The following is a 60,948-nucleotide window of genomic DNA, read 5'->3' as shown; positions in this document are numbered from 1 at the left end:
TCAATAGAATATACATATATTATACACATATACATATATATGTGTGCCCATGTCTAGATTATTCTTCCATTAATCAATTTGACTCTCTTTATGCAGATTTAGGTGTCTAATTGCTTTAACTAATTTTTTTTAATTTACTGGCTCACATCTGAGTTTGTGAGTGAGCTTCTCTTCTATCCAGAGGTTAAAAAATGACACAATAGGAAGAGCAGGAGAAAAGACAAAATGGAGAAGAGAGAGTTGGTAGCTGAAGAAAAAGAAAAGGCAAACAACTATGATAGGTAAAAGGAAAAAGACCAGAAAAAGCAGAGGGCTTTTTTTAATGGAATTTTCCCAACTCTGCTCTCACCAAAGTCCACCTCCACCCAGTATGACCCTAATCGTATATTTTGAAATGTTATGTCTATAAACAGTCCTTAGTAGGTGATACTCTGTGTTCTTATATCTTATTCATCAAAGGTTCATGCTACTGCCGCATCTCTGAGCAGCTAAAGACAGCTATGGCTGCCATAGCTGTTGCCAAAAGTAAATTGACCTTTAGGTATACTGTGCAGTCTTCTAGCGAGTAGCTTTTTGATCTCTGCTAAGCCTTTTGAAATATTCACAGCAGCCCCCAGGATGCCCAGCCACCCCACTCCCTGCACAAGTCACTCTTAAAACCATCGGGTTCTAGGAGACGCTGGCCCGAGGGCCTCACCAGGCCTCATGTCCTTCATTAATCACCTTCTGGGTTGTCAGAACCTAGAAAACTGTGATTTGTTAATGTGACAAAAAGAAAATGTGAGGTAGTGACCGCAACACCACAGCTTTGCAGTGACGAGGACCATTACTAATTAGCAGAAGGATAATCCTAAAACCATGACAAGTTTTAATTCTCTAAGAGCAACATGGAACCAGAACTTTATTCTCCCAAGGTTGTGTGGAACTCAAAAACAGTGATCAAGTGTAACAGCCTACAAACGCCTGGGATACCAGCGCCAGACAAGATGACGAGAAACCAAAAATGGAACACACCTAGACAAACTGAAAGGCTAAAAAGGAAAACTCTGCCCAAACTGGATAGATCAACGCTATCAAATCCGACAGCTTGACATATTCGAATCCAAAAATATCTCAAAGTTAGATCCCAAAGTGAATAAAATGATAGATTTCTAGTGTAGACTGTTAAAATGTCACCTTATACTCCGACAGTTCTCCTCAAGTTATCACCGATCTTAGCAAATGGGAAGAGATGTCAACAAATTAATGCATGAAAAATGAGTTAAAAATCACAATGACTGATTTAAAATACCTCTTTTCCTTTAGAAAGTATTCCTTTTTTTTTTTCCTTTTCTAAAAATAAAGAGGTATCTTCAGATGTACTTGCTATGGTCTGACTGCCCTCCCCAGAGTTGTGTGGGAAACTTTTTCCCCAGAACAACCATGTTGAAAGGTGGGTCCCTCTGAGAGGACCCAATGCATTAATGTCACTATTAAAAAGGCCCTCAGGCGTGGACACACTTTCTTCTGCTCTTCTGGCATGTGAGGATGCAATACAAGAAGGCCCTCATAAAGTAATAGTACTTTGATCTTGGATTTCCCAATCTCCAGTAATTGGGACTCTGAGACGTCTCGCATAAAACAAGTTCAAGGACAACCTCAGCAGCTTATCAAGGCCTGATTTCAAAAAATTAAAAGGGCTGAAAGTAGAATGCCTCTTGGTTCAATCCCCAGTATGAGAAACCAAAACCAAAACACCAAAAGAAATACGTTTACCATAATCCTTCGGTTCTGCCTATAACACCAGCTACTCAGGAGGCTAAGGCAGGAGGATTACAAGTTCAAGGCCAGCCTCTGCAAATTAGTGGCATCTTGTCTCACAATTATCAAGGCTTTGGATGTAGCTCAATGGTAGAACATTTTCCTAGCATGTGTGAGGCCCTGGATTTGATCCCCAGCACCACAAACAATACAAAATTAAAAACACCTCAAAATGGATCATTCACCTACATATAAAACCTGAGTGTAAAACTCCAGAAGAAACCACTCCTTCCTGGAGTAAGGAAACATTTCTTGGTATGAAACCAAAAAGAACAAACTGATAGGAGTTGGGTTTGGGGTCAGTGGTAAAACACTTGCCTAGCACACAGGAGACCCTGGGTTCTGTCCCAGACATGGGGGTAAAAGGTGGACAAAAATTTTGAACAGAAAATATGCAGATGATAAGTATACAAAAAAGGTGCTCAACATCACTGTCCTTAGAGAAATAAATAAGCTAAAACATTAATAATATACCACTAAATATTTATTAGAATGGCTAAAATTAAACTGTCAGCAGAGAGTTGGAGGAGCTGAAACTCTCGTACACTGCACTGAGAAATATGAAATGGTGTAACAGGATCCAGCTGTGGTGGCACGTGCCAATCCTCACTGTGCGGGAGGCTGAGGCAGGAAGGTCACATGCAAAGGAAATGGTGTGACCACTTTGTAAATGGTTTGGCAGTTTCTTAAAAACTAGCCACACATCTACTAGAAGATCCAGGTATTCTACTCCTAGAAATTTCCCCGGAGGAAAGGAAAAACATGTCCACCTAATTGCACACAAATGTGCATAGCAACTTTATTCATAATAGCCCCAAATGGGAAGCAATCCAAACCTGTCCACCAACAGGTGAATAAACAAATGAGGGCGTATCCAGGCAACACAGCGACATAGGTGGATCTCAAAATAATTATCTGAAGTGAAGGAAGCTGGGCGAATGAGAGCACATCCTGTTTGAGTCTATGTACCTAACACTTCCTAAAAGGCAAACTAGTCTTCAGTGGCAGAGATCAGTGGTTGCCTGGAATTGGAAGAGCAAGGGACTGGCATATTCACCATCCTGACAGGGGAGAGGTCTATGACTCTCTCAGTTGTGCTTGTTAATAGATGTAACTTGTCGCATGTCTATTCTAATTCTCAATAATTCTGTTTTTAAAAGCAAGAGTTCATAGGTCCCATACCCACAGAGCTCCTCTCACTTCTGGGGATTTTGCTCCACAGAAGGTCCAGACACTTCTCCTTTTACATATCCTTTCCTCCCAAACCCTTAAGTTGAACAGATAACTTTGTATTTCTGTCTGGTAAGTGTATGAGCCTGTATATTTTTCTTTTACAGTATTTTGTATTTTATATTTTATTTGGAAACAGTATATTTTTCTTTGAGGGAAAGGGGTACTTAGGATTGAACCCAGGAGCATTAAATTTCCAAGGCCTTGTTAATTTTTTTTAAACAAGGGTCTCACTAAGTTGCTGAGGCTGTCCTTGAACCTGCAATCCTCCTGTCTCAGCCTCCCAAGTATTTGTTATAGGAGTGTATTGCTGCACCTAAGAGAATATTCCATTCACTCAGATGTCACCTTAGCATTAAAAAATGAAAAAGAAACCAGTAAATACACAGTGAAGGTAAAAAAAAAAAAAGAAAACCTCAAAATTAATTCCGGGATCTAAATAAAGTTTGTTAAAAATTTTCTCAGGTAACATCGGCTACTAAAGATAGTCTCGGGTACCTCATGTCTAAGTCTAATTAATGTGCTAAATGTAGCCTGCATGCAAAGAGCAACTGAAAACAGAAGGTAAAATTAAAGAAAGCTCTTGGAGATCTCACCTCTACACTATGGCTAACTAGCTGGGTATTACCAAAATCTCATTCTGAAGACTAGGAAAGGGAATATAGACGCACTTTTTGGTTAGTCACTAAGTACCTGAACCTAGAGTTAAGTTCTCTGAGCCTCAGTCTGTCTCTAAAATAAGTACTATAGTCATTACAACTTAATATTTACTATGTGACTACAATGAAAAGCATGGTCCTTGCTCTAAACTAGCATTTCTCCACTCCCATCACTATTATGGCTCTGACTTTTCTACTTCTAGAGTAACCGATTTACTGGGACTTCAATGAGACCATCCTAATCTTGAGTTTAAAATACCACCAAAATTTGTGATCAAGTTTATCAGTCCACTTGACATGATAACCATCACCAAGAGATGAGTCTACAGTGGCCAATCCCATTTGGACACTGATGTGACCGTGCTCTTCTTCTAAACTCCACGAGTGCTTGATTAATTTTGCTGTCCGTGAGCCTTAGCAGTGCCAGGGTATGCTAATGTAATTACCACAATGCTAAGGTTTCCACTAGAAGAAAAATTCAAATATGCCTTAAAATTCCACACAAATTACAAATAGCACCAAAAGTTTATAGTTTTAATTAGATGTGGTAGTGACTTTGTAATGGTTTCCTGAAGTGTTTAAAAACCTCAGAATGCCAGGTCTGGTGGTGCACGCTTGTAATCCCAGCGCTTGGGAGGCTGAGACAGGAGGATCACACAGGTTTGAAGCCAGCCTCAGCTACTTAGTGAGGCTCTCAGTAACTTAGTGAGACTCTGTTTCCAAATAAAATATAAAATAGTCCAGAGGTAGAAGAGCCTCTGGATTCAGCCTCTGGGTTCCTCCCCCAGTACCACAAAAAACAAAACTAAACAAAAAAACCTCAGCATATCTCTATCTTTTCTGACTAGACAATCTATTTTCTCAAAAATTCCAACAAAAATACTGACACAATTTTAGTTTCTGAAATTTTATTATTTTAATACATACATCTCACAAATAGAAACCCTCTAACACCACACACAGTTCCATAACCAAATGTTTCAATTTTATCAACATTCTTCAACTATTTACACTGTCTTCCCTCATCAAAAGTGCAATCCAACACATCCTGACAAGAAATCTTTGCCAGCAATATATTTCTGAGCGGGTTTAAATGGTGCCCACCTGTTATGTTTTCTTCCAATTATCTGGAATAATAAAATCAACAGGACATGGAGATGAAATGGGTTCGGCAGCATCTTATTTATAAGAACCAAAACATTAAACGAGCATTTTCTCATCTCTTCCCCAGCTTCCAACTACAATTACTCTACAGCTGCTGGCCAGGAAACGACACAGCAAAGCAAAGTGGGGTAACCAGCCCCGGGCACAGAACAGACTGCATGGAAAGCACTGGTTTTGCAGGGCTAAAGAAAAGATTCAGCAAGTCAGATTTGGCTGTCTAATAAGTTATGTATCAAAATGTTAGTTTTAGTGTATAAACACCTAATAATAATCCTTTTTGATGAATTAATTTTCCTCAAACAGATAATATATTATTTTATTCTGAAAATGAATTTCTTTTACAAAACTGAAAATTAAAGGATGTTTGGGGAAGTGTTTGTGTGGTTAGAATGAAACAATTTGCCCACCTCTCAATTTCAGGGCATGTCTGTATCTTTTATGCAAAAATCCAATACATCAACTGCTTCAGATGTAGCCAGAAGAAAGTGGAGAGCCAAGATGGCCTAAAGAGAAAATGGTCCATCAGAAATTATCTTCTTTCTAAACTACAGCAGATAATAGTATTTGTTCAAGGTATGGAAGTCTTAAAAGTAAATTATAAAAAAATGTTAGAGTAGGTGAAAAATAACTTTGAAATTATTAGTCATTCTTCAGATTGCTTCGTGTTATTGAACACTATTCATCAGGAAAACAGAAATTGGATCTCCTGGGTGACTGATATCCCTTAATATCCTAACAACAACACAAATAATCTTTCTTGACATACTCCAATTCCGATCAAGGTGCTCAGGGCAAGCTTGAAGAAAATATTAAGGTCAGCAGATTTCCAAAATAAGATTTATCTTTATAGTGTGCATACTCAATTGTATTTTATTTTCAAATCAGCCAAATTTTCCCTTCTCGACAAAATGTAATGCCTGAAAGGCAAAAGATGAGTATGATACTCATCCTTCTCTTTTTATATAACTGCAAACATCTATAACATCACCACTTTATCATCAAAATATCATTTCAAAGCAAATTATACCTGATTATAGTGAAACCTCATCATATTTTAGGGCTAGAAAACAATCTAAGGAGGAAATGCATACACTACATCCATGATCGTTTTAAACCAAGAGCTTCCTGAATGCAATGTACAGGTCAACTTTAAGCTCAGAACAATCTAATGGGCAGGTTTCACTAGAAAATGTAGGTGGGTTAAAAAACAGAATTATAAATATATTACTATTTAAATTCAAAAATAAAATCCAGATGGTTCTCCAAAGAAAAGCGTACCAACTTCTATACTTGGTACTTAAGAGAAACAACAGGGAACCAGTTAATTCAAAATCACAGCTTTGTTTATCAAAGACACATTTTCAAGGTTTATGTCCTACAGACCCATAGTAGTTGCATCAAATGCTGTCTGACCAATAATGATTTTCTGCTTCCCATAAGCACTGTATTTCCTCTCACAAGAAACATTTTTCAGATCATCAAACACCAAACCAGATGTAGCAAACCAAACAACAATTATCCTGGCTGAAAGATGAAGAATATTAAATCAACTCATTGGTTCTTCAATGCTGTATTGTTTCAAATAAAACATCAAATGTTCACATAGTAGAAATGAACCCTTACACACAGTGCCTTAAACACTTCTGAAAGGAAACACCACACGGAGAGAAAAATGGTATATACCAAAGGGGTAATATAAAATATTCACATTAACTCCCAAATTTGGCTAATTATTTTTAGTACTTTTAGCATACACACCTATCGTGCTTAAAGTTATCAAATTCATTTATGAGAAATCATATTCCAGTTTTACAAGGGTATGGAGTTTTGGGTGTGTTTAACTCATCAAGAATATGATCGGAAGGCTGTATTTTTGAATGCCCAAAGCTCTGGCTAGTCAAGTTTTGTATGTGATCATTTTTTCACTATAGTAGGGTATCATAGAGACCTTTAGATATGTCATTATGCACTACAGTGTTTCTCAGAAATGAAGCACACTTTAAAAAGAAGTGTCTTCATTATCATTCTCTCAAACAGTATTTCTCTTTCCATCCTCAGGTCAACTGTCTGATTTTGGAAACTCGGTTTTGAACGCGTTCAATGTGTCTCTAAGGGACTGCGGGGAGGGTAAGTGTGGCGTGACTGGTTCTGAGGCTTGCTGGTTAGCATCTGCAGCAGGAGTTTATCTGGGAGAAGGATCCGATACTAAACGGCACTTCAACAGTATCTGTGTATATCATTACTGCTCAAATCCTGTTATGCATGGATGCTCCTTGAGAGCTATTCTGATCAACTGCAGAGACACAATTCAAATGACCAAGTTTTGCCATTTTTGCCCTCTTAATTCATTGTACAACATTCCTACATTCATTTTATACTGGGTTATAGGTCAGCTTACCTAAAATATATATGCAACACAAATAACTTTGATATGTCTTATAATTTGGATATTATTTTCTGTATGAAAACAGATGGTGAAAACATGGCACTCATGTCCACTTTAAGGTCATCAATCTGTGGAGCAAATCGCATGCCAATGTGTGTTGCAGAGAGCTAAGCTGAGACAGCCCAATACATCTTAGCTCTCAAGGCTCAGACTTACATTCATTGGTCATGTGTGTTCCCTGGGCCCACGGAAGATCTAAGAGTGAGTCTTTACAAAGTTGACATTTTAGTAAGAGCTCCCTCCCAACTCCTACCATGCTTTTTTTTTTTACAGTCATATAATTCCTTTTCTAACTCCATCCTTCCCTCCCTACCATCTTAAAGCTGCATCAGAGACTTTTGGTGAGGGCAAACCACTACTAAACTCCCACGATTACCCATCTGGGCGCTGGTCCTGACCACAGACTAACACTTGAGAATCAGACAGGGCAAGGGGCAGCCCCCATTTTAGTGGCACACACATACAAAGTAATTCTGCTTTAAATTAGAAAAGAAATTAATGTCACAGAATGTCTTCCTATAAAAGATATGTAACAAAGTAATAATATCAATAAAATAGCTATTACTAAAGCAAAGCTTTCATCAATAAGCTTCAAGGACTTTGAAGGAGGAGAATGGCTTCACGAAGTGGTAGTCCAGGTTCCCACAGTGTGGACACTGCTGGACGTTGCTGTACTCAGAGAAGTACTGCATCCCAATCCGCACGTCAATCACGGGCTTCCCACAGTGCTTGCAATTCAGCCGGGCCTAGGGAAACACACATCATGAGTCACAGTTCTCCCAGCTTTGCAACACCTGTCCAAGTCATCCAAACCAAAACACCAGGGCACCAGTCGAGAGTTCAGTAAAACATCCAAAATGTGCTACACAAAGCTTAAGATGTATATTCAAATACCTATTATCATAAACCTGAAAGATTAAAAAAATCCCAATTTCTCTATTGATATGAGGCACCGCTGGTCCTTTTATCTATCAGTGGGAAGAAAATGCTAAACCAGTCCTGCCCAAAACTCACCTAACAGAAGCTCCTGCACCCTAGATTTATGACAGTGGCTGCTGGGTGCAGCTCAGTGGTAGAATGCTTGTCTAGTGGCTGACGATGACTTTCCCACACAAACTTGAAATGAAACTTCTCTGAAGAGAAGTTTCATTTCAAAAGTTTATATATATTTAACATTTTACTCCTTATTAACACTGTTTTCTTTGATGTAAAAAAAATCAACTACCAGCCAAGTGTGGTGGTGCACGCTTGTAATCTTAGTACTTGGGAGGCTGAGACAGAAGGATCCCAGGTTCACAGAAAGCCTCGGCTACTTAGTGAGGCCCTCCACAACTTAGTGAGACCCTACTTCAAAATAAAAAATAGGTCTGGAGGTGTAGTTCAGAGGAAGAATGCCCCTGGGTTAAACAATCTTAAAAACGATGTGCAGATTTGAGTTCAGTACTGCAAAAAAAAAAAAAAAATCCCTAAAATATTCAGGAAAAATTGGCAATACAGACAAACGTGCTGTTTTTCCTGCAGTTTTAAGAACCCCTAGATCACTCTCTCTTAATTCATGCCTGAGCCTCTGTTTAACAGCACAATCCTAGACCCTTCAGAAACAGGTCCAGACTGAAGTGAGTAACTAGGAATTGTAAATAACACAGACTTGCCAATTAGATGCTATCTAAAAAAACACTAACAAAATATAATCTCAATTTGTCCTCAAAACACTCTTCTAAGGTAGGTGGTATTAACTAAATTTTAGCAGGCCCAAGACCACATAGTTAGAAGGCAGAAAAGTGGAACTTGACCCAGAGTAGCCTGTCTCACACTCTTTGCCAGCAATACACTATCTTTCTGCAACCAGAAATAAACTCCCTTTTAAGACTTCATTCCACCAGGCATAATGGAGCATATCTGTACTGAGGCTGAGACAGGAGGATCACAGATTCCTATCAGGAATTTAACAAGACCTTGTTTCCAAATAAAAAAATAAAATAGGTCTTCAGCTTTAGCTTGAAGTTAGAATGTCCCTGGTTTCAATCTCTAGCACCACAAAAAAACAAAATAAACATTTCATCCCTGAACAACATGAAAAATGAAATTCTGAGCAAAGTGTGTGTGTGTGTGTGTGTGTGTGTGTGTGTGTGTGTGTGTACGCGCACGCACGCACGTGTGTTTATGTTTCACTTACTGAGGGTTAAACCCAGGGGCATTCAACCTCTGAGTTACAACCTCAGTCCTATTTTATTTTTTAGTTTGAAACACAGTCTAAGTTGCCGAGACTGACTTTGAACCTATGACCTTCCTGTCTCAACCTCACAAGTACTGGGATTACAGGAGGGCACTAAAATGCCCAGCTCCAAGCAAACTTCCCTTTAACTTGGTTATCCTCTCTGATAACCAGTTACTGCTTATTTTTAGCTCAGATTTATTAGAAGATTTCCTTGGGTTTCTAACTAGTGTCTGTCACCTATATCTTCACAGTAAGTATTTTCAAGTGATTACAAATAATAGTCATAAATAACAATCAAATATGTCTTCCATTTCCGTGGGAGGCCAGAAAATCTAGGTCTAGCTTAAACTGTTTAAAATATATATGTGTGTATATACGTATGTATGTGTATGTATGTAATCATGCATGCACACATACCAATGGACTTGTGTGGCAGGATGCCATTCTGTTTCTTCTCTCTAAAAACACAAAAATAATCCCACAGCAGTTCCAATAGTGCAGTGGGGCTGAATCATGGATGTGGCTGTGGCTATGCTTTGTGTAGACCTAGGTAAAATATCCAAGGTTTTGAGGCATCCGTTTCACAGGCAATCAGGAGGCTGGAAGAGTCTCCTAGCCCTGCCCAGTGCCGACACGCTGTGAGTTAACAGGCCTAAACAGTCTTTCACTTCCTCGCTTTCTGTGGTTTGTGTGCAGAGAAAAGAGCCACTTCCTTTGGTTTCTCTCAGCTCAAGAGATGGCTGGTTTTAAGGCATGACAATTGTCATAGACTGCTACACTGAACAACTCAAGACTTCACCAACCCATTCCCAAGGCTAAGCTTAAAACTGAAAACATGGTCATTGCATTAGAGCAGCATAAAATTAGTCAACCCTATCTGGGACCAAAGGACCAGCTACGGACAGCCCTTTGGGTCTCTCAAGAGTCTACTTCTCTTCTGACACATAGGAGTGGACAAAGTAAAGTTGAAATATTGCCTCTGCCATCCTTTCAACTCAACAGACAGAGGTTGCTGGGCGTGGTGGTACGGGTCTATAATCCGAGTGCTTGGGAGGCTGAGACAGGAGGATCATAGTTATAAGGACAGCCTCAGCAATTTGTGAAACACTTAGCAACCTAGGAAGACCCTGTTTCAAAATAAATAAAAAGGGATGGGAGTATAGCTTAGAAGTAGAATTCCCCTGGGTTCAATCTCCAATACCGCAAAAAAAAAAAAAAAAAAAAAAAAAAGACACAGGTCATCTTCTTAGTAAACTAATTTAGTAAACTAAGATTAAGAATACTCTCTTTACAGAAAAGAAATTATGATGCTACCAATACAAAACCCTGTAGCAAACTAATAAAGTGTGTGCCAGTTATTCCCATTACAAGTCAGGCTTGCACATTGAGAAGCAAAGAAAAATATCTCCCCTAACGATGAAGAGCAAGGAATTATATAACAAGATCTTTTCCTCAACCACTTGGAAATACACCAAGAGAATTCTGAGGATTTTTATCTCCTGCATGTCTATGGTCTTATTTAATGTGTTTTCATATGTTAATACTTCCCTCTGTTCCTGATGACAGCTAAATTTAAGATTTTATCTTAGCATAAAATAAAGGCCTCTTCTTACCAGTGCTTTAGGGATGGCAAATCTTCCATGTCAATCTCAAACACATTACAAAGTTAGCCCGTCCTGGGTAGCTGGTGCTATCCCGCAAAAAGCAAACAACGAAAAACTACTACTACTAAAGAAAGTGAGGCTTTCCTTTAAATCATGACTTATTATAAATTTAATACAAGCCAATAATATAAAATATGAGAAAATATAAGCAAGCAAAAAGAAAATTAAAGGAATTACTCAGCATTCAACTGCCTGGGCAATCTGAGCCAACTGCCAAGAGGTGAGCAGATCCGTTCTCACGCTCACTTATTGGTAATTGGAAGCATTGTGTCCTCCCATTTTATAACTTGCCTTTTTTTTTTAAGAGTACTGGAAAGTGAACCCAGGGGTATTCTACCTCCAAGCTATACCAGTCCTATTTTTTATTTTTGAAACAGGGTCTAAGTTGCAGAGGGCCTCACTAAGTGGCTGAGGCTACCCACAAACCTATAATCTTCCTGTCTCAATCTCCCAAGTACTGAAATTATAAGCACGTGCCCCCCACCCAGTTTATAGCTTGATATTTTATTTAAATGAGAAATATTCTAAATATAATGATATATTATTCTGCAGTATCACTTTTGATGACTACATAGTATTCTACTACAGTGCAGTAACTGAGTCTTCTTGCCAAACTTCAGGGGAGTTTCTGACTGAATTTCTTTACTCTCAAGCCCTCACACCTCCCCCAAAGAGACCACAGTACAGACTCCAACTCCTGTACACTCACTTGTGGACAGAAGCCAAATACTACCCGCTGCTCCCTTAGTGGAGTTGGTACCCACCTGACAGCAGGGAGAAGCAGCCAGGATGTCGTAGGTGTACATCGTGCCCAGCTGGTGCCAGCTGCCATCCCACCGCGACTTACACTTGATGCAGATGATCTTGTGAACACCTTCCAGGCAGTCCACACATACTGCATACAGGTGCATGAGTCTCCCTGTGCACAAAAGACACAAGGCTAAGGGCGGCCATCATGGAAATCACATTTTATCTTCAACAGGGATATGAAAAAATGCCTTATCAACTAATGCTAGGCAAACATTTTATCATTTACATAAATACAAGAAGAAAAACAGATGATATTTCTCACATGTCCCCATGCTACCCTTTAAGATTAAGATCAATCACAATTTGTAATACCAGCACTTGGGAGGCTGAGACAAGAGGATTGCAGGTTTGTGGCCAGTTTCAGCTACTTAGTGAGCCCTCTGCAACTTAATGAGACCCTGTTTCAAAATAAAGAGTTAAAATAGGGCTGGGGTTCTATCCCTAGCACCCCCTCCAAAAACGATGAAGCATTATCATCAATAGAACACCTAGGTACTCTCAGTTCAAGTTCATTAAAGATAAATACTTCAATTTAGTTTTCCAAAAAGTGCTGTGGAGTTTACATAACCTATCCATTCAAATTCAAATAATGAAGATCTGCATGCTCAAAAACAGCCAGCAACCACACAAGGCTCTGCTCAGCAGTCCCAGGAGAGGCTTGAGGAGTGAGCCTCCACCACCCGCCTGGTCATGAGCTCCCGCTCATCAGGGAAAGTCAGACGTCTGTCCTGGCACCGATGGCCCAGAATTATGACAAAGCCAAAATTACTATGTTAACTGTCCTTGTCCCCAAAACTGCTCAACCATCTAATTTAGGAAACAGAATTATATCTTACTAGCAAATAGTCTGTTGAAAGTTCAACATATTATTTATTGGGAACTTAAATATCACTTCATTCCTTGATTGCCTATCAAAATCTTAATACTTACAGAGGAAGATGTCACCCTAATTTATAGGGCAGGGGCAGGGTACAAATGACTAGGAAGATTCAGGATGTGTAGGATCTGCCTGGACACTGTGCACCGGCGACACCGCTGCTCTGTGCAGGAAGAGTCCTGCTGGGCTAAGGCGGTCACCAGAATGCAGGCTTCAAGGTGGCTCTGATGAAGAATGTGCTCTATGTCAGATAGCGGGTGTTCACCGCAGAGTAAGGACTAGGCCATTCCCCATCCACTGGAAGGTACCAGAGACTGTGTCCCCCGAGCACAGGAACCACATCTCTCACCCAGTACAATGCCTGGAAGGTGGAAAGCACTCTCTAAGTGTGCGCTGGTGAGTGGACGGGGCAGGCACAGAGGGTGGCCGAGTTTCTTGTAGGACTGCCCACCTCTGCTCTAGGCTGTTGAACACTACAGCTTACATGCCATTTCCACTCTGAGTGATGGGGGCTGTGGTCAAGAAGGCAGCTCAAGGACCCAGGGGCCACTGGAAAGCACTTCATCCCTCGTCTCCCTCCCAGGACTGCATGCTTGCAGTTCTCCAACACCCACTACTGCACGGGCTGTGGCTAGGAGGGTGGGGGCCAGGGAAGGCACAGATTACAACAACCATCACGAAGACAAGCAGTGTGGGTCACAAAGCAAGGTAACTAAGTAGGCCCAACCGCCATGCCTACTTCAGGCTGGGGAACTGACGCTTAGCGGCTTGCACAGCTCACCCCGCTTCACAAAAACAAGCAGCAATGTCCAGGCGCAGGTCCACATCCATCTCTTAGCTGACAGGCAAAGCCTTGGGAATGTCTGGTCCATACTGAATCTTGGGTTTGTTTTCAGTATCTATTACACACTGTCCAAGGAACAGAGAATTCTAAATTTCTAAGGTTTTGTGAGTTCAAACTAAGAGCAAATTCCTAAGAGAACAATCCCATGTGCTGCAAAGAGGTAATGATGTCCAATAAGGCCTTCCTAATGAAACCTATCTTAATAAATTATTAAAGCCAAACAAGACATTTTCTCAGAACAAGAGTCAGAGAACGGGATTAGAGACTGAGTTGGGGGAAGGGAAGGAGGAGCAAAGGACAGAGCAAGGGATTACAATCACCAGGTCCGCCACCAGAAAAGCAAGGGTTTCAGCAGCATGCACGCAGCTGCAAACTGTGGAACCCTGTGGCTTGGAATGTGACCTTTCCACTGGAGCTGAAAACACTAACAAATACAGGGTTGAAGCAGGCGTGGTGGAACACACCTATAATCCCAGTATTTGGGAGACTAAGGCAGGAGGAGCACAGATCACAAGTCACAGGACAGCATCAGCAATGTAGCACGGCTCTCAGCAGCCTAGAGACCACATTCCCAAACAAAAATAATAAAACAGGCCCGGGGGAGTATCAGAGGTAGAATGCCACCAAGTTCAACTCCCAGTGCACTACACACACACACACACACACACACACACACACACACAGAATACATGGCTGAAAGCTGGGCATGGTGGCACACACTTATAATCCCAGCATTCAGGAGGCTGAGACTGGACTTAGTGAGGCCCTCTGCAACTTAGCGAGACCCTGTTTCAAAAAAAAAGAATAAAAATAATAGGTCAGGGGGTGTAGCTCAGGTGTCAAATGCCTCTGGGTTCCATCCCCAGACCCTCAAAAAACAAAACAAAAACAATACGTGGCTGAAACTCTATAATGAAATTATTTACATAAACTTGCTATAAATAAGAGTACCCAGTTGGGCACAGTGGCACATGCCTGCAACCCCAGTACTTAGGAGGCTAAGATGGGAAAGTGGCAGGTTTGAGACTACCTGAGCACCTGAGAGAGGCCCTGTTTCAAAATTTAAAACAAAGAAAGGGCTGAGGTGGGGCTCAGCGGTAAATGTCCCTGGGTTCCATCCTAGTACCCAAATGTGACCAAGGCCTACCGGTGGCCCTGGTGATTCCGCTGGTCATGACTAGACACCTTGACTTTCAGATTCTCAAAGCAACAGCTAATCCTCACTACTTCTGTAGTGTGCACCTACACAGCCATTATCTATCTGTGCACATTTACATATTGATGTTCGTCCCCACATTATGGCAGCTCAAACCTTCCTAGCTTTTAGCCCTTTCTCCACCCACTCCCTTATAGGTTACCTCAAGATTTCTCTTTGGCTCTGTCTAATCCTTTTTTTTTTTTCTTTCCCTTGTCTCCTGATCCACCATTATAAAACAGGCTCCCAGTGTTTGCCCCAAACACTTATTCTGACAGTTACCTGCCAGGCCTCTCCAGAGCGCAGTGCTCCTCCAGCCCAGCACACAGGCGCCCTCAGCCAGTGCCCTGAGATCAGGTCCTTCCCCACCTTCTCTAGAGCCAGTGAGCCAAGCCAGGCCTCTCCCGCACAGCCCAGGAGCCCCACACTTGCCATTTTCCTCGCACATCTCCCCTCCTTCAACTCCCACTGTCCATGCAGCAGTATTATCTTTTATTCAGATTAGAGAAATAAAGTTTCAACTCTTTCTCTAGAGCTCAACCTTTTCAAACAACTTTTGGAGCATGTGACTGTGTGCTTTAAAAACTGTTCAGAACCTCCCATTCATATTCATAAGAAGCACGGCAATGCTCTTTATGACTTCAAAGGACACCCACAATCTGCTCTCCACATCCTACTCACTTTCCACACTAGAACATCTCTGGCTCCAACTGAATGGTTCTCTCTGCCTCTTGATCACAACCTGCTTTTCTTTTAACCACCAGACTCTGCTTCCATTGTTCCCTCACCTCCTCAACAGATGCCTGACAAGGCTAGACCCTCTGCCCTTCAAAGCCCAGCCCACCCTGTGACACCTGCCTTCATGCTGCCTGTGACAAGCCAGGCCAAAGTTGCCCCTCCCCTTGGAGATTACAGAACGCTAATGGACATATCTCCACGTTACTCATTCCACATGGGGTTCTACATGGGTCTGGTAGATTAGTTATTTTATTTTTTTTTAAAAAAAGCATCTTATCTCCTAACATTATAAATGATGACAGGCAAGTACTGACATTGGCCAGCACATGTGTAAAACCCATAAATCTGACTGACAAGTGAATGGCATTAAAAGAATCTGTCCCAGCCGGGTGTGATGGAGCACACCTATAATCTTGGTACCTGGGAGGCTGAGGCAAGAGGATCACAGGTTCAAGGCCAGCGTTCAGCAAGGCCCTCAGGACCTTAGAACTTGTTTAAAAAAAAAAAAAAGTGAAGGGAGGGCTGGGGGTGTAGCTTGGAGGTAGAACATCCCTATGTTCAATCTGTAGTATCACACACACATACAAATGACCTGTCCATATTTGTCCACCATAAATAAAAAAGAACATAACCATTCTCATGTACAATATATCTATGTACCCTCAATTCATCTTCACAAAGAATGGTTCAACTTTTAGAACAGAGAAATAAAGGTTTCTCCTTCAGAAATTACCAGCAAACAGGATAAAGAATGAGAAACAAAAACACAAACTCCACCTTCCATCAGACAAGAGGCCAGTAAGTACATGGAGGAAACAGAGGAAGAGAGGCTAAGGCAGCACAGGAGCAGACAACAGCCGCTGGGGGGGTGAGGCGCTGATGGCAATGGGCGGGGTGCGCCAAGCTACAAACAACCCTAAGGCCAGGTAACTCATGAAGAAGCAGAGCAGCTCAGCACCCAGAGACGCACCGGTCTCAGGACTCAGGCTGATGAACACAGCACCACAGGAGTAAGGGACTCAGCCTCACGCTTAGCCCTCTAGACACTGCAGCTTCCACTCTCACCCAAGGAAAGCTGCCCTGACATGCCAGGTGAATCCGCATACTCCACTAGGGGATATAAATTAGTACAACCATTATGCAAAATGAGAATTGCCATTTGAACCAGCAATCTCACTCCTGAGTTCACACCCAAAGGAAATGAAATCAGTATTTGAGACAAAAATCTGCACTCCCACACTAACTGCATCAGAATTCACAACTTAAGTCTCCAACACTGATAAATAGTTAAAAAGTGTGTTTGTACGTACACTCACACAATGGAATGCCATATGGCCATTAAAAGAATGAAATCAGCTTGGCATGTAATCCTAGTACTTGGGAGGCTGAGCCAAGAAGATCACAGGTTTGTGACTAGCCTTAGCTACTTAGTGAGGCCCTCTGCAACTTAGTAAGATCCTGTTTCAAAAATAAAGAATAAAAGTAGGCCTGGAGATGTATCTTAGAGGTGGAATGCTCCAGGGTTCAAACCTCCAGTACTGCAAAAAAAAAAAAAAAAAGGATGGATGAAATCTTGTCATTCATGGCAACATGGATGAACCTGGAGAACATGTAAAATAAGCCAGGCACAGAAAGACAAATTCTTTATGACCTTATTCATTTGTAGAAAATTTAAAAATAGCTGACCTCAGAGAATAGAATTATGGTTTTCCAAGGCTGCAAAGGGAAGGGGAGTAGCAGGGAAAGATTTGTTAATGAACACAAAATTACAGTTAGATAGGAGGAATAAATTCTAGTGTTCTACACAATAGTGACTAAATTAGTATCATATTGCATTTTTCATAATAGGGAATTTTGAATATTCTCATCATAAAGAAATGATAAGAGGTAACAGAGGTCCTAAATACCCTGACCAGATCACTACATAATGTATACATGTATCAAAACATCATACTGTGCACCATAAATACATATAATTATTCTGTCAATTAAAATTGAAGTAAAACTTAAAAAAAAAAAGCCCAATTGGAGGGCAGCCCATTGGTCATCAGTGTTAGCAAAAGCAACCCAGAAGGCAGCCACCCACCCAGTGGTGGTGGTGGTGCCCTACAGCGGCGGGCCTCTGCACATGTGTCCCAAGATCAAGCAAGAGGCTGTCTCCTCCTACGCTGTTGCTAGACCCCCATTCAGCAATGGGCACCGGCCAAGCGCACACAACCTCCCCCTGGGGCAGTAGCTCCCTAGCAGGACTACTCTGACCCTGAGTCCCAAGGAACTGCTGAGCAGCAGCTGGGACTGCCACCCTACCCTCCAGGATTCCATCCCTATCTTGGGCCCAACTACCCACCTTCCTGCAGGACCAGATACAGCCGCAAGTCCCACCGCTCCACTACCAAGAGCTCATGCCACCTGGTTCCTGCCTCCAGAGGAGTCCAAGCCAAAGAGGGCAAGAAGGTTGTGGCCCCTAAAAAGGATGGCCACTCACACTTGTGATTATGCTGGCTTCAGGAAGACCTATACAAAGAGTTCTCATCTCATCCACACAAGTGAGAAACCTTACCACTGTGTTTGGGATAGCTGTGGGTGGAAATTCGCCCGTTCTGATGAACTGAGCAGGCACTACCCCAAGCACACGGGCTATCGCCCATTCCAGTGCCAGAATGTGACCAGGCCTTCTCCAGATCAGACCACCTCGCCTCACAGAGGAAGAGGCACTTTTAAATCCTGAACACTGAATCTGACCCACACTGCCAGAAGAAAATTCAGTATTTTTTTTTTTAACCTTTCATACTATCTCCTCCCTCCCTTTCTGGGGGTGGAACCCAACTGGCAAGCACTACAATCATGGTCAAGTTCCCAACAAGTCAGCTCATGAATGGATAATCAGAAGAAAGAAGGAATCCAAAAGACAAAAATCAAAAGAACAGATGGGGTCTGTCACTGGATCTTACAGCATTCCAATTCTAAATCCAACTTGAACATGCCTGGACTTACAAAACGCCAAGGGGAGTGGAGTGGATATCAGAATATAAATAAATTAGATCTAAGAGTTGGGGGAAAGCCGGACATGGTGGTGCATGCTTGTAATCCCAGCATTTGGGAGGCTGAGACAGGAGGATCGCAGTTCACGGACAGCCTCAGCTACTTAGTGAGGCCCTCCACAACTTAAGTGAGAGTCTGTTTCAAATTAAAGAATACAAAGTAGGGCTGGGGTGTAGCTCGGAGGTAGAATGCCCGTGGGTTCTATTCCCAGACCTACAAAAAAAAACAAAGAGAGTGGGGAGGGGAGATCAGAACTCCCTTGAATTGTGTCTCAATGCAATATAAGTATAAAGATTGCCTTGTATTCTCTTTGCCTTCTAAAAGCCATTATATATTAGAAGAAAAGGGAGAAATTCAGGTATAGAAAATGTTTTAATTGCCTATGTGATGGTGCTTGGTGAGTCTTGGTTCTAAAGGTACCAAACAAGGAAGTCAAAGTTCTCAAACTGCTGCATACTTTGACAAGGAAAATCTATTTTTATCTTCCGATCTACATTTATGACGTAAGTTAGGTAAATATACCTGGTTTACTTCTTTTAACATTTTTTTATGCACAGTCTGCTATGCACTGTAGTTTCAGGTGTGCAATAATTTGTACAATGGTTTATTCCCAAGTATGCCTTAAGCAGAACAAATGTGTTTTTTTTCTATATAGTTCCTTGCCTTAATAAATATGTAATATAAATTTAAGCAAACTTCTATTTGTATATTTGTAAACTAAAGTAAAATGAACATTTTGTGGAGTTTGTATTTTGCATACTCAACGTGAGAATTAAGTTTTAAATAAACCCATATTTTATCTGAAAAAAAATGCCCAATTCGTCTAAAGGAGGATGCAAGACTACTGGGTCACAGATGTTCCAGCTGCAGTTCCTGAAGTAACTGTGAGACATGTGCAGCCATCCTGAGCAGCCCACCCATGGAATTCCTTGAATCATTGCTGCCTTTTTTTTTTTTTCCAGTGGTGATACTGGTGATTGAACCCAGAGGCATTCTACCTCTCACCTATACCTCTAGCCCTATTTTTTAACAAGGTCTCATTGAATTGCAGAGGGCTTTGCTAAGTTGCTGAGACTGGCCACAAACCTGAGATCCTCCTGTCTCAAACATGTACTGGGATTACAAGTGTGCACCACCACAACCAGCTTCATCACTGCTTTTAAACCCCTAAGTTTTGGAGTGCCCTGGTTTCTATCAAAGGCTAAAAGATATAGGTGATTAAGTAAAACTCTCAAAGGAAATGAGACTACTCCACTCAACTTCAGCTCCTTTTCTTGGTAACTATTAAAAAGAGCTCTTGGAAATTAAAAATATGAGAACAGGAGCTGGGTGTGGTGGCACGCTTGCAATCCCCTCTTCATATTAGAGAAGAAAAGGAGCATAAAATTACCCACCAAGCCAACTATACTGGCACAGTGACATAAAAGCCACCACTGCCTCATTGGGCAAAGCTGACAGTCACATGCTACCTAGCACCTGACTGGGATGAAGATACATCAGTTAGAATTAAGCCAAAACAGAGTAATTTCATCTTGTTTGCTCTCTGGGTTTGAACAAACAGAAAGCAGGCAAGGTGAATCAACACCTATACCTTGAAGGTGACAAGGAACATCATACTCGATCTCATCGTGTCTCGAAGGGCTTAAGAACAGAGTTCCATCCACCAGTGGGAACTGTTCAAAGACAGGGAGTGCCCGGTGGCACAAAGCACAGTTTACAACATTTCTGTGGCTGGCACTGAGGGCTGCAAGAATGAACTTCCGCAGATCCTCGCCCTGGCCCACTTGGGCATCGTCTTCCATCCGCACATGGAAAGTGTTCAGCTTATGCCTGGGGATGTGAGTGAGGAGCTCAGAGAGGTCCAGCCGTCGCAGGAATTGCACAGGGGTATCAAAATGTGCCCCCCTATGAACAGGTAACCCAGCTGGACTGTAATCGAAGTGGGCATTTCTGAACACGTGGCCCCCAGCCATGGCCTTTTTGTGAGGCTCAAGGTGGATGGCATTCTTTAAGAATTCCCCAAGGTATCTGGAGGAGCGGGGGCCGCTGAAGTGGGCAGGCGAGAGGATGGAGTAGCCAGTTGGTGGGGACTGGCCTGGGGAACCACAGGGAGAACGGGCGCCGTAGGCAGCGGCACCAACGGCCTTCTCCTGGGAGTTCTGCCGGTCCATGGAATGCCGCCGGGGGAGGTCATGGTTCAGGCCTTTCTGGGGCTTGTTTGAGGGCCTGCATTTTTTTGCCTCCTCCCCAGCCTCCCCCGGGGGCCTCCCTGTGTTTTTCTCTGATCCAGACTTCTTCTTCTTCTCATCCTGCATCCGCTTCACTGGGTACCAGTCTGTGTCTTTTTTCAGGTGGCCCTGCCCACAGCGGCAGGAGCAGAAACGGAAGGCCAGGTCATAGCCCTTCTTGGTCCACATATTCTGGCGGCACTGCTTCTCGTTCCAGCTGCGGGCCCGGCCGATGCAGTTGAACTGCGCCAGGATGCTGCTCTCCCACTCATAGAAGCACTGCAGGTGCATCCAGGTGCTGCAGGGGCAGTGCTCATTGTTGCACACCACCTTCTGGTAGTCGTCCTTCTCCAGGTCCACGGGCCTCCCAAAGCTGCAGATCAAGGGTGTGGCACAAGGAGCTTCTGGAAGAGGAACAGAGAGAGGACGTTCAGTGCATAGGACCCCATCCAGAGAGCAAACCTATCATCCACTTTAGCCCACTCACCAGAGGATTGCTACCGCTGGAATAAACACCAGATGGGATTAAAAAACAGTACGATGCTGCCTCAAAGGAATTCGTTTTCTGGTATTTGCTATCTGCTGAAAAACAAACCAATGAACTTCGAAAATCCAAGTCCTTCACGGTGCAACTATGTGTCAGTATGTGCAACAGAGTGGCCTCCCATTCTTCTAAAATGTGGGTGTCATGATAGGTAGTTCTAGGGTTTCTTTAAAAATGAATCACTCCATGAAAATAGGAAATAATATGAGGCTACTTAACCTACCAATGGCCTCAGAGCCCTTTATCAAGGCTTTAGGTTGTCCTGGATACCAGAGAGAGGCTATAAAATAGATTGGTCTCATCTCCAACGCTTCTAGAATGGTCTGGTAATGTGATACTACTAATTGTTGGTCTGCAAAGAATTCCACTGTTAGCTTATGAAAGAAAAAAATGGAGTTCTCCCAAAGCTCTCAGACATAAAACAAAAACAATGAACTATTTCTACCTGGTCTCAAGCACATGTCTCCCACACAACATCCAAAGAGCATAGAAGCTTCTAGAATTAAAAAAAAAAAAAAAAAGAACACAATGGCACAAAGGAGATTCCATTTCTTAGGAAGTAAACATGATGCAAGCCGGGCATGGTAGCACATGCTTGTAATCCCAGCATTTAGGAGGCTGTGATAGAAGGATTGTGGTTCAAAGACAGCCTCAGCTACTTAGTAAGACCCTTTGCAACTCAGTGAGACCTTGTTTCAAAATAAGGAATAAAATAAAGAGCTGGGGAGTATATATAAAATAAAGAGCTGGGGAGTAGTTTGAAGATAAAATGCCCCTGGGTTCCATCCCCAATACCCCCCCCACACACACACACACAAAGATAAACAGATCAATAGCTGCCAGGGGGAGGAAGAGAAGGAATAGACAAACAGGTAAAACACAAAGAACTTTTTGGTTGTTTTTTTTTTTTTGTATTTTGGTGTGTTTTGTTTTTTTTTTTTGTAATACTGGGGATTTAATCCAGGGCCATTTTAACTCTGAGCTCTATTTTTTATTCTTTATTTTGAAACCGAGTCTCACCAAGTTGTGAGGGCCTAAGAGGCTGAAGCTGGCCACAACCCCAGGATCTTCTTGTATCAGTCTCTCAAGTACTGGAATTAAAAGCGTGTGCCACCACAACTGGCCACAAAGGACTTTTAAGGCCATGAAACAGTTCTGTTTGATACTATCATGGTGAATACATTATACAGTTGTCAAAACGTACAGAATGTACAGCACCAGCAGTGGCCCCTAATGTAAGCTATGGAACTGAGTGATAATGATGCCAGTATGAGTTAATTGACTGTAACAAATGTACCACTCTACGGAGAATGTTGATAAGAGGGAGGCTATGCATAGTGGGAGTAGGGAGTATATGGAAGCTCTCTGTACTTCCAATTTTAATGAGAACCTAAAGCTGCTGAAAAAAATAAAATCTATTTTTAAAAAATAAGAGGAAAAAAGATGTGTAAGTCCAAGTTCCACAGGAACTATATGAAAAGTGGGCTATATGGAAGCTATATGCAAGTGGACTAGTTATTTCATCTGCTTAATCCTCAACTTTCTCATCTGTAAATGGGTATAATTATAATCACTACCTTAGAGAGATTTTGGTGAGGACTAAGAAATACTAACAGAAGCCAGGTGTGGTGGCACATGCTTGTAATCCCAGCATTCGGGAGGCTGAGACCAGAGGATCGCAGTTTGCAGATAGCCTCAGCTACTTAGTGAGGCCCTCTTCAACTTAGTGAGACCCTGTTTCAAAATAAAGATTTAAATCATCATGCCCCTTAAATTCCTCTCTGCATTTCTGTGCCATTACCATCTAGTTCCTCATTTGCCTCCAATTCCTCAAAATAAGTAATTCCCAAGACAAGTCTTCAGCACTTCTCTCTCCACTTTTCTAGGCAGAAGCTAAATATTAAATTTGCCCTTCTTGAATGAGAGCCTACTGGCATTTGAACAATTCTTTGTAGAGTGGAACTGTCTATTAATTACAGAAACTTAACCACTGCATCCAGAGTACTAAATATCTGTAATACCCACACATCCTACCTTCCCATGGTAACCTCAATGTCCATAAAATTTTCAAAAGGCTCGGGAGAGCAGCATTACTCCCAATCTGGTACCACTGGGTCTGATCATGAAGGTTCCATGTGCTGTATGCCAAAGCTTAGACCACATGAGCTATAAAGGAGACACTAAGGGAAGGCTCCCCGTCCCACAATTCTGTTTCAGAACCCGCCCCCTAGTGGCAATGCGGGGCACAGAACTGAGCAGAGAGACCGAGGGCAAGGGCCACTTAATCTGGGGGAAGATGAGCTTGAGCTCCACTGCAGCGCAGATGATGGTGTAAGAGGCTGATGGACAGAAACAGCAGACAGGGAGGGGCGGGTCTGGACAGAAGATGACTTTAGGCTGCTCCACTGTGGAGCTGCTCAGAGAGTTGGCAGCGTCCGTGCACCACGAGGTGGAGAAAGGAATGTGACTGGAGCGTGAGAGCCAAGCTGAGAACGCAGATGTGGAGTTATTTACCCACAGAGGTTACATCTCTGGAACTAGCGAGATGCCCAAGAGGAACCTGAGGGATGGGAAAAAACAAGAAACTGGGAAAAGAAACCTGGGAAGTAGGGATTGGCATCAAGGCTGGAGGAGAAAAGTCCTCCAGAGAGACTGGTAAGGAAGGAACTGGAAATTCACTGGAGGACAGGGCAGGGATTATGTCGAGGCAGTCAGGGGAGCATTTTAAGAACAGAGGATTATGCGGAGAAACCGAGGAAAGGTCAGTGTTTCTCAGCCTCTGCACCTGCCATGGGGGCTGGATAATTTCTTGTTGTGGGGCCACCCTGTACATTAAGATGTTCAGCAGCATCCTACCTCTCTCTACCTATGGTTGCCAGTAGAACCTCCCTTCTCAACTGTGATATCTAAAGTATCTCCACACACTGTCAGCTATCTCCTGGGGGGCACAATCACCCCTGACTGGGAGCCATGGGTAAGGTAAGCCTGAAAAGCCCCACAATAAAAAGCTGAAAGCGAGCCAGGCACCGTCTGCACTGGCAGGATGGGGGTTGGGTCAGAGGCAGCCAGAGAAGAGCAGACAGGAGGGAGCAAAGTGGAAACTATGTAGAAGCTCTTCCTAGAGGTGTAACTGGAGAGGCAAGGAAAGGAAACGGGACAGAGGACAGCAAATGTTGAGACCTAAGCCTGTTCTGAGCGGGGGGAATGAAGTCCCCAAACTCACAACTGGACTATACAGGAGCAGGAACAATGGGATTCCCCTACTCAAAACCCGTCACGCCTCACCACTTAACCAACACAACACTGTACCAAAGGTGTCAGCATAGGCAGTGGACCCCATGAAGCCCGTGTGAATGCTGCATGTCACAAGCAACCCCCTCAGTGGGGATTCCTGGGCCTTTTCAGATACCCCTAAACTGACCTGTGTGTCTCCATGTGTCTGATTGCTGTTTCTTCCTAGGAGTCCACAATCCTTAATCCTCATGTGTCCAAATCCCATTTTGTCTAGGGCAGCAATTCACAGTATAAATTCTGTAACCAGCCTGTGTACCAGCACCAGAACCATTATGAGCTATGTCTCTGGACAAGTTACTTCACTTCTTTTTGTGTCAGTTCCCTCTATAAAATGCAAGTAACAGAACATATTATACACAGAGGTTACAATGTACAGAAACCCAGATACACATAGTGCTTAGAACAAGGCCTGGTGCCTGGTAAGCCTCCGCCCCTCACTCAAGTCCTTAAAGCACACCTGTAGACACCAGGACCCTCCTCCCCTGCAATCCGGCTCCTTCCAGCACGGTGGGTCTGAATCTCACTGGAGCCCCTCACATGGTCCCTGCCAGGGGACAGCTCAGGAAGGGCCACCTCTTGCTCATCTCTGTGTTCCTGGCACCACTGAGCCCAGGCCTTAGCAAATCCAAGGCTGAAAAAGTTGTATTAAAGACACTGGTATATAAAACCCACACATGACCAGAGGAGCAGGAAAGAGAAAGCCCCAGTCCTGGACAGACAAAAAGTAGAAGAGTGGCTGGAAACTAAGTACATTAACTGCATTCACCTGGCTGTGACTTTTTATCTCTTAAATGTTAGTCAATTAAAGTTCAGTTGCTTTTATCTTTAGTCCTTCAGAGGAACAGCCTTGCAGAGAATGTCTCTGACATGTAATAGCAATAACCAAAATATATCAGCCCAGACTAATACACTGAAGGAAAACCTAACTATACCTTACATTCACAAATATTCAAAATGTAGTCGCCAGGCGTGGTGGCGCACGCGTGTAATCCCCGCACTTGGGAGGCAGAGACAGGAGGATCGCACAGATTCAAAGCCAGCTGCGCTGGCTTAGGAGACCCTGTTTCCAAATAAAAATATAAAATAGGTCTGGGAGTGTAGCCCAGAGTTAGAAGGGCTTCCAGGAACCCCAGTACCACCAAAATTATATATATATATATATATATATATATATATATATATATATGTGTGTGTGTGTGTGTGTGTGTGTGTGTGTGTGTGTACATACATATATTCAAAATGTAAATTCTGACACTTACTTGGCATTTCTTTAAAAAATGTAGACAAAAAGTAGATTGAGAGGGAAAATTCTATTTTACAGTTTAAAATGCAGCAAATTTATCACTTAACCAATGCTGACCACTCCCAACATACCAATCTTTGGAGCCAGAAAGACCTGGCAAATGGTGCAAAGAGCTTAATGGAAGTACATGCGTGGAACCTGGAGGAGGTACCACCACGCTGCCTGCGTCTCTGTCCCTCTTACAGTCAGCCACTCTCACCTGCTTTCTACGCCGACGGCCCTGCTATGGTCCAGCCTGCGCTGGAGGCCTGGTCCCCATGGCAGCATGGGAGGCACCGTGGAACCTTTAAGAAGTCAGGCATAGCCAGGCATGACCGTACTGTACTCACTTGTGACCCCAAGGACTTGGAAGGCTAAAGCAGTAGGAGTTGTTCTAAAGGCCTGAGCCCAACCCAAGTGCCCCCTTGCTTTTCTTCAATCCTCCAGAGGAACACCCTGGAGGGACTGTCTCTAGGTGCAATGGCAATAACCTGATGCGATCACCTGCTCCCGCATTGTCCCTGCTGTTGCCATCATCATCCATACTCTGACCTCGCCAAAGAGCCCTGCCCAGAACTGAGCCAGCACAGACTTCACGCCAGACTCCAAACTGTGAGCTAAATAAACGCCTTGTCTTCACAAGGAGCCTTCTCAGGGATTTCATTATAGCAATGAAAAGCTATATGCACCCACTCCAACCTGCCTGCCCGGCTTGTTTACAAGTCAGCCGCTTTGATGTGGCATTGCAGCTAGGCCTCAAAAACAAATGCAAAGCCAAGAGTTTAATACTGAGGAACTCATGCAACAGGCACCTTTCTCTGAAGCCTCCAACCTGAGGGTGAGGCTGTGAGGGACGCAGGTGGTTCAGAAATAGGGGATTAGGAGTAATAAGAAGCTGAGCCTCAAGAACAGCCAGGGACTTCGGACAGTGCTCATAGGAGATGAAAAACAGGACCCCAATTTAGTGAGGGCATTTGTCAAAAGTGCCCTTTGGGACATTAATCTAAACTGTAACAATGACACTAAAAAGAAATATGAAAAATTTTCTCCCATCAGCAGTTTTAAAATGTGCATATAAACCCTCCAAGTCCTGCTCTCACAGGTTCATCATCACACACTCAGCACCCACATTCTACTTCTCCCTGCACAAGTGAAAATAAACAAGTATATTATTGTGGGCAAAAGTCTCAAGGAGTTTCAAGTCTGGACAGCAGGATAACTAGGCCAAGGTCACTTGGCAGTGCCTTGTCTCCCTAGCCTACTCCTCCTGCATCCCTGCCCCCAGCTCAAGTCACCACACTTCTTGCCAATTAAAAGCAAAGCATCAGCCACAATAGTGCATGCCTGTAATCCCAGTACTTAAGAAGCCAAGAAAGAAGGATCATAGGTTTGAAGCCAGCCTCAGCAGCATAGAGAACCCCTAAAATATTAAAAAGGGCTGGGAATGTAGCTTAGAAAGAATGCCTCTGTTTTCTTACCTGCAAAGTGGTGAAGTGAAAGTATCTACCTCAAAGGGCTGTTGTGAAGAGTTAGTAAGGTAGTCTGAACAAGGCTTGGCACCTAAGCATTAACTAGAAGTGATTATTAACAGCCACAGCATTTGACATCACTGATGAAAAAAATCAAGGAACTTTTAATAAGTTCAGAGGTACCCACTTCCTTCGCCAACATGTGCAGTTCTAGACCTACCAGCAGTTTAGCTTCAGAAGGTGCATGTTAACCCCTCCCCATCTGCTTCTTATCCCACACACAGGCACACAATCTCCTCTCATCCATGCCTCTCCCAGGCCCAAATCTCTTCCACATCCTACCACCCACCACTGTTCAGAGGGTGCCTGTCACTCAGCTGAGAAAGCTAACTCACACTATTGCTTGCTCTGCAGCCTTCAAGGGGCATATTAAACACTCTCGGACAACCTGCCACCACTGTTTTGCATGTTCCTCCAACGTACTCTGTCAATCATGACTTCTCACATGTCTTTTAAACTTATAAAGGGTATGCAACGTATCCTTACACACACACACACACACACACACACACACACACACACACCAAACAAAGCCACATGACACGCACCCACTGGCTAAATTTTTGGGGGTTTTTTTTGGGGGGGGGTTGGTAGTACTGGGGGTGGAACCCAGAGGCTTTCTACATCTGGGCTATACTCCCAGCCCTATTTTATTTGGAAAGAGGGTCTCACTAAGTTGCTAAAAGCCTCACTAAGTACCTGAGGCTGGCTTCGAACCCATGGGATTCTCCTGTCTCAGCCTCCCAAGCGCGGGGATTACAAGCGTGCGCCACCACGCCTGGCTCAACTGGCTAAATTTAAAGTAGAAAGAAAAAGGAAAAGGTGACCTGCAAAATTTTCTTCTTCACTCATTTAAAGTTAGTTTCCTCAGTGTCAGATAAATAAACACCTCATTACAGGTCTTTCCCAACTTTTACAAGCCTGGGTAGCAGAAAGTCATAAAATACAACTCTACTGTTTTCATGAGATATGATCCTGAAGAACTGACACAATTCAAGACTGATTATCCCCACAGACTGGGCTTGGGGTTTGGGAAAAGCATGCTCAGAACATATAAATCCTCAATCACTGTGTTGGGTTTATGCTTTAGTGGTGACTTCAATTCTGTCAGCATCATCCCTGGTGCTTCTTGGTTTTGTCTCATATATTAACAGTATGGTATGGCATAGCGTCTTTGATCACATCTAACTGCTGTTCCAAAGTTACTGGCTTTCAGAATGTTTTCAACACTAGATTAGCTCACTTAGATGGTATTTTTTAAACTATAAGAATTTTAAATCATATATAGTGAATGTCAAAAAATAACACAAATGTCACCAAAATCTTTAGAAATTTCTATCAACAAGAGTTCACATATTGCCAAAGGTTTCTTGATATTTATGTCTATAAGAAAGTGGGGCTGCTAGGGAACAAAGCATTTTTATAATTCAGTTGACCTGCCAGTTTTGAAAATATGATAGCTTAATGCATAATTTGGGGGAATCTATTTACTGAAATTTTGTAAATAATGTGAAGTTTTTGTTAATATTTATGTGTCTCTATTTAAAATCTTTATAGTTCAATTTGCACATAATGGGATCACACGGTACTAGAAAATCAATTAGCAGGATGCCTTTTCTCTTGCTTGGAGATTTAGAACTTGAGGGTACTAGTACACTGAAAACTATACAATATCCCTGCATCTACATGTACTATAGGAACACACTCTGAAGTAAAGGTAGGTCCAGGGGCTCTGGGAACCATATCACAACATCATAAACTGAGAAAAGGACCCCAGATTAAGTATAAGTACAAGCATGCATATATCTCTGCAGAGAACTGTTCAAACAGTTTAAACTATCCCATTTTTTAAGGACTCCAAAAAAGAATGCATGTCATTCTTTAGTACTGTATTCCAATTTTAAGGCATTATCTTTACAAGGAAAATAAGCTTGACTTTGACTAATCTTTGTCAATTCTGACTAATTATTGTCAGAAGAAAATACTCAAAATCTGGCTAAATTACATCCTATAAATGTGACTCAGTTGCCATGTAAGTTATAGTACAAATCCCCAGATGTTATACGTGCTTCATCCCTCTTGATGAGCCCCAAAGTGGTATCCGAGGGCCAATGGCTATACTGGGTTTGGCCCCACCCCTTATGCCTGAAATCTCAATACCACAGCTAAAACTACGAATGACTTTACTTCCCCCTAGGCTGTCCAACAAGTAAAGCATATGACTGCATGATGAACTGCCAACCTGGGTTATCTGCAGATCTGAGAACACAACTCATAACTTTCTTTGGTTTACCATCTTCCTAAAACTCAACTAGGAAATAATTTTTTTAAAAATTTCATGCATAGCTGATATGATATCCACATATTTCTCCAGATCAGAGTTTTAATGGGGCAGTTTGGCCTGCAATGTGTCATCTTAAACTAGTTGTTATGGGATACGTGGGATGTCTTTTAGGTGCAGTGTGTACTCTCCAGGCAGACCAGCCTCTTTAGCCTCTTCATATGCCAGGCCCATGAGGGCATTTGGGTATGGGGGCTCTTATGCAAGATCAAACTGATACTTCAGAAAGGCCTGATGGCCAAGAGCTGGGTGTCTGGACCACACTTGTTTCATCCCCAGGCAGACTGGTTTTAATAGTGAAAGAAGGCCTAATACATTTGTTTTATTTATGAAAGAATATTGCCATGAGCACTACTCAGTTTTACAAGCTTTATAAATGGGTAAACAGCTGTTTTTTGTCTTTTAATCTGATGGGCACTATAGAACACACCACTGCTTCTGCTTGTCTCTTCTCTCTGTGCAAAAAATCTGAAAGTGAAATTTGTGGACTATCTCTTGTAATGGCTCAGGGCATGAATTATTTTTCCTAATCTTATTGTTCCTATTATTAATATCTTCATTTATTATTTATCTTATAGTATTACATACATTTTGAAAGCCAGTGTAAATTAATTTTGGAACAAGGAAGGTATAAATAAACAAAAATTCATTCACCACCACTTCACATAACTTTCAAATATGCCAAATATGTATTAAAGTCTGTAATTGATGGGTGACAAGGTTACTGGCACTCATTTCCCCAAAGTCAGCCAGAGAGGGGTGCGCCTGCTTGATCTCAATGTAAATTCTGTCAATATCCTCTTCTGTGTGGTGATAAGACTATTTCAAATATTGACAGTCTAGTATGGTGATACACTATTTCAAATATTGACAGTCTAGTAGGTAGGCTTTTTTTTTTTTGCCAACCACTAGAGGAAGAGTATTATAGGAAACAGAAAAATATACACAATGATTATTTGGAAAGAGAAAATACCGATATTCTGTGTACAAATGAGATGGCATCAGTATTTCATTTTCATTTTTCTGTCCCTGGAAGGAATCAAGGAACATCAATAATGATAACCCATACTTTCTTCCATCATCATAACTAATCATGAATGTGGTAAAAGTTAGTCATCTGCAAATATTAAGGACTTGAGGTCATATTTTCTAAATTAGCATGTGTAGATATGCAGACACAACACTAATTTACTAGGTCTGATGCACACAAACAAAACCTAATAAATTATAATAATGAAGTTAAAGGGTGGAGATATAGTACAACGGTAGACTGCACACTTAGCATGCACAAGGTCCTGGGTTCAATCCCCAGAACCAAAACTAAGAAAATCAAATATAGGATAATCTGGGTACTTGACTCTAGGTCACTAGAGATAAGATCATATATTTTAAAAATTATGTATAGGCTGGGCATGGTGGCGCATGTTTGTAATCCTAGCACTTAGGAGGCTGAGACAGGAGAATAGCACAGGTTCAAAGCCAGCCTCAGCTACTTAGTGAGGCTCTTAGCAACTTAGTGAGACTCCGTTTCAAAATAAAATATAAAATAGGACTGGGAATATAGCCTGGAGTGAGGAAAGCCCCTGTGTTCCACCCCCAGTACCACAAAAAAAAAAAAAGTGTATTCTCAAAATGATTTAAAACTCAAACTATAAAGTTAAAAAATCATGTAGGAAGAATTTCAAAGTAACTAATTCAGTTTTCTTAGATTTGTTTTAGATAATTGTCTAAAGAAAAAGCCTTCAAATTTTTGAGGATACTATTGAACACTTACTTGGCCAAATATATTTTTATAACTATCATTTAAGAAACACCTTTTTGTATGAGATAAAATAAAACCATCAGCTTCAGTTTAGGGTCAAACATTGCATACTATAGTGAAATCCTGTTTCAAAAATGAAAAATAAAAAAAGGGTTGGGAGTTTATCTCACAGGTAGAATGCCCCTAGGTTCCATTCCCAGTACCAAAAAATAAAAAATAAAATAAAAATAAGCTGGGCACAATAGCACACAACTGTAATCTCAGGTACTTGAGAGACTGAGGGACATTCAAGGCCAGCCTTAAAAACAGCAGGGGATGTTGATCACTGATAAAGTGCCCCTGGATTAAATCCCCAGTACCAGAAAGTAAATAAGTAAATAATAAATAAATGAATGACACCAAGTCCTATACACAAAGGAAAGCTAGTCATTAACAAAGATACTTTCTCAACTTATTTTAGTGTGGAAGATAAAATAAGAACACTTAAGCATTTCTGCCTTAGCCTCTGATTCAGTTTAACCTCCTTTATGTTATTTTAATGTGAAAGCCCGCTACAAGGTAGGTAGCAAATTGAGAACATGGTGATTACATACACTTAAACATGTTTTTATGCTAAGAGTAGGGTTTAAACACAAGGTTTCTACTCAGCCAAACCATTCTACTCAAATAAAAATGGAAGTTGAACATACAAAAAAAAAACAAAAAACAAAAAACAAACCCTCCTAGCTCTTCAACTATACTTAACAACTTGGACTTTTAATGTTCTCTCAACATATTGAGTCTATTTTCTTAGGCTTACTCTCTTCTTTCACTTAAAACCCACAAGTTTACCCAGCCTTGATTCAAACTGAATAGAAATTCCATTCTGACTCCACACTCTGACATCAGTAAAGAAACTCCCATCAACCAAGCCCATAAAGCCCTCTTTTTCTTATTTAACAGAAGCCATCAGACCCAAAAGAGCATGTAAGCAAAATATGCCAGCTTTAGGTTGAATATCAGGATGTAGATAGTTCCAGTTTTTCCTGAATGTTTCTTTAAAATATAGAGATTCCACAGAAGAGAACAAACCCTTAATTCAAATGCTACAAACACTTTCTGAGCACAGGGAAGCTGGCTCTTCATTGATATGCCCAAGGTCATTTAGCTAGGAAGTGGCCTTCCCTCTTCCATCCCCACCTGTTCAACACATGAGTCAATCAAGAGTATGGAGCTGGGCTGGGGATGTGGCTCAGTGGTAGGGTTCTTACCTACCATGCTCTAGGTTCACTCCACATGTGCCACATGTCCTCTAGGTTCACCCCACATGCCCTGGGTTCACTCCACAGTGCCACAAAAAGTAAATAGATAAAAACAAAGAGCACAGAGGCAGAGACCAATAATTCTGTATAACCAGATCACAGTACATCATGCCTCTGTAATTAAGAAGAATGTCTTATTCAAAATGTTCAATTTTCATATTAATAGGCAGACTCACTTAAAATTAGTTATAAGATAAAAAACCAAATAAAGTAACTCTTAAATTCAATTATAGCATGAAGGTTTTCTTTGCACTCCATTGAAGAAAAGACAAGTATAAACATATTGTAGATAATAGAGCTGCTAAACACAAAAGGGGTAAAAAGTTACAAGCAAAGGCTCACTTGTCATTCAATGAGAAAGTAAAGCAATTTTGAAATAAAGAATGTAAAAAATCCCCACAATTCTCTGTAGAGAATCTCAAATTAGATAGAAAAGGTATGGACACTAAAAATCAGAAGTTCAGCCTGCCTTGCCTGCATCCTCTGTGGGTCAACAGATTGGGTTAAAACACCAATTTAAGATGATTTTAAGATGTCTGTATTTAAGTCAATAAAATCTCAGTATTTCCCTACCCTATCTATATTCTAAACTAAATCTTTATCGTCATTTGTTTTCCATGTGCCTATTCTGCCTTTCTGAAACCTCTGAAATAATATAATTTCTGCTCCCCTGCTTTCCCTTCAAAATAACCTAGTAAAAGCATTTTAGTGATCACCACAGCAGTCATCCTGCTGGGATCTGGGAAAAATAACAAGCCTTTGCCAGGGGCCACACTGCACAGCCTATTTCTGAAATGCTACATCAGCTACCAATAAGCAAGTTAAAGAATCTGTTGCAACAAGGAAAGACTTGTCAAAGGAGAGGGCATGTCTAAGTCTTAACACATACTTTAGTAAAAAAAGAAACCAACCCAAGATTCTGTCATGATTATGTCTTGATCTAAGAGATCCCTACATATACATACTCATAGCCGATTGCTACAAAATAACTTGTTTTCAAGAGACCAGCAGGCAAATGAACACTTGAATATTCTCTGGGAAAATTCACATAGCAATAGCTCCCTATCCAAACTTACAAATAAATGAAAGGTTCCCCCTACAAGAAGCAGAATATAAATTCTGGAAGATAGCATCACTGCAATTTCTTGGGGACAGCCAAGGCCTGTCCAGGTTCTTCCAGCAAATCAGAATAGACATTCATCACTAGTTGGGAAATGGCCACACTATATCTCAAACTGAGAACCAAAAACCTACCTAGAAAATACTAAATACCCCAACTTATAGTGCAACTGTTTGCTTTTCAACCAGCTCTACAGTTTGCAAAGAGTTTGTCACAATCATATTATCCTCACTTTCTCCAGATAAAATTTGGGCTTGGGAAGGTTCATTGGCCTTGCAAAATGGCAGAGCCAGTTCTACAGCTCTGCTGTGTCTCCCAAAGTTCACACTCTCTTGAACAAGACATTAGTATGGAAGCCTCTTCCAAATCACAGACATTTGAGAAACCTTAAGAGCTGCACTGATCAGCATGATGTAGTGTGTAAATAAACTCTTAGTTCAACTGAGTCACATGATTCAATCAAGAGTATGGAGCTGGGCTGGGGATGTGGCTCAGTGGTAGGGTTCTTACCTACCATGCTCTAGGTTCACTCCACATGTGCCACAAAAAGTAAATAGTTTACTATATTCATATATATATATATATATATATATATATATATATATATATATTTTTTTTTTTTTTTTTTGGCGGTCCTGGGGATGGAACCCAGGGGAATTTAACCTCTGAGCTACACCCCCAGCCCTATTTTTTATTCTTTTTTTTTTATTGGTGCACTGTATTCATACATCATAGTGGGATACAAACTTTTGTAGACATACATGCACACATCACCCAGTCAGCCCCCACCCGATCCCCACCCCATTCTCTCCCCATCCCTCCTTCCCATGCTTGGCTTAGTGGTTGACATCTAGTTTTATAGCAATTTATACAAAATTAAACATGATAATCTCACATAAGTTTCATTTGTCTGATACCAAGCTTTTGATGGCTTAAAGATAACATTTCAATATTTCTTTTTGCTTTCTTTCTTACCAGAGGATATTTTTTTTCTATTTTTTTAGGTGAAACTATCATATATTTATATATTTATTTTTCAGAAAAAAATCTATCCTAATATGGAATATGGATTCTAGATACCCAAAACGATCTTGAAAAAGAACAAAGCTAGAAGATATATATTTTCTGATTTCAAACCATATAAAGCTACAATAATTGAAACAGTGTAGTACTGTTCTAAAGGCAGATATATAAACCATTGGAGTTAAATACAAGCCTAGAGCTAAATTCTTCCCTATATTGTCAAGTTATTTTTGACAAGGTTTCCACGAACATTTGGTGGGGGAAATAATAATCTTTTAACTAAATATTGTTGAAAAATAATAATTACATAGAAAAGAATAAAATTGGACCCTTACCTAGTCCCATATACAAGTATTAACTCAAAATAGATAAAAGACCTAAATATAAATCTTAAGACTATAAACTTTTAGAAGAAAATCTGGGTCATAAAACCTCACAACATTGAAATTGGCAGTGATTTCTTGGATATGATTTCAATGGCACAGGCAACAGAAGGGTAAACAAACTCCCTAAAAAATAAAAAAATATTGTATATCCAAAGACAATGTAAACAGAGTTAAAAGTTACTGATAGAATGGGATAAAATATTTCCAAATGCTATATCTGAAGGTATATTAATATTCCAACTAGAAATCCTAAAAATTAGCAACAATAAAAGCAAACAATACAATTTAGAGATAGGTAAAAGACTAACATAAATAATGAATCTCCACAGATAACCAATCTTAGTTGTCTGTTGGATGGAAAATCTTGTTTCTCTGGTTCTGGTGTGTGTTACCTATTTCTTCTTTGTAGTTAATCTCTTTGAGTATTTTCTCTAGTGCTGGTTTTGAAGACATAAATTCCTTCAGTTTCTGTTTGTCATGGAAGCTTCTTATTTCTCCATCTAATTTGATAGAAAGTTTTGCTGGGTAGGAAATTTTTGGCTGGAAGTTGTTTTCTTTCAGAGTTTGGAATATGTTACTCCAAGCCCTTCTGGCTCTCATGACTTGGTTTGGGAAGTCTGGAGTGATTCTAATTGGTTTGCCTCTGAATGTCACTTGGCCCTTTGTTTTTGTTGCCTTTAAGATTCTCTGCTTGGCTTCCACATTGGTCATTTTGACAATTATGTGGCGTGGGGATCCTCTTCTCTGATACTGTCTAAAGGGAGTTCTATAAGTTTCCTGGATCTGTGTATCAACCTCTTGCTCTATGTTTGGAAAATTTTCTGCTATTACTTCCTTGAAGAGATTGTTGATCCCTTTGGTTTCACTTTCTTTTCCCTCCTCTATTCCAATTATTCTTAGGTTAGCTCTCTTAAAATGGGCCCATATTTCTTCAATGTCAGATTCCTGCTGTTGCATATTTTTTTCTAGATTAGAAACTATGCGTTCATTTTTGGAATGAACATCTTCTAAGAGAGAGATTCTGTTCTCCATGTGGTCTAATCGGTTGTTTGTGCTTTGAATTGAGGCCTTTACTTCATTAATTGCATCCTTTATCTCTTTTTGGCTCTCTCTGAGTTCTTTTCGAAGCACCTCTATTATTTCTACAGTTATTTTCCTGATTTGATCTTCTAGAAATCTCTGATTTTCTGTTTTATCGGGTTCTGATGTTGTGGGGTTGTAGGCATTCATTGCTCCAGTGTTATTCCTCTTTCCCATGATTTTGGAAGTTTGTGCCTTCTCTGGGTTCTTCCCTTGGGTCACTATGACTTCACTTAAGGTACTCTGGATCTCGAGTCTGTAGTATCTCAGACCCCACTACTCCTTTACTGGGTTGTATCACAGAGTGTCCGACCCAGGGAGTCGATAGAGGCTGCTTTAAACTATGGGGGGTGCCAGTTTGCACGTTCTCCTATGGTGTGATATCTCTGCCACTGCCACTCCCCCACTGGGTCAAGTCCCAGGGAGTACAGTACTGGGATTTCTCCTCTGTGGCCCGCAATTTGACTCACTGTTCTTGAGTACGCAGATGTAGCTATACTGGACTCGGTGAATTCAATGCTGCTGCCGCCGGTGGCAATATGGCGCCGTTGCCACGCCCTCGACCGTGAGGCTGGCGTATTTTTTCTTCTCTGGTTTTGAGTTCCACTTTGAGTTCCTGCACCGTGTGCTGAGCTCAGCCACTGGGAGCTTTAAATGCTCTCTGCGCCGAAAGATCCCGCCAGGCTGTTCCGCAGCTGCTCACCTCGGCTTGCTGTAGCCGTCCGGTGAATTCGCTGCTGCTGCCGGCAATATGGCTCTGCTGCCGCGTCCTCGGGCGTGAGGCCGGAGAGTCTCCTCTGTGGCTCTGAGCTCTGTTCTCAGTCCACTTTCTCTCTGGAGCCTGTTGGTTTTTTTGTTTCTCTGGTGATGGTGTTTTCTGGCTATGAAAGGCGCTGATTTTGTGGTAATGGAGATTGGTTGTTAGCGGGGCTCTTAAGCCCCGCTTTTCTCGGTCGCCATCTCCCCGCCCTATTTTTTATTCTTTATTTTGAAACTGGGTCTCACTGAGTTGCAAAGGGCCTCACTAAGTAGCTGAGGCTGTCCAAGAACCGCGATCCTCCTGTCTCAGCCTCCCAAATGCTGGAATTACAGGCGTGAGCCGCCACACCCGGCTCTATATTCTCATTTTATTAACACACACGTAATTTCAGTTCAAGTGCCAGCATGAGAAAAAGAAGAACTTTCTTTTGACTTGGCTTTTAGGTTTATCACCAGCAAGAGAGGGCATTAAAGTGGGGGGAGGTACTCAGCTTGAAGCTTGCTTCTTAAGAAAAGGTGAAAACAAGCATATAATGGGCCATTGTCTACAAGTTTCAAAGTCCTACTTAGTTGGTATAAAAACTTCAGGGCATTTTCCAAATGTGAAGGAAGAGACAGGTGCTAAGCACTAGAGCTCAGCTGTCCAATTCACAGTGGTGGCCAAGGACAAAAGGAGGAGGTCAGAAAGAGCAACAGGAATTGCAACCAATTCTGCGGAACAGGGCCCCCCAAACTGAACACAAAAAGCAAAGAGAACCTCACCAACATAAAGGCATTACTGTGCACTGGTGTTCAAGTGAACTCCAGTTACTAACTTTGCACCACACTCAATCCATTTGGCCTACGAGTAGTTTCAAAACTTTCTTCACTCTCCCCTGAGATTTTTCACTCTCTCCTGAGATTCATTTCTATGCAGATGTTATGGGATTACACAAAACACTTCCAGCCAGCAAGACCACCTTAAGGCTAAAGATGAATAATCTAGAGAAAATACATTCAAAAAGTATCCTAAATATACAAAGACTTTGCAAAAATCAACAGGAATGTAAATACCTTATTAGTAAAATAGAGATCACAAACAAGAAAAAATCCAAATAATCAGTACATATATAAAAGGATACAGACAATCCTACAAATGTAAATAAAAATAACAATGAGATGATTTTTCATCTATTTGGCAAAGATAAAAATGGCAATCAAAATTTACATCAGGGAATAGGAAGAAATGAGGGTAAAATGCCTGTCTAGCATGCATAAGCGTCTGGGTTGAATCCCCAGAACAAAAAAAGGGAGGAGAGAGAAAAAACAACAATGAAAAAGTGAGCACTCTTCCCTGCTCATTTAGTGTAAACCCTTTTGGGTGAGAAGTCTGGCAATATGTATCAAACCAGTGATCCCATTTCTGAGACTTTTTCCTCAAAAAGTAATCTTGTCCTAGCTATGAACTCCATTAAGAACAGAAAGTGCCAGCACAAACATTCACAACCCCCACGTTACCTAGGCCAGGAATTCCTTCTGTAGTAAGGAGAAGGGATCGGAGCAACATGCATGTACAGTGTATAAGTAAAGTGTTTCCTTGAGCAGGGGTTGTTTTACAAATTTAATTTCAGTTTAAGCATCAGAATAAACACAAAACCTTTTAAAAGCAATTTAAATATACCTATTGCGCTTCAGTGATGTTTCCATTGTGATTTTTAATTCTCTACCTTCACATAGAGATGATGTTGGGTAAAGATGGGTATTAAAGCACACAGAGATGATGTTGGGACCCAACATCAAATAGAAACCAAAATGGGGGTCAGACAAGTTTCGCTACACTCAAGCATACCTTTTCTGCAAGAAGGGAAGAGACCATCTCTGATGTTATCATTCTCACGCTCAACATACACTGCAGGTGTCAAACCTGGCTCCCAGGGAGCACTCAGAAAGGGGAGTTGTGGTATCTTGGTGGTTCCTGTCACTAGGAATGGCTGCTTCTCCTCTTTGCAGGTTCCGTGAGTTCTATAGTCCCAATAAAGGGATCAACAAAAATATTGCCTTAATTCTGCACTGCAACACATTATCTTCACTCTAAAACTAAATGCCTAATACTGGAATCTTATCATTACAAGGCTAAGTTTTATTGCAGGGCTAAGGTTCCTGCAGCATGTAAACACTCTGAGATAAGAACACAGAGGAGCTGGAAACTTTGGGTGAAGTGGTTCAGCTGCCCTGTGTGCTAGATAGACACATTTCTACCTCTACTGCTGAAGGGCACTTCTGTACCTCAATGCCAAGCTCACTCCGTAACTTCTGGCATCACTGCTCGGGATTCTCTGTTCATTAATACCCATCACCAACTATCCCACACTCAGACTCTCAGATTACAGAGTGCACCTGCTGCTAATCAAAATAGCCAGAACTTAATTCTGTATATTCCCCATTTTCCACTTTTGCCCAGGCACTGAGCTGTGTTAGGTATAACAAGTAGTGTGTCACACATTAACAAGTTATGTTAAAATATCATTCTATAAATATCCTATTGAAATAATCACATTCAGAGGTGCTCATTTAGAAAAGTAAAACAGAGCTTGTGACTCAATTTCAACATTAGTGTAGAAAGACTCTCCTGAGGTAATTTTATAACTTGAAAGGACATGATCTAAAGTATAATCAAACTTATGCTTATCCCTAGGGAAGAGTACACATTAAAGTGTGGCAAATGCCTCCTTAACTTTACATGAGCAAAGATACCCTGAAAACTCAGGCCTAAATCCATCCTCTTGATCAGTTTTATAAAGACATGTACCTTAAAGCATTGTTTCTAATTAATTTCTAAAAAATTAAATAAAATTTTTGAATAATGACATAAGCCACCTTTTGCTATCTGACCATCTGTAATTGCTCTTTTGGAGGTGATATTTGAGTGGTAATATATTTTGAAGGAATAGAGATAATGCCATTATGGTACAAAAATTATTTTAAGCTGAGACTTTTGAGTTCCTGAAATCTCTTATTTCCTAAAAGCAGAATCTCCTCCAAAGAACTCAACTATCATAATTCCCCTCCCTGAGAACAACCAAGATTATTACCAGAAATGAGAAATCTCCACGTCACCCCTAGACAGACATTATCAGAAAAACATGGTATCTCCCATCTAGTCTCCTAAGAGGCCATTTATCATTCCAAAAAAAAAATCACCTGTTTTCCCATTAAGTGCCTTTTCCCCCATTCTCTTCTGGTAAAACTGGTATGTGAGCCCCAAATTCTAACCACTCTTTTGAGTCACATTTTTTCTATGATTAAATGTCTCTCTCCTGTTAATCATTTGACAATTTAATGCACAAGCCCACAAATACTTAGCCTAAGAGAATAGAGGAAACGTTTTTCCTTCCCAGCAATCTAAATCTAGAAAATGCACTGAATTGAGTATATATAAAAACTATGCTAGCTTTCTTACTAAATGCAGTCTAAGTAATTATATGGTTAACATTTAACACTTCCTCTTTAAGTCTTCCTCTTCTCTTATTTTTCTCTAAACTTCCTCTTAATATCTTCATTTCTAACTCTCAGACTGTTTTCTGTCTTATCCTCCTAAGTATAATTTAGTACTAATTATTTGTTTTCCCTTTCTACTCCTAACAAATGACATATAAATTTTAAGCATTAGAAATGCCACTCATTTTTGCTAATTTAAAAAAGGACAATCAAGCTAAAATACCATGTTGATTAAAGAGAACAAGTTGCTATTTCACCAGCCACTGAAAACTCAAAAGCTTTTGAAATTACTAAAATTAAAATAAATACACAGTCACTTTATATAAAATAATGACATTGCCCATCTAAGAGTTTGTTTAATTTTTGTATTTAGTCATTCATTTATTCTTTGTGGTGCAAGGGATTGAATGAACCCAGGAGCATTCTACCTCCAAACTACACCTCCGGCCCTTTTAAGCTGCTGAGAGCTTTGCAAAGTTGCAGAGACTGGCTTCAAACCTGTGATCCTGTCTCAGCTGGGATTACAGGCTTTACCACCATGGCTGGCTGAGTTTGTTGTTTGAAAAATAAGGCAATAGAGATAAAATGACAAATTATTCCCACCAGGAACAGAGAAACATACTTTCTACCAAAATGAGAACAAACCTCTAGAGAAAACCCTTTCTGCTCAAGATGATCCCACCCAACCCCTTGGCATTTAGTTCTCTCAAGTCAACCTCAACTAGCTTACTTCCCGTGATGGCATGGTGGTACACAGGGATGCCTGGGCTCACAATAAGACAAACAAATGCTCCAGAGCTTCCTGGACACTGTAACTATCATCCTGCTAGGCAGAAGAGAAGCTATGTGCCATGGTCCCACTGCTGCACTGGAAGATCATAACCAAGGGTCCATGGCAGGTTCTGTCTCCAATCCCTGACAGGCTGCATCAAGATACCCACACTGTTAAAATATGCAAGAACTTAAACAAGCTTGTCAACTACCTGTGATCATCCCTTTCTGCAGATACAGAAGACCATGTCTCTGCTTGCAAAGCTTGGTGGACAGAGTGCATGGTTCTCTGCTGGCTACAAAACATCCAATTTGACCTTACAACCCTCCCCTGTGAGCTGCCAGCCCTGCCACTGAACTCAGGAGGGCCACATCAAACTCCTGGCAGCAATCAGAGCTCAAGGTCCTTTCCCCATCTCCTTCTGCTTGGAACATCCTTTCAATGCATTAAAAGTAAGCCTTCTTTCTTTTCTCAAGACTCAGCTCACCCATTCCCTTCTCCAAGGGACTTTTTTTTTTTTAGCTGAGCACCCACAGTACATTATCTTGGCTCCTGGTGTTTACATTCCCCACCAGGTTCACCATGAACCCCTGAGAGTACAGATTCTGATGCCCTCAACTACAATTCAGCATGATTCCAGTCATCGAAGACAGTAAGCAAGCAGAGTGCGGTGCTGCCTAGAGAGGTGGAATGAGGTGCCATGTACTTCATTAAGCCATCAATGATTCCAAAGGACATCCTGAGCTCCTCACCTGTCAGCTACTCAAAACTTCACATCCTCATTTCACTTCTACATCTTCAAATCCTACAACTATATGTAATCTATATTCTACCACCTCGCACGTTCTTGCTCTTTATTGCACAGCTGCTCTTATGTAGTGCATGTAATAACCTACTTGCATTTATTTCTATATAAGTAAAATGTAACCATTTGTACACTGCTTTTCACTTTTTTTGCTAAATCATCTGATTTTTTCCAGTTAAACCCTAATCAGAGATGAAGAGGAAAGAAAAGCAGACTGTTCATAGTGAAAGCACTGTTTGAAAAAAGGCCTGCATGATGCCATAGCTGTCTCTAGAATTTACAGACCTACCACCATCATAATGCCTCACAGTGTCTGTGTTCAAGAACATGAAGGCTTGACAAGCTCTACAGTTGAATAAGTATGAACAAATCACAGACTTACAAAGCTACTGTTGACACACTGTGCCTCTGTGTATCAGGCCCTTGCCAAGATCCTCCACATATATTGTTTTCCTTCTAAAACGCCCCCAAAGGTTTGCACTTCAGAAAAGGAGGCTAAGGAAGATTTTGCCCCAAAGTCACTTTGCTATGAAGTTGCAGCGCATAGCTTCACACCCACCTCTGTCTAAACCCCATGCTTTGCAACTACAACTTTAAAAACTCTGCCTTACCTCTTAAGATTAAAGTGATGGTCTAAGACCGAATTTCAAAGGCCTAGGCTTTCATTATCACCAATTGTTTCAATAGATACTAAAATACCACTCATCAATAGCAAATAATTTACTGAACCTCTGTTAGCTACCAATCACTAAAGACCACAGAAGTCCCCAGCAGATATAAATCTAGCAATCTAGTCTTGGATGTCCCAACGTATGACAGCACCTGCTCCAGGCTCTACATCCAAACAGGATCCCACTGTTGTTGAGATATTTGGGGATGCCAACAATTCTCCTGCATACCTTTAAAAGAACAAAAACCAGGGACCAACCAGGCCCTGGAGAAAGACACTCTGCAGAATAATAACAACTGGTACAACTTTTCTACAGTGCAATCTCAACATGTATTAAAAGTCATAAAAATATGTCTATCTTTGACATTCCAAATGTGCAGGTAAGAACTTGATCTAAGGATGGGCTATGATCTGCAAGTTTGTGTTTCCTCCAAAATTCATGTCCAAACTAATTCCCAATGCAACAGTATTAAGAGGCATGGCTTTCAGGAAGATATTAGGCCATATGGGCTCTGCCCTCACAGATCTAGCAAATCTATCCTTTCCACCCTTTCTGCCCTGTAAATAAACCATGAGAAAATGTTACCTACAGAGCCAACCTTCATCAGGCACCAAGTCTGTCCATATTGTTCTTGACCTTGGACTGCCCAGCCTCTAGAACTATGAGAAAAAAATATGTATCTATTGCTTACAAAGTACCCAGTCTGTGACATTTTCTTATAGCAGCAGGAATGAACTAAAACAGGGAGTCATTAGATAAATTGCCAAAAAACCTAAAGGCACACAAGAACAGAATGATCAAATTATCCTAGATGCAGACATATAATGGCATATTATGCAATCGTTAAAAACAATGATACAGCCAGGCGTGGTGGCACAAGCTTATAATCCCCACGCTTGGGAGGCGGAGACAGGAGGATCGCGCAGGTTCAAAGCCAGCCTCGCTGGCTTAAGAGACCCTGTTTCCAAATAAAAATATAAAAGAGGTCTGGGAGTGTACCCTGGAGGTGGAAGGGCTTCCAGGAACCCCAGTACCACCAAAAAAAAAAAAAAAAAATGATACACCAGATATGGTGGCATAGGCCCTGTAATCCTATTACCTTGAGAGGCTGAGACGGGAGGATTGCAGATTCAAGGCCAGCTTCAGCAACTTGGTGAGATCTTCAGCAAACTAGCAAGACCTCGTTTCAAAACTAAAAAATAAAACAGGACTATGGGTGTAGCTTGAAGGTATAGCACACCCCTAAGTTCAATCCTCAGTAACAGAAAAAAAAATGATACACCTGGACATTTGCTGCTCTGCAAAAAGGACAAAATATGAAGTGTAAAAATCAGATATACAATCTTTTTGTTAAAATTTATATGTACTTTTAAAAGTCTAAATGAAAAAAATGGTAGAGGCTGCAAGAATATTTATCAAAATGTTAACAGTGACCTCAAAATATAGGATTATGTATTTAACTAGAAATTCAAAAAGAATTTGGTCTTTTTTTTTTCTTTTAAAGACTTTGCACAATGTTTATTACTGGTAAAATAATAATACAGCATTTTTAATTGGATAAATCTCATAATGCCAGAGATAGTGATAAAAATCAGTCAGGACGGACTATTTTTTGCCTTAAAATTTTCCTCTGTTACCCTCAAGTTCCTTTTGTGTGTATGTATGGTACTGAGCTACATCCCCCAGCCCTATTTTGTTATTTCTACTTTTTATTTTTAAACAGGATCTAAGTTGCTGAGCCTGGCCTCGAACCTGCAATCCTCCTGTCTCAGCCTCCCAAGTGCTGGGATTACTGGCATGTGCCACCACGCCCAGCTCCTTCAAGTTCTTTAAATTACCCACAGCTAAAAGTCTGAAGTAAACTAAAAGAGGATTAAGCTACAAGAGATTTCCTAGTTTTATATCCTGTTTTCAATTCTCCTTGGAATTATACATAGTCTTGGACCTACAGCAAAGCAGACATTGAAGGTTAAGTTTCTAAAACTTAAGCATAGATCCCGTAACAAGTAAAGAAAGAGACAAAAATAAAGACTTCATAAAGCACCATTACTGGATCACAGAGCAGCTTTTCAGTATAATGTACAAAATGCACAGAAAGCATTTTTAATGGATGAGGCAATATTTTTTACCAATCCACACTACAAAGCTGAATTTCAAAAGACAATGTCAAAAAGAGCACATATTTTTAAAGGCCTGGCAAAACTGACTTCTAGATAAGGCAAGAAAATGTCTTCCAAGATCACAATATTGCTTGACATACCTTATATCCTCAACAGATAGATATTTCTTGATTTGAAAATAAATAGCAAGCAAACTCATTTTTCTTCTGATGGACATTGTTAATTTATAAACGTGGTAATAAAGTAAACATCTAAAAAGAGAATCTTTAAAATATACTACAAACGTGAGATTATAAACAGCATATTTTGTGGCCTAAATATGCAACAAACCTTCATAGGGAACAGGTGGTGCTCAAAAAAAAAAAAATCAACTTGTAAACAGATGTATGGGATTTAGAACACATTTTCCCAAGGAAAAAGTGGTGGTTATCTCCTAGTCTGCCCACAGGCCTGCTCAGTTGTTGGTGAGAAATATTTACCCCATACCTGCATTTTATATGCATGGTACTGGTTGTCTAAGTAGGAATAAGTACCTCTCCACAAAGTCTTTCAGGCTGAAGAGATGCCACTCCTCAAGTCATACCCTCCTCTAGGAGCAGTCCAAATCCAAATGACTAGTCAATGGAGGGGAAGAGTGAAGATGAACACGCCCCCATGTCTCAAGGTGAAACTCTGAAGGGCCATCCCACCTCTAGAGCTCCCTGCTACCGGTCCATTACGGATCACAGACCAACTCTTCCCTCTACCCAATTCTGTTTCCCTGACTCTCCTACTAGTCAAGAGCACTTTGCAGTAAACCACCTACACATAAATCTCTGTCTTGGAGGTTATTTCCAGGACCCAGGACAAAAAGCTAACACTTTCTAACTACATAAGTCTGGCACTATATATATATAATAAATAGATACATATATACATACATACACATATCTTGCTTCATGTGTATGTGTAGGTACAATAATCTCTTTCTCCATATGTGAAACCTAAGGCTCAAAGAAATTAAATGACTTGCCCAAAGACATTTGGGTAAATATTTGAGGAGCCAGGACTTGAAATTTGGTCTACAAAATGCAAGGCCAATCACTAATGTGGTAGAAAAGTTGTTGAGTACAGAATTAGCTCAGGAGTTGTGGGAACAGTCAAGATGAGTAGTGAGCTGAAATATGCATGCTCAGCCACAAAACAGCAATTCAAAAAAGTTCTTAGGATTCAGACCCACTAAAATCTAGATACAGCATGATCAAGGTTTCATAAATTCTTAAGTCTTCAAACAGCAAAGGCCTAATGAAAGCAGAATTTCAGAATGAAACTACATAGTTATAACCTACTGCATGACTACTAGATCCTAAATATAATGATTGGCAAATCATACACACCTACAATAAAAATGCTATAATATGTGCAAATAGATACTCTGTAGGAGGAGAATGACACTTCCTCATGTCTCCTTGTTTTTATTCCAACTCATACAAAAGCTTCATAAACTAGTATCTCAAAATTATTATCCCATAAATTTATTAGAGGTATAATATCCTTACATTTAATATTCCACTTAGTCAAAGGCAAAACTACAATTAGTTCAACTTCAATTACAACTATTCCAAAGCCTCTCCAAGCTTTCCCTATCTAGCAATCTTCTTTAACAGAATAAGTGGTTATTTTTACCTAAAAAGAACTAAAGGCTAATGTTACCCTATTCTGCTGCCTATACTACCAAATAGCTACAAAACATAAAGCCATTCTATAAATTCTAAACAACTACAAATTAAAAAACATTAACTTGATGTCATTAAATTTGCATGTTTGAAGATTTGCATGGTTTCAATTCCTAGTACCAAAAAACAAAAAGAAATACTAAAAATTTATCCAATTAATGTCACTTTAAAACTCAGAAATAACTGGGCCTTTGCAGATACTGAATTTACTCATCTGTTGCCCCTTCCTGTAAAAATTCACCAATGCCACCTCTCCCACACCCCTATATTATACATTTTATACACACACTTCAAAAGCATTTGCTCCTTGTTCATTGATTTTGCATGTGGGAGACTTCAGCATCTATGTTCAGTTACCAGTGACAGAAATATAGGGACAGGTTCTTCAAACTTAGGTGAACCATTCACTGAGACATCATAACATGTCAGAACCAAAAATCCAGCATCTAAAAATGAGCTCACTGCTCTGAGTTTGTAGCTTCTATGATCCTGATAATGGCAATGTTTGCCCATTTCTTCTTTTTTCTCCATTTATTCCATAAAGAAGTCCCCAATCAAAATACATAGCTTCACAATGATATACACAATACTGCTAAATATACCTGAGTGTCAGTACCATTTCAAAGAAGAGTAATAACAAGGGCACCCTAATCAATTTAAGGGTTTTGAACTAGGAGGTATCGGCTTTGAAAAAGTGCTTTCTCACACCCCTTTAAAGTGGTCAAATCATTTGGAGCAAGGGTAAAGGAACTGCCAAACTTGAATCTTAAAGCACAGCACCTTGAATAATGCAGCCCCATGAGGCCTAGGATGCCCTCCCTCGTATACCACCATATCCCCCCAAAGGTCTATACCTGTAACACCATCAGTAGCTAATGTTCTTATTGATAAATAACTCTCACTGTACTTACGAGAAACTTTACTGCACTCGTTACACACATAACAAAAACTGAGGACTTGATCTGGAGGCTCTGAGCCTCACAATAACACTATAGGGAGCCAATATAATTCTTTTAATTCTCTTTTTGCAGTTGAGGAAATTGAACCTCAAAAAGACCAACCTTCCCAAAACGACTAAATGGTTGGGCCAGGAATCTCTCTTACCCAGCCAGAGTCTAGGCACCTTCCTCTTGGCCACATTAATATCAAAATGAAAGTTGGAGCTAGGAAAACAAAAGAATATGAATAATACAGGCTAGCCAAAAGGTGTATTATCAAATATTCACAAAGGACCTAAGTTTGCTCCAAAAATAAATAAAGCTTTCTATTTCAAACCTGCACAGCCAGCCAATGGGGCCTATAGCTGTGTTTCTAATAGGCTACTTTCAACCTATGTTCTAAGCACTGCGGGGTTCTTCTAGGCGCAGGTGCCCTGTTCAAAAACTGACTGATCTACATAAAAGAATGGGTTTGAAAGCTGAAAGCTGTGTTTAAAAGCCAGGCATAACGATCCCAATCTGCCTTCATTACAAATATACCTACATTCTCATCCCTGAAAAACTGCCTGATCTGAGAGGAATTCAAAGACCTGTTCAAATAAGTGCTTGCCCAGCACCCTATAGGGGAAACCCGGTCTCTGTAGTGAAAACAAAAATCCTGTCACGTCTTGGCAATTCCACTCCATGTCCCCTTAAAAAGAATATCCAAGGACTACAAAAAAAAAAAAAATCAGGTTTCTTTCTTTAAAAAATAAAGCCCAATTAAAGCCGAACATGGTGGCACACGCTTGTAATCCCAGTACTTGGGAAGCTGAGATAGGAGGATTGCAAAGGTTCAAAGCCAGCCTCAGCTACTTAGTGAGGCTCTCAGCAACTTAGTGAGACCCTGTTTCCAAATAAAATATAAAATAGGTCTAGGAGTATATCCCAGAGGTAGAAAACCTCTGGGTTCCACCCCCAGTGCCACCAAACAAAATAAAAAAATAAAAATAAAGCCCAATTATACAGAGCATTTATTTTAACGCTGGGCTGGGAACGGAAGTCAAGTTCAGATTCTCTTCCTTCCTCAAGCAAGCCAGAGAATTAAAGCGCGCGCGCGCGCGCGCGCGCGCACACACACACACACACACACACACACACACACACACACACACACACGCAAACCCTACAAGGAAAAATCGTCTCGGGGCCTCTTCACCTGTGGCAATCCACGCAGCTATGCGGATTTGCGGGGAATTAGGCTCCCCTTCGCTGGGGGAAGGCGGACTGCGGGGAGCTCAGGAGAGAAGGAACTGGAGCCTAACTTTGAATCGGCTCATTCCTGCCAACTTGGGCAGCCCTGGCCTCCCTCCCTCCCTGCCTGCCTGCCTGCCTTCCCCCAGCCCGAGCTCGCCCGGGCGGCGGGCGGCGGCGGCCGCGGGGTCCGGGGCGCGGGTCCCGAGGCCCGGCCTCGGCCGCATTGTCCGCGCCCCGGCCCGCCGCCGCGCCGTCCCGCGCCGGGGAGGAAGTTGCCGCCCGCCCGCGTCTTACCGTTCCTGGCGTCGCACGGCGCCGCGGCCCCCGCGCCCGCCCCGGCGCCCGCCGCGCCCGCGCCCGCACCCCCGGCGCCCGCCGCCGCCGCCGCCCCGCCGCCGGCCGCCGCCAGGGCCCCCCCGGCCGCCGCGCCCGCCGCGCCCGCCGCCAGGGCCCCGGCTCCATTTTCCTGCTCGTCCCCGCTGCTGTTGGCGCGCTTGTTTTTGCGGCCGCCTTTGCCGCTCTTGGGGTTGGGCATCTCGCCCGCGAGCGTCCCGGCGTCGGCGAAGGCGGCGCCCCCGGGCAGCCGGCTCGGGAGAGCGCAGCGCGGGCCGCCTCCTCGGCGCCGTCTAGCCGCGCGGCCCGCGCCGCGCCATCCCGGCCGCCGCGCCCTCGCCGGCGGGCTGCAGCCGGCGCGCGGCCCCCGAGGCTCGCATCCGCGCGGGCGGGCGCCGCGGGCCCGGGGCGCGAGCGAGACGCTCCGGAGCCGGAGGGGAAAGGCGGGTCCCCGCTTGTTTTGATTCGGCTGCGCTGACACGCTCGGGGCCCGCCCCCGCCCGTGACGACACTGGGGACTCGTGCTGGCCACGCCCACCGGGTGACCTCACGTCGGAGGGGTCCGCCCGCGTGACGTCACGCCCGCGCAGGGCCCGCCCCTTCGAGTGGCGTCATCCGGGCGCTCTCGAGGCGGGCTTGCTGAACCCGGGCGTCTATGGGGAGCGGTGTCTGCGACCAGGCAGAGGACGTTAGGGGATTACCACAGCTCAGAAGTTGTTCGGTGGCCTCCTGACCTTAGTGTAATTGAGGCCTAAAACAATATGGACCGGTTTGGTGGCACAAGCCTGAAATCCCGGTCCTTGGGAGGCTTGGTCCCAGGGCTGGGACCAGCCTCAACAATATAGGGAGGTTCTCAGCCACCTAGGGAAAGGATTGTTTCGAAAGGATAAAGAAAAGGCTGAGAGTGTAGCTTGGAGGAAGAATGTCCTGGGTTCAGTCCCCACTACCATACGCACGCAAAGAGGACAATATGGTCTGGAAAAATAGCAGGTGACTAGAAGAGGAAGGAAGACAAAGGATTTCATATTAATAATCCATTCGGTGGCTCTGCCATTCAATAATATAAACATTGCATTGAGTCTCTGGACCGTGGGGTTGGATGATGGGGCCCCATGCTAAGAAGCTTTCACAATCAGGTGGCCCCAGATAGTTGATTTAAGCAGGGCCCACCATGCAGGGATCTGGCTAAATTTCACTAAGATGCAGGCTCAGCCTGGGGGGGCCCAATACCTGTGGGTTGGCCTGAGTTGGTTTGAAAGAAAGGGGGCCACATCTTGAGAAGGGAAAGGCTAGAAAGTGATACCCGAAACAGGGTGCAGTGCTGCCCTCCAGTGAGCCACTACTTGTGAAGCTGAAGCAGGAAAATCGTAAGTTCAAGGCCAGCCTGGGTAACTTAGTAAGACACTGTCTCAAAATAAATAAATAAATAAAAACAATTGGGATATAGCTCAGTGGTAGAGTGCCCCTGAGTTCAGTCCCCTAAGAAGACCTAAGGGCGGGGACCCCTGGGGAGTTTCAAGTGGCCTCCTTATTTCAGCTGTATTCTGCCTTTTCACAGCTCTTTCTACCCCTCGAGTCTCCGCCCAAATATGTTTTATCAGTTCCTTCAGAGTAATCCCACAGAGACACCTTCCCAGAAAAGCTATCGGAAGTATTGCCGTTTTGTCTGCCTCGAATTAAGTTGGCAGCGTATATGTTTACTTATTTCTTGTCTGTCTCCCTCTCACGCCAATAAAATCTCCACAGCTAGGAGATTTTTATCTGTTTTGGCCACTTCAAGGAATGGCTAGCAAAACTTTGTTGGATGTATAAATTAGGCTCTTTTCCTATGAACTATGGAAGAAATATAATTTTAGCTGACAATTTTACAGTGAATATCTGTCCTCCTCCTATGATATAATCTTTCATCACCCAGTCAAGCTTCTGTGGCTCTGTTGTGAAGCCGAGAGAGGGTCAGGAAGTGCGGGAAAGTGAGCCCTCAGGGTTCTGGGATGCAGAGCCTGGAGCAGTAGGGAGAGCACTGGATGGTTTGGGGATTTTATTAGGAAAAAAGATGCGCTTTTTAATTCCCAATACGGTATATGTTAGAAGTGCCCCTTTGCAGGGCTCTACCGGTAGTTATATTAGATAGATGGATAATAGGTATTTTGCACCTGTGTTTTTGTGTCTATATATCCAACATCTTCTATGCACCAAGAGAGCAGGGATCATGCCTTTATTTCTAACTCTGCAGTCTAATATAAAGCCTTTTCCACAGTCAGTGTTCAATAAAAATTTGTCGCCAGGCGTGGTGGCGCACGCTTGTAATCCCCGCACTTGGGAGGCAGAGACAGGAGGATCGCGCAGGTTTGAAGCCACCCGCGCTGGCTTAAAAGACCCTGTTTCAAAAAAAAAAAATGTATAAAGTAGGTCTGGGAGTGTAGCACGGAGGTAGAAGGGCTTCCAGGAACCCCAGTACCACCAAAAAAAAAAAAAAAAAAAATTGTCAAATGGAAGCGATCTAAAGCACTCTTCTGGCTACATTACCTTACCATCTCAGGTAACCATCAATTCTGTAGGAATTCTTCTCTGACAGTCCAAAGATAAGCTTCCCATGGGCTCCTCATGCCGTTCTCACCACAGCTTGGACTGGAAATGACCTGTTCACTTGTCTCTTGTCTGAGCCTCCACTGTTATGGCAGAAACCACATCTGGCTAATCCATTATTATATCCTCTATGGCACACAGTAGGTATGTATAAGTGCACAACAAATTCAAGAAAAGAGTGAGCTGGGTGTGGTGACGCACGCTTGTGATCCCAGCATTTGGGAGGCTGAGACAGGAAGATCACAGTTCGCGGACAGCTTCAGCTACTTAGTGAGGCCCTCTGCAGCTTAGTGAGACCCTGTTTCAGAATAAAGAATAAAAAATAGGGCTGAAGGTGTAGCTCGAAGGTAGACTGTCCCCTGGGTTCCGGCCCCAGACCCACAAAAAAGAAAAAGAGGAAAAAAATGAATGGACAGTTTGATTTGGAAGCAGATACAGCAGGATTTGGTGTCCGCTTAGACATAAGGGATGAAAAAGTGAAGTCAAGAAATTCTGAAAACTAGAGGGAATAATGGTGACAATTAAGAGATTTGAGGGGAGGACTGGGGAGTCGTGGAGAAAACAGTTCAAGTCATTTGTTCAGACTTTATTTACTGATACATCTCACTAGAAGTGGTAGAGAGATCTCCAAAATATTTTGATGACAATAGCTTTGGCTTTTCTTTTTTCTTCATTTTTTTTTAAGTGTTGGAAGATGAAGAAGTGTTAGGCTAGTGCACACAAAAAATGGAGATAATTATTTTCTTGAAAGCACGTTGCTGTCGTGCCATATTGATCAGTTAGTGCGTACATACCCTGCAGACAGACATTCACACCAGCTGCCTCCCACCTCTACATAACTGAGACTTAAAAATTGGACGCTTTCCCACAAAAAAATATCATAATTGGCTGGAAGCACAGAGACATCCAGCCAGTTGCCGTTCTGGTTAATTGCGTGAGCCACCTCCTTCTCATTCAAATTGAAACAAAATGAGAAGGAGGAAGGAGAAGCTGGGCCTCTTTTTCCAACCTCCCTTATCTATTTTTAGCGTTAGTCAAATTTGATGCAGAGGATGTAGTTCCGATTTTATTGCCGCGAAGACAATACACTAAAATCAAGATGTTCGAAACAAAATTTAGGTAAAGTTCAGGGACGCCATTTCCCCCATTCCACCCCATTCCATATAGTGTGTGAAATTCGACGGGAATACTGTTATCCTCGTTCTTTTCTTTCCCATTTTTCCACCATTCTTAAGGTGAGAGAGAGAGAGAACCTACCAAAAGAAGCAAAAGATGGCAGATGTGACCCCTCAGATGCTTCCAGCTATAGGAGAGTGCGGAGGCCACTGAGCTCCGAGCCCCTGCATTAGGCTTCCCATTCTTCAGTTTCCCTGATTAACTCATGTGCTCTGAAATATGCTTCAAAAAAGAAAGAAATTATTCCTGTGTCCCAATTTTCCTTCCCCTAAACTTCACCCTCCCTACCAATCACCTTGTTCTCTACAAAAACAAAATAATAATAAAATGGCATACAATAACAAATCAAGGCCTTCAAAGATAAAAAAAAAAAAATTACACCCTTGAAAAGAAGGCAGGATTCATCTTCAGGGCGGGGTTAGAATAAGGGGTCATTGTTTCAATGCTTTCATTTTGTCCATTTGACATTCGGGGCCTTTCTTCTGAGAACATGTATGAATATGCACACTGGGTCATGATGTAAAGCCCTCTTCTCGTTGTGAGTACAAGTGAAAATAATTCTGGTATTTGTTGTACCACGTCAGGGAGCATTTGATTTATGGGCTCTTTTCCCATTATCTTCTCTCTCCAGGACATGGAAGTATCAAGTTCTACACCTCATATTTCTGATAGCAACTTTGGAAGTGTCACTGAAAATTCAAAGATTTTTTAGCATCTAGATTTTATCTTCAACATCCCCTATGTATCTCCCCAATTAAATCAGCATTTTTATGCTGCATTCCAAAGTGTGATTTAACCACACTACTCTAGTCCTTCTTTTGGCTATGTGCAAAATTTTGCTTAGATAATATAACATCTAACATCAGCTCTCTCTAAGTACATCTTTAAATTCTGCGCTAGTTATCTATTGCTCTGTAACAGATGAGCCTACAAATCAGTGTATTATAACAACAAACGTGTATTATCTCACGGGTAAAGGGAATCAGTAATCTAGGCATGGCTTAGCTGAGTTGTCTGGCTCAGACTCACAAAAGGCTGTAGTCACGTCAGCTGGAGAGAGATCTGCTTCCCAAAGTTATGGGCAGGATTCAACTCCTCAAGGGCTGGTGGTCCCAGACTGTCCTAAATTCCTTGCCATGTGAGTCTCTTAGCAAATTACAGGAACGCTGGTTTCTTACAAATGGGCAAATGGGAAAGAGAGTAAATAAATATGACAAAAGTCACCTTTTTGTTACCCAATCTCAGAAGAAACTATCTTTTTTTTTTTCCTTTGAAGTACTAAGGATGAAACCCAGGAACATTGTACCTCTGAGCTATCCCCCCAGATCTATTTTTTAATTCTTATTTTGAAACAAGTTCTCACTAAGTTGCAGAGGGCCTCACTAAGAAGCGAAGGCTGGCCACGAACCTGCGATCCTCATGTCTCAGCTTCACAAGTACTAAGATTACAAGCATGTGCCATCCAACCTGACTTTTTTTTTTCTCTATTCTATTCCTTAGAAGCAAGTCACTGTATTAAGTCCAAGCTCAAGGCAAGGAGATTATACAAAGGAATGAATAACCAGAAGAAAGGAATAATTAACACCCATTTAAAAGTTGCCTACCATAAATATATTAATACATTGCTTGCAACCTAAATTATATTTCCTAAGGATTTTATTTTTTTTTTTTGGTACTGGGGATGGAGCCCAGAAGCATTCTACCTCTGGGCTACACCCCCAGCCCTATTTTACAATTTATTTGGAAACAGGGTCTCACTAAGTTGCTGAGAGCCTCACTAAGTAACTGAGGCTGGCTTTGAACCTGTGCGATCCTCCTGTCTCAGCCTCCCAAGCGCTGGGATTACAAGCGTGCGCCACCACGCCCGGCTCTTTCCTAAGGATTTTTAAGCTTAATTTATAAGACAAGATGGGTGGAAAATGGTAAAAAAAAAAAAAAAAAAAAAAAAAACCTTATTCTGGGTCTTCCTTTTAAATGATCATTTCAACTATTCAATCTTTGATGGTCTTGGATTTAAATTTCATAAATTTGCAATCATTTTTGCAAAAGATTTCTGTATAAAGTGTTTCAAACCTTTGTATCCAAACACTACTGACTTATAGAACATGCACAACTAGTGTAGCATATTGTTTGGTCTAAAGATCTGCTTCAAAGATATCCATTTTTTTAAAGTGCTAAGATCACTGCTATGCCTGATTGATCATGAATAGAATTCATTTTCAAGATTTTTCTTCCTTATTTCCACTTGGAACAATTTCTACCAAGAATATGCTAAGGAACAGTAATAATATTGTGCCTTTATCTCTGTGGTTACATCTAGAAAAGCTAGGTGTGATGGCACATGCCAGTAATCTCAGTATTTAAGGGGCTGAGACAGAAAGATCACAGGTTCGAGGCCACCTAAGGAACTTAGCAAAGACCTTCAGCAACTTAGCAAGATCCTGTTTCAATATAAAAAGTAAAATAAGTATGAGAGGATAGCTCAGAAATAGAATGCCTCTGGGTTCAGTTCCCAGTTCTAAAATAATAATAAGACTAGAAAACACTGAATATTTTATGAGTTACAATATATATTAGCATAGTAAAGACCCGAAGGAGCCCGGCAGTAAAGAAACCTAGATAATTTTCAACTTAGAGTTTCCTAATTTTATTCAACTTATAAATTCTTTTCCATGTAAAATCCATTAACATCCTGTGGAATTAAAGTTTTGATATATACTTTTTTTGGAAAACATTGCCTTCAATAAAAAGTACTTTCTAATACTAGGTCCCAAGCGAGTTGATACAATGGTAAAACTCAAGTGAAAAGATGAACCAGTTATTTGAAAAATCTCTAAAACTGCAACTGTCATAGGACACAAATGCATGAAGTACTAATTCTGAATGATGCTACACTTATTCTTAGCCAAAAGGCCAAGAAGCGATAATTCTGAATGATGTAAACAGTTGAACATGCATGATACTACTTTCATTTTCAGAAACTTCAATTTTTCTATCATTCTTTCATTGAACCAAAATTTATCTTGACATGAGTAATTAGTTTCACCTTTAGTCCAGTAATAAGGACTGCTGTGTGTGTTTCTAGAGCTAATTTTGATTGATCACGAATAGAATTTCCTTTCAAGATTTCCTTTTCCTCCTACAGAATATTCTTCCTGGGTCCTTAAATGCAAATATGATACTGCACAGATAAAAGATGAACACAAATGTCTTACTCCTCCCTTCCAGAGGTGAAGCATATTTCTGCTCCCTTGACTCTGGCCTTGTGACTTGCTTTAACCAATTAGAAAGGCAACTAAGCCGGGCGTGGTGGCGCACACTTGTAATCCCAGCGCCTGGGAGACTGAGACAGGAGGATCGCATAGGTTCGAAGCCAGCCTCAGCTACTTAGTGAGGCTCTCAGCAACTTAGTGAGACCCTGTTTCCAAATAAAATATAAAATAGGTCTGGGAGTATATCCCAGAGGTAGAAAGCCTCTAGGTTCCACCCCCAAAATTAATACCACCAAATTAGTACCACCAAAATTAATAATAATAATAATAATAATAATAATAATAATGCAACAAAAGTGCTTTTGCTCCAACTGGGGTCTCTGCTTTTGCTATTGCTCCCTTAAAAGCCAGCCACCATGCAATAAAGAAACTTGAGCCAGCCTGGGGATGAAGAGAGACCACTCAGAGATGGCAAAAACTCTCTCCTTGACCAAATTTCCATTGGATTCCTCTGAGCCCTCTTACTAGGCTCAGACCTTGGACTCTGTCTTAAGATAGCTTAGTCTGGTTTTAGCAAGAATCCTGCTGGGTCAGTCTCACAAAAATCCCCTTCTGGTGTCTGATCACCTTGGATGAGCATCAGCAAGAATTCTGTAAAGTCAGTTTAACCAGCATCCCCCCGCCTTGGTGTTGCCGCTAGTGAGTTTTCTATCTACTCACCTCCCACCCTGAGTCTTGAGTCTCACTTTCCCTTGTCAAATTCCGAGCTGAGCCCAGCTTCTCTCTCCTACTACAAAACCCCATTGGGGTACCCCCCCCCGGGGTGGGGGGGAGAGGAGAGGGAAACTGCCTTATCAGTTTTAATAAATGTTGTGAAAAAAAACTTTTCTTTTTCTTCCTCTTCTTGTGGTACATGGGGATTGAACCCGGTGCATTCTTCCTCTGAGCTATACCCTCAGCTCTATTTTATTTTTATTCTGAAATAAAGTCTCAGTAAGTTGCAGACGGCCTCACTAAGTTGCTAAGGCTGGCCACAAACTTGTGATCCTCTTGTCCCAGCCTCCCAAGTACTGGGATTACAGGCACGTGCCACCATGCCTAGCTATAGTTTTTTATTTATTTTTATTTTTATTTTAACTTCTTTTCACATAAACCTAGAAAATTAAAGCCGACTTAAAATTGCCTTCACGTTTTCTTTGCTCTAGAATTTACAAGTGAGAGATGATCATTTATAGAACTCTTCTTTATGCTGTGCCGGCCATGCCAGGTTCCTCTTTCTCAGATCCTCAATAATCTGATGGTTTATGGTTTCCTTTAATTTACATTTCTCTTATGAAAATTGATCATACTGTAACTCAAAGAATCTCAGAAAGCCAATTTTGGTATTTCTTGAGAGGGTCCTGTGAAATGGCATGGCCTAATTTTTAGTTGAATTTCTTAAAAGCATAGTATACAAGACCATTCACATTCTAGTTCATTGCTTGGTGGGGACAGCTGACTTCAGCATTTTCTAAATAAAAGGATTATGAAAGGAAAATGGCTTGCACAGATTTAACCTGCGTGGCCTTTATGTTATCACAATGTGAAAAAAATAATGACTACTCTAGGTTACACAAGACAGTGTGTCTCAGAGAGTGCAAAGACGCAGTAAGAAGGGCGTGGGTAAGTTTATTGCACACGAGGGAGAGGGTGGAGGGCGCAGGTGTGCTGGACTCTGAACACCAGGAAGGTGAGAAGCCATTTTGATGCCCCAACCCCAGCCAAGCTCCTCAGTCAGTGGTAGCCCCCACCCCACTCCCAGACAATATGGCTCCTAGCAGACATCGTGCAAGGTCTGGAGACATTTTCAGTTGTCACTACTAGCATCTAGTAGGGAGCGACCAGGGATGCAGCCAAATACCCTGCAGCGCATAGGACAGCCTCTGACAGAAAGAACCACCCAGCCCCGACCTAGTGCCAAGGATGCGTGCTAGCCGAAGACAGCTGTGTGAGTCACCAGACACAACCTATTGGCCAGAGGAGCCCAGTCAACCAACAGACTTGTGAGAAATCATAAGGAACGGTGTTGTAAGCAACTACTGAGGTAGTTTTAGTGGCACTATTGTCAAACAGGCTGGAGAGGGAGGAAGAAGAGAGGTCTCAGATTTGTAGCATTCCCAGCTGGCTATCGTGTAAATACTCCCATCCTGTGGCCAATGTTAGCCGACCAACATGAGCCATTGAACTCCAGGCCTGAACGAGGTATGCACAGTCTCTTCTTGTGAGCCCGCAAGAGTTGGAAACATCGTCGTAGGCAACAGCAAAGGCCCAGGTACAACGTCTCTTTTCACCTGAAATTCTAGGGGTGGGCATTTCCGACATCCTGCTGACCACTCAGTCAAGCATTCTCTGCTTATATTGTGGTAACATTTCTATCGAAAGCTTTGCCTTTAAATGCCCAGACACTGTCTCTGCAGTCTTTCGCGTTTGAGTCATGTTTTCTACACCATTCAAATCATCAAGTTGAGTCTAGTCAAGGGGCTCCCACAGAGGCGCACAGCAGGAATCCAACTCCAAACTAATTCTACCAGGCTCTCAAATTCGTAGTGTGGAGGCTAATGGTCTAGTTTGAGATAAAACATAATTCTCACTGACCTGTGGGTTTTTCTCTGTGAAATGAAACCGCTGAAGAATATCTGAAAGAGCTGGTCCAGAGTGGAAGCAAAAGTTAATAGTGCTGGCTCTGCTGTGGTTGGGCCCTAGCTACAGCAGGCTTTTGTGCATGCTTTTGTTCGGGTTCTTATTTTTAAATATATATATATATATATATTCTTATTTTTAAAAATATATATTCTTATTTTTAAATATATATATTCTTATTTTTAAATATATATTTAAATATCTTATTTTTAAATATATACATATTTATAACATATATATACATATATATATATATATATATATATATATATATATATATATATATATATATATATACAGAGATAGAGGACATTCCTTCCAGCACATAAACCTAGACTTTTTTTTTCTAGATCAGTCACTTCTAAGTATCCAGGAAGACACTGGCTTTAGGTTCCATCATAAATTATTAGTTCTATAAGTGGGTATAGTGGTACAGCCCTTTAATCCCAGTACTTGGGAGGCTAAGACAGGAGGATCACAGGTTTGAAGCTAGCACATGGTAACTTAGCAAGGTCTGGTTGGGAAATTAAAAGTTAAAAAGGCTGGAGGTGTAACTCAGTGAAAGAATGAATGTCCTGGATCCAGTCCCCAGCGTCACCAAAAAATAATAAGAAGAATTATTAGTGTTGTGGTTAAGAGCCTATGTATGAAGCCAAACTTCCCGAGTTTTAGTTTGGGCTCTCTATATGTGTGATCTTAGACAAGGTATTTGTGAAGTGGGAATAACAATAGCATCTATTTCAGAGTTCAGACAAGTAATGTTTGTGTACTGACTAGCACATCGTAAGCTCTCAATAAGTAGTAGTTGTTGTTATTATTATTATTATTATCATCATCATCATCATCATCATCATCATCATCATCATCATCATCCCAGGAGCATTTAAAGTTTATATTTGCTGCCAGTTGCTATTTATCTTTCTCCCTTTTAACTGAAAATGCTATTTAACTTTTTCCTTTTTAACGTAAACAAGGTTTGTTTTTGTTTTTTTCCTAGATGCAGTGCTAGTTTTAGGTCAAAGATAAATTGTTTTGTTCATACAATTTGAGTCTTCTCCGAGAATAAACCGCTCCCTATTTCCTGTTGCATGAAAATACAGTTGCATAAATGGGACAATCGAAACCTGCGAGGATTGCAGGACAGCGAGAGCGCACTCTGATGTTCGAGACTCGGACCCAGGATGAAGGGGATTGCGAGAAGCGAAGACTGCCGAGTTTGGAGTCGACTTGTTCAGCTCTATGAAGTTATTATAATTCACTAGATAAAAAATGATATCAGTATTCAGCAGGATGAGATAGGAGGATGGCAGTTTCAAGAGCAGACTTGGCAACTTAATAAGACCCTGTTTCAAAATAAAAAATAAAATAGGGTTGGAGGGTAGCTGAGGTAAAATGCCTCTGGAGTGTTTATTGGAGCATTTATGAGAGGTTCAACCTCCAATTAAAAAAAGAAGGAAAGAAAGAAATGATATGACAGCCAGGCGTGGTGGTGCACATTCGTAATCCCAGTACTTGGGAGGGTGTGACAGGAAGATTGCAGGTTCGTGGCCTGCCTTAGCAATTCAACAAGGCTCTTTGCAATTTAGTGAGACCCTGTTTCAAAGTAAGGAATAAAATAGGGCTGAGAGTGTAGGTCAGAGGTAGAATAGCCTTGGATTCAATCCCCAGTACCACAAAAAATGAAAAGAAATGGTGTGAAGGAAACAGTATTTTGGAAGCATGGTGAAGCATGGTCTAACAGTATCATTCAGGATCCATTTAATAGGAAAGATGATTATGTAATTGCAGGATAAGATCATGAGAATTTAGAATTAGAGGGTTTGGAAGGGAAACCAGGAAGAATGGGTGAATAGTGGGGCATTTTGAAATCATAGACAAAATTAAATACAAAC

At 41.6% G+C, this 60,948-nt stretch overlaps 1 protein-coding gene across 1 annotated transcript; it reads right to left on the bottom strand.

The window, feature by feature from the left end:
* Positions 1-7,880: 7,880 nt before the first annotated feature.
* On the bottom strand, positions 7,881-49,605 carry HECA (hdc homolog, cell cycle regulator; the record flags this gene model as incomplete). Its single annotated transcript, XM_080699882.1, has 4 exons — positions 7,881-8,045; positions 11,946-12,100; positions 20,279-21,319; positions 49,365-49,605. 4 exons carry the CDS (start codon positions 49,603-49,605, stop codon positions 7,881-7,883), a joined length of 1,602 nt encoding a protein of 533 aa, XP_080556008.1.
* Positions 49,606-60,948: the final 11,343 nt, after the last annotated feature.

This window comes from Muscardinus avellanarius (genome assembly GCF_963383645.1).
Source record: "Muscardinus avellanarius genome assembly, chromosome: 8".
Classification (NCBI taxonomy): Eukaryota; Metazoa; Chordata; class Mammalia; order Rodentia; family Gliridae; genus Muscardinus; species Muscardinus avellanarius.
The sequence above is the reverse complement of the archived record's forward strand: the minus strand, read 5'-3'. Positions and strand labels throughout refer to the sequence as shown.